The 72,089-nt window shown below is 37.7% G+C and overlaps 1 protein-coding gene across 2 annotated transcripts; it reads left to right on the top strand.

The window, feature by feature from the left end:
- The first annotated feature begins 23,906 nt into the window (after positions 1 to 23,906).
- LOC131044251 (putative ABC transporter C family member 15) lies at positions 23,907 to 69,354 on the top strand. Of its 2 annotated transcripts, XM_057977541.2 has the most exons (11): positions 23,928 to 24,613; positions 25,276 to 27,695; positions 27,833 to 27,919; positions 28,170 to 28,862; positions 29,135 to 29,299; positions 29,872 to 30,166; positions 30,270 to 30,484; positions 67,834 to 68,139; positions 68,301 to 68,364; positions 68,646 to 68,885; positions 68,969 to 69,354. In XM_057977541.2, exons 1-11 carry the CDS (start codon positions 24,589 to 24,591, stop codon positions 69,094 to 69,096), a joined length of 4,638 nt encoding a protein of 1,545 aa, XP_057833524.2. In that variant the 5' UTR covers positions 23,928 to 24,588; the 3' UTR covers positions 69,097 to 69,354. The 2 variants fall into 2 exon arrangements, with proteins under 2 accessions (XP_057833525.2, XP_057833524.2); XM_057977542.2 differs by lacking the exons at positions 67,834 to 68,139; positions 68,301 to 68,364; positions 68,646 to 68,885; positions 68,969 to 69,354 and adding exons at positions 55,915 to 56,250; positions 56,372 to 56,444; positions 56,547 to 57,163 and having other exon boundaries at positions 23,907 to 24,613.
- The last annotated feature ends 2,735 nt before the right edge of the window (positions 69,355 to 72,089 follow it).

Below are 72,089 nucleotides of genomic sequence, written 5' to 3'. Positions count from 1 at the left end.
ACATCAATGCAACACAATCAATTCCACCAAATGACCAATAGTTATGGTGGCAAAAATTAAGTGAAATTTGATCCCCTACATAAATTATTGAATTTAAGGTTGTTTATGACTTATACACTATATACATTATCCGTAGTAAACTCCTAGATTAACTCTATTCAATTTTCATAGGCACATAAGGTACTAAGAATTGAAACTAATTGCTAATAGCTCCTACAATTTGTCACATAGGCATTTTATGCATAATTGAAAACTAAATGGTTTTTATATTCTTGTATAAAATTTGATACTATTGGCTTGCAAGCTAGCAATATTGAGTTTAGTAGCTAGGTAATATGGATCTTAAGTTACTTTTTAATCCTTAGTGCTTACATGTAATTAAGTTTTATTTTACTTTCAAAGGAATTCCTAGTATTTTAGCATTGATTCATGAATGTATAATAAGCATCCTTTTCCATGAAAAATACTTGAAATTTGATTAGAGTTGTGTCATTCCTTGGAGGGATTAACAACTTTTTAAAATATTTTATTAGGATTTTATAATGCTAGTTATACATTGAAGGGAATCTTTATCATTAGTGTCCTAAGATTCTAATGTAATGCCACTGAGTTTGTGTGTAGTATGTAATATCACATAGTCAAAGAATTCACTTAGATCCTTCATATCATTTCCTAATTTAGGACTAAGATGAGATATTAATCATTAATGTGTAAATTAAAAAAAAATAGCTTATTGTTTGAGATTTTTTATTCTAGGTGCTTAATTTTTTTCTCATCTATTGACAATAATTCCTCTATTTTTTATTTTCTCCTTCCTCAACACTCTTCCTAAAAAAAATGCACTACCTTCTACCCATCCTCAAATTTTATGGAGGGTATAAATCTAGCTTAGTTTCAAATTTTAGTCAATGCCATGTGATGCTTTCACCTCTCCACAAGCCAAACCTTAGACTATGAGATAAAATTTACCTTAAGCTATGCAAGGTTTCAAGTGACAATATGCCCAATTATATAGCAAAGAGATTCACAATAGAAAACACACTAACAAACATGAAGACCATTTTGCTAATATCTTGTAGTCAGGACATTCTATGAGTACATGTTTCTTTGAGGCATTATGTCAAACAGTTCACGTTCTTTCTCTATGAGTCCATATTTTGTATATCCTACAATAATGACATTATGTCCAACATGGCCCGGCTTAACCGACACACTGTAACCTGGTAGGTTAGGTGTCCGGACCCACATCTCCCAATACAACTCTGTTTCTGTTTTTAAATTTAAGGTTGGCATTCCCACTTTCGTTGACTCACCGTTTCAAATGATTTTGGCACAGTGGCACTTCATTTTTTTATACCACGTGTTGGGTGATAATTAGCAGAAGATATAATTCTATAAAGAGGGATTATAGTGTTGTGAATTATAATCCTATAAAGAGGGATTATGAGTTTTTTTTGCAATTTTTTTTGCAATTTTTTTTTTTACGCCGAAGTCATTTCTTATACAAACAAGATAACTTTTAAAATCGATGGTTGAAAGCTCACCAAAATCTATGCAAGACGATTAAAACTCTCATCCATTGATTTTTGCTTTCCTCATTATCACTGTTATCGTATCTTCCATGTCATGCATTTTCAGGGTGATTGGACTGGTTTCCCACTTGCCATTTCGCATTTGCCCTTATGTCCAAAGCACGAATGAAATTTCGTAGTGAGCAACTTGCATATCATTTTTGTTGTGAAAGCACACATAATGTTTGTTCTTTATTATGCCATTTGTACTTGGTCCTTTTTGTGGTCACGTCAGATACCCTTTGCAATTAATTAGCCGATTTAAAGGGAGGAACTCCCACCTGAAAAGTCTCACGCTAGATTGTTTAAAATTCACAGTGAATTACATTTTGAAAAGTTAATTTTTTACCGGGTCTCTCTTCTTGTCTTGCCACTCATCCACCTGTGGGTCTCTACTGTGCATTGAAGTCTCTCTTTCTTTTTGTCCACTTCATCCTACGGGTTCATCAACTGCATTTATTATAAGTATAATTAGAAGGCTTCTAAATACACTAGAAGAATTGGTTGTTTTCCATGGACGTCACTTCCACACAAATAGGCAGACTCGTCATCATTTCACCTCGAAACAAGTTCACCTCTACATTGATTCCTAGCGCCCAAATATGTAGGTATGGAAATGGGTCCACCTCTCCATTTCTGACGTGGTGAAATCATATGCCCCTCCAATTGTAACAAAAATAAATAAATTTGTCGAACCTTTGGACAATGGGATTTTTAAATGTGATTTTTTTTTTTTTAATGATTTGACTCTCTAGCACAATATTTGGCTTATGATTTTGTAAGTATAGAAATTCTAGAAAATATTAATGGAGAATTTGGGTACATATGGTGATTAGCCCCACCACCCTTTCATTATTTAAATTTTTTTTTTTTAAATCCATTGATTATATGCTGTGAATGTAAGTTTAATAATTTCCACGTTTTCAAGTTTGGGCTTTTCCCGTTATTTTTATATTTAAATCTTTTTATTTTATTTTTTCGTTTTAAAGATTTTAATAATTAATATATTATAATATATAAATAATAACCTATATGTTTAAAAGAACATATAGCTTGGAAAACAAAGGAGAATTGATTAACAATAGGCCATCATCATCGAGTGCCTTTTTGAAGATGGCGGCGCTGCGTGCGAATGGAGCCGAGCAGGGGCTAGGGCATCGCAACCCTAGCTCATAGGCGGGCCTGTTGGCTGGTGCAACAGCATGTGGGTGGAGGTTGCAGTTGGGGGTGCTTCTATGGGAAGGGTGGCATCAGGGTTGCGGGGGAAGGAGGGGTGGTGGCTGCGGGGGAGGGAGGTACGTGTTGCGGGGGGCAGGAGCTCAGGGTCCCTGCGGATCTGCAGTCTGTGCGTGGGGAAGGGTCGGGGGAGGCCCAAGCTTCGCGGGGGGGTAAGGATGTGTGCTACATGTAGGGTTCAGAGCCTTTGGCCAGCTCCCTTTGGAGCCTTTGGCCATCTCCCTTCAAAGGGTGGGATCTTTGAGCGGTGAGATGCTTAGATCCAGTGGTGAGGCTTCGAAGGCGCCTCATGATATGGAGCTTCGGGCAGCGGGGGGTTTGAAACTCCCATCCCATAATTTAAAAACCTATGATAATAACCCTTTTGCCTCAAAGTCTGGGCCTGGAAACGTTGGGGGTTCACGGATTTTGAAGATCAATGGCTGCCTGGAGAAGTGCAGCAAGAGACCTAGGGTGAGTATTCCTCCGGAGATGATAGCGGAAGATGTTGATTACTTTTCCAAACATTCGCTATATTGTAAGTTTTGGGGGATGAGGGTCTCTTTGCAGTTTTTGGAAAACTGGGCTCAAAGAACTTGGGCTCTAGAAGGGGAGATGGAAATCATGTTACTGGCAAACAACTATTTCATGGTTACCTTCAATTGCATGGAAGATCGGAGTAGGGTTTTTGAAGGAGGGTCGTATTTTTACAACCAGGTGGGATTGTTTATCAAACCCTGGCATGCAGGGTTCAACCCTTCGGAGGAACTCTCGGATAGGGTCCCAATGTGGGTCCACTTACCGTGACTTCCGATGGAATGTTGTTGGGAGGATGTGCTTCGGATGCTCGCTTCAGTGCTTGGGAGGCCAGTTGGAGCATCCTTGCAAACCCTAGGGAGAAAGGTTATGACCTTTGCTTGCATCTGTGGGGAGATTGATCTTAGTAAGCCTTTGCTAGATGCTATTGATATGTGTGTTGGTTCTTATTCCTAGGTTCAGCAACTGGATTATGAGACTTTACCTTTTCGATGTCGCCTATGTCATGAGTATGGCCACTTGCAGTGCAAGTGCTCTATGTATAAACCAATGGTACAACAATCTCAATAGCTGACCCATAACACAGATGGGGTTGATAAAGGAAAACCCGCCATGACTGGGGAAGCTATGGGTACTGATGCTTTTGTCCCAGTTAAGACAAAGAATAGGAATCAGAGACAAAAAAGGACCTTACAGGTAAGACAGGAGGAGGATACTTTCAATAGGCTTGAAGCCTTGGATGACCTCACCCAGTAGGAGGTAAACCCTGGGTTGACTCCCTTGGATCAAGGTGCTCTAGGGTTGGTAGATGATGGTGTATTTAGGGATTCGACCCAGGCTTTGTAAATTGTGGGGAGTTAGCAAATGGAGATGGATCAGCTAGGTGTAGCCCAATTGGGGTCCATACCTAGTGTTGTAGTGGATTTCGTTGGGGGGGAGGTCTCTCCTTCTACTCAAAAAATGGAACCTGTTAGGGCCAAAAGTAACAAGATGTGTGCACACTTGGGTCTCCACCAGAAGGACATTAAGAAAGGATCATCAGAGAAGAGTTCTAAGGTTGGAAGAAAAAAGGACTTAGAGAAGATCAAATTGATGGGGGAGAATTTGGTTGAGTCAGGGTTAGTAAAGACTCTAAATACGCACTTTTCCAATCCCCCTAAATGATTGTCTTATCATGGAACGTGAGGGGCTTGACCAGTGGCCCTAGACAAAAAGTTGTTCCGGAGTTGATAAGGAGCCATGCTCCCGATATTCTTTTTTTGCAAGAGACAAAACTTTTTGTGGAAAGTATGATGGATCTAGTGCCAAAGATGTGGGGGAGAAGCCAGTGTCAGTGTATTGGTGTTGTGGGCTCCTCGGGAGGGTGGCCTGTCTTTGGAACCCTCTAAGGATTCATCCTGACTAGTGGGTGACCTCCAGATCTTCATTATCCGGGGTTGTCTCTAGTCTTGAGACTGGGGAATATATTTTGGTTACTAACATCTATGCCCCCATTGATCTTTAGGGTAAGCAGAATTTATGGGCCCATATTTCAGGTATGCGGGGACTGGCCCCTTTCCATCCTTGGATTATGGCAGGCGATTTCAATGCCATCCTTGAGTTGAGTGAGAAGAAGGGGGGTGTTATGCGGTTAGAACCTTCGTCTCTCCTTTTTCGAGATAATATAGCTTCATTGCATCTTGTTGACATTAAGCCTGGTAATGGTCTATTCACCTAGAACAATAGGAGGATAGGGGAGTATTGGATTGCGGAAAGGCTAGATCATTTTCTGGTTTCTAGCTTTTTGATTGGTGGGGAGTGGTCTACTAGTTCAAAGATTCTTGATTGGAGAGGCTTCGATCACTAGCCCATCAAGTTGGTTTCTTCTTCTGCTTGGGTCGCTCGCTCTCCTTCTTTCAAATTCCAACTTATGTGGCTTCGGGATCCTGATCTGCAGACTCTTGTTGCAGATTGGTGGAGACAAGGGAGGCCGGCCTTCGGCACTGCTATGTACACTTTTGCCAAGCAATTGCAATTTGTTAAGCTTCAGCTTAAAAAGTTGAATCGTTAGGGTTTCAAAAATATTTTCCATGCTAAGAAAGCTGCTCAGATTGAGTTAAATGCAATCACCAGTGACATCAGAGGGCATGGTTTATCGGAAGAACTACTTAGGGAGGAAGACAGGGATGTCAAAGCTCTAGAGGAATGGGAGCTTAGGGAGGAATTATTCTGGAAACAGAGAGCTCACATTGATTGGTTGCAAGAGGGTGATAAGAACATGACTTTCTTCTTCAACTTGGTGAAAGCTAGAAGACATGGAAATGCCATTCTGGTTCTAGTTAATGATAGAGGTGAGCAACTTTTATCACTTTAGGAGATTTATAAGGAGTCGTTACTTTATTTCCAGGCCCTCTTCAGGGAGAAGGCTCAGGGGGAATCGGTGGAGGAGAATCAATTTCTTGACTGCATCCACTCTCTAGTTACTAGGGAGATGAACGAGCATCTTATGGGTCCCATTTCGTTGGAGGAACTGGAGAGGATTGTTTTTCACATGAGAAAGGGGAAGGCCCCTGGTCCGGATGGGTTCTCGGTTGAATTCTTTCAAGAGTTCTGGGATATTATCAAATTGGACTTATGGGAAGTAGTTCAAGAGTCCTAGAGGAATAAGCAGATGCTTCAGGTGTTGAATGCAACCTTCATCGTTCTCATCCCCAAGTGTGATGGGGCTGACCGGTTAGGCCAATTCCAACCCATCTCTCTCTGGAATGTGATTTACAAGATTATCTCTAAGCTGATAGCGGATAGGTTGAAAAAGTCTCTTGAGGATGTGATCTCTAAGGAGTATAGTGGGTTTGTGGAAGGGCGCCAAATCTTGGATGGGTGGTTATAGCTACGGAGACTATTCACTCTATGGAAAACTCCAAGGAAAAAGCTATGTTCATTAAGTTGGATATGGCTAAGGCCTACGATAGAGTTCGTTGGTCCTTCCTTCAGAAGATTCTCAGGGTGTTTGGTTTTGCAGATGAATGGATCCAATGGGTAATGAGTTGTGTGATGTCTACATCTTTCTTGGTGCTAATCAATGGCGACCATACGGAGCTGTTTGGTGCATCCAGGGGTCTTCGCTAAGGGGACCCCCTATCACCATACCTATTCATTCTTTTGGCTGAGGGCCTGGGGAGGTTGATTAAACATAATGTGGGTCAGGGATTTATTCAGGGATGGAGCTGGGGTAATGACTTACAACCACAGTCTCACTTGCAGTTTGTGGACGACATGACCCTGATGGGTCTTGCTCGAATCAGAGAGGCCACTAATCTGAGAAAGGTTTTGGATGTTTATCTTGTAGCTTTAGGCTAGATGATTAATGAGGGTAAATCTTCCATCCTCTTTTTCAACACTCCAGGTCCTATTCAAAGAAGGATTGTTCTTATCCTGAGATTCCAAGTTGGCTCTTTGCCCTTGACTTATTTGGGTATTCCTATTTCTCCTGGTAACCCTCCTAAGGAATCTTGGCAGGGCATCTTGAATAAATTTTGCACGAAGGTTGATCACTAGACTAATAGATGGTTATCCTTTGCTGGGAGTATTCAGCTGATTCAGTCGGTAGTTCAGGCCCTTCCAACTTTTCGATGTATGCTTCAAGTGGCTCCTAAGTGGTTCTTGAAGGGATTGGACTCTCTGGCTAAGCAATTCTTATGGGCAAGTAGTCTCTCCTCCTCCAAATGGAGTCTTGTCAATTGGGAGTTGGTGTGTAGCCCGAAGCAGTCGAAGGGGCTTGGTTTAAGGTAGCCTATCTTATTTGGGGAGGCTCTGGCGGCTAAATTGTACTGGAGGTGGTGTGTGGAGCAGGATCGTGGCTGTGCTAGGATTTTGGCCTACAAATATATGCACAGGATCCCGATGGAGGAAATTCCAAGATATCCGCTGGAGGGTAAAGGTTCAAGGATTTGGAGTACTCTTAAGAAAGGGGCCTCCCTTATTAAGGAAGGTCTCTTTTGTATTTGCAGGAGGGGGGAAGATGTCCTATTTTGGAATGACTCTTGGGATGGTTACCCCCCCATCCTAGAATAGTTTCCCAACCTTGGGACTCTTTGCCAGAGGTTTTTGGAGGCGGGGTGGTCTAGGGTGAGTGCCTTCAAGGCTGTGTATAGGTGTGGGCAACTCGAGATGGAGAGGTGGAAGACCCCTAATGAGTGGTCGGTTGTTGGGATGGAGGAAGAGTGTGTGGAGTTGTATGGCATTCTGGCAAATAGACACTAAAGTTCTCTCAAGGATAGGGATGGACTTGCTTGGCTCCTGAATCCTAAGGGCGTCTATATTGTTGCCAGTGGATACTAGGTACTGTTGAATCAGAGACTTGAGGGAAGAGAGGTACCTTGGTGGAAATAGGTGTGGAATAGTCTTTCTTGGCCAAAGTATAATTGCTTTGCCTGGACTTTGGCCTTGAACAAAAGCCTAACTTGGGACAATATCTGCAAGCGAGGATTTTTGGGGCCTTCCATTTGTGCCTTGTGTGGTAATGGGGAGGAAGAATCTTCACACCTGTTTTTCAGATGCCCCTTCTCTACGCTTATATAGCACTATTGGTGGGGGGTGTGGAAGCATCCATGTGTTCACGTGGATTCATTGGTGGAGTTTTGGAGTAGCTTGGACAGACCTCCTATCTCCTCCTCCTCCCTCCAGACTGTCTGGTTCATTGGGCCCATATTCATTTTATGGCAGATCTGGCTCGAGAGGAACAAGAGGATCTTTCATGAGGTCAGACTGAAGGTTTAGCAAGTGTGGAATAGAATCATAGTTATGATCAGGAAGATGGTAGAAGCCAAATGTGAGGTGCATTTTCCTCTGAATAAAGACGAGGCAGATATTGCAAGAAGGTTGGGGCTGCAAGAATTATCCCATGCCTCAGCCTGTGTTAGGAGAGGTAGATGTTCTTTGAAGAAGGTTTAAAGGATCGGAAGATGGATTCCTCCTCAGGATGAGATTATCAAAATTAATACCGATGGCTCCTCTAGGGGTAACCTAGGCCCTACTGGGATTGGTGGTGTGGGTAGGAACTGTATGGGGGAGGTGGTCTTCTTATTTTCAGTTCATAAAAGGTGGCATTCTAATAATTTAATGGAGGGCTTTGCTATTCTCTATGCCTGGGAGTGTGCCTGGGAGTTGGGTTGTAGAAAGGTTATCTGTGAATCAGACTCACAAGTTGTGGTGAACTTGTTGTTAGAGCAGAAGGTGAGTGAGGTGCATTGGCAGTTGGTAGAGATTGTTCGCCAGATTACTCATATTAGCTTGGCTATGGAGCAGGTGTCTTTCATTCATATTCCTTGTGAGTGGAATAGAGTTGTAGATTGTTTGGCCAAGTGGGCCTTAGAACATGGTAGTGACTAGAAAGTTGAAGGGTGGGATCATATTTCCCCGGATTATTGTCAAGACCTGTAGAAGATTTTGGCTGAGGATTGGGATGGGTATGAGATTGGTTGATCTTGGGATTGGGCTTGTGGTTCTTCTCTAGGGCCTTGGGGCCTTGGGTCTCTTTGTAATTCTTGTGTCTGATATTCAATAAAGTTTTTACCCCTTGTTTCAAAAAAAAAACCTATATGTTTAAAGAAAATTATATTTATTTAATATATTATATAATATATATAATAATTGATTATTATTTATAATTTTAAATATAATTATTATTTAACTTTCTAGAAAAAGAACTTTTTTTAAATAAATATATTTTCAAAAAAATAATAAGTTTAATAATTATTATTATGCATATATAGAAATTTCTTTAAAATAAAATTTATTATTATTTTAAAATAGTAGTTTTAAAAAAACTATATTATATTTTATATTTTAAATAATTTAATTTTTCTAATAAATGATATTACACTTATATTTATAATTATATATTATATTCTACAATAAAGAAATATTAAATATAAATATAATACACTATACTATTAATGTATACTATTTTAAAGAAAATACACATTAAATTATATATATTATAATTATATTTAGTATTATATATAATAACATTATAATATAAATTGTTTAATTACACTTTATTTAAATAATGTAAATCATTCAAATCATTTTTTAAATAATATGATACTTATATTTATTATTATATATTAAATTGAACAATAGATATTGTTATATATAAATATAACATAATTTATTATGTAGTATAGATTAAAATAATATATACAAATCTAATAGCTTTACCCCCCCCCTCTCTCTCTCTCTCTCTCTCTCTCTCTCTCTCTCTCTCTCTCTCTCTCTCTCTCTCTCTCTCTATTTATCTTCCTTACTCTATCTCATTAGCTCTCTCTACATATCTCTCTCTCCCCCCCTCTATCTTTTCCACTATATTTATCTCTCCCTTCCCTTCTTTCCATCCCTATATATCCCTTTATCTCTCTCTCTCTCTCTCTCTCTCTCTCTCTCTCTCTCTCTCTCTCTCTCTCTCTCTCTCTCTCTCTCTCTCTCTCTCTCACACACACACACACACACACACACACACACACAAACACAAACACAAACACACTATCTCTATTTTTTTTTCTATCTCTCCCTCCTCCCCCCTCTCTCTCTCTCTCTCTCTCTCTCTCTCTCTCACATACACACTCCCTATCTCTATCTCTATCCTTCTATATCTTCCCTCTCTCTCTCTCTCTCTCTCTCTCTCTCTCTCTCTCTCTCTCTCTCTCTATATATATATATATATATATATATATATATATCATTTTTCACACCATCTCTACTAATCTATATCTCCATCTCTATATTGCTCTCTCCTCCTCTTGCTCCTCTCTCTATCCATATATTTCTACCTCTATCTCATTATCTCTTTATCTCTCTCCCTAAACCATTCTATTTGTTGAACTATATTCCCCTCTCTCTCTCTCTCTCTCTCTCTCTCTCTCTCTCTCTCTCTCTCTCTCTCTCTCTCTCTCTCTCTCTCTCTCTCTCTCTCTCTCTCTCTCTCTCTCTCTCTCTCTCTCTCTCTCTCTCTCTCTCTCTCTCTCTCTCTCTCATATTTACTCCATCTCTCCCTCTCCCTTTCCCACTCTATATATTGAGCCATTTATTCCTCTCTACCTATCGCCTATTTCTCTCTTCATCTCTTTATCTCTCCCTCTCTTCATCTCTATTTGTCTATCTCTACTTCTCTTTATTTATTCACTTCTCTATCTTTATCTCTCTCTCTATCTCTCCCCCTCTATTTATATCTCCTTATATCTCTATCTCTTTATTGGTATATCTTGCCATCTATATTTCTCTCTATCTCTCCCTCTCCCTCTCCCTCTTTATCTCTCTATCTCTTCCTCTCTATATTTATCTCTCCCTTTACCTTTCTCCATCGCTATATCTATCTCCCTCTTCGTCTCTCCATTTATCTTCATCTTTGTCTTTATCTTCATCTCTTACCCTCTCTCTAGACATATATCCCTCTCTATTCATCTGGATCTCTTTCCCTCTCTCCCACTATATATTTATCTCTTTCATCTCTATCTTCCCTCATCTCCTCTCTTTTTTATCTCTCCCTCTCCTTCTCTTCATATCCATCTCCTCCACCTTTGTCTCCATCTCATTGCCCCACTCTTTCACACTCTTCCTTCATGTCACTCCCTCTTTAGATATATTGTTTCAATCATGTTTCAATCCTTGTAACTGGACAAATAGTTTATTTAAAGCTATCACTTTTCCATTGAGGCCATTGTTGTGAAAATAACATTGTTAGCTAATTGATCTATCAATTGACCTCATGTGAGACACAAAGGTATGTAAACAATAAAACATTTTTATCTTAATTGACCTTCATTTTAAATTTTTTATTGACTTAATTTATTTTAAAATAAAATATTAAATTTTAACATAAAAAAATATTTTTTTCTCTATTTTTTAAATTATCACTTTTATTAATATTTTGATTTTGATACCATTTGGACTTTACATTCAGTTTATTCTATTTTAATATTTAATTTAAATTAAAGTTTTAAAATTAAACAAATTCTATTAATTATAATTCAAAACTTATTATTTTTATTTTGTTTAATATTTTGAAGTTAGCAATGTCATATTTACTTTGTTAAAATAAATAGTTGGAAAAACATTAAGAGTAATAATTAACAAGTATTTTGAAATATGTTCTCTCTCTCTCTCTCTCACACACACACACACACACACACACACACACCATGTTTCTATCTCCCTATCATGATATATATCTCTCTCTCTCTCACTCTCATTCCCTCTCTCTCACTCTCATTCCCTCTCTCTCACACACACACTTTCTCTCTCTATTGCTTTTCGCTACCACCTCCTTTATCTTTGTGCCCCTCTATCTCTATCTTCCCATCTCTCCATATCTCATTATCTTTATGTGTCTCTTATTCAATCCATTTCCTACTATCTCTATATATCCATGTCTCTACCTCTCTATGTGTCACCTCCTATATCTTTATCCTTTTATCTCCACCTCCCCCTCTTTCTATCCCCATTTCTACCTCTCCCTCTCTCTCACTCCTTTCATCTCTCCCTTTGTATTTCTATATATCTCTCACCCCCCTCTCTCTCTCATACACACACTCCCAATTTCACCCTCCTCATCTCTATCTCTCTAGCATCCCCCCTCTCTGTATCTTTATCCCTCTCTATCACTTATATCTTTCACTTGCTTCCTCCTCTATCTTTATCTCCCTATCACTCCCTCTTCATATCTATCTATAATTCTCATTATCTCTAACTCTCTCTTATTCACTTCATATCTCTTTCTCCATATCTCTATATCTATATTTCTCTCCTTCTATATCCCTCTTGCCCCTCTATTTTTTCTATCCATGTCTCTCTACCTCCAGATCCCCCTCTCTCTCTATCTCTTTATATCCATAAATTTCTTTACCTATATCTCCCTAGCTCTCTAACTCTCTTTCTATACCTATCTTTTTTCCTATCCATCTCTATCTCTCTATATCGCCGCTATCTATATCTATCCCTCTTTCTATATTGAGCTATTTTTCCTTCTCCCCCCCTCTTCTAATCTATCTATTTCTACCTATCTCTCTCCCTCTCTCCCTCCCTTTCTATCTACATCCCCATCTCTCCCTCCCTCTCTCCCCCCATCTCTCCCTCACCCGCTCCCTTCCTATCCACCCTATCTATCTCTATCCCATTCTCTTCCAACATATTTCTATATCTCTCTCTCCCTCTCTCCCTCCCTCTCTACTTGTCTCTCTACTTGTCTCTATTTGTTAATCTATCTCCCCCCCTCTCTATATCTTCTTATATCTCTATCTCTCTATCATTCTATTTCACCATCTAAATCTCTCTCTAGCTCTCCTCTCTCTTCCTCGTTACCTCACACACACACACAACATGAGCCTATTAGTAATGGACATTGGTTATCTTCTCGATTAAGAGGTTTTGTTACAGTCATGCTAGGATCCTTGTAAGTGGATTCATAGTTGAATTCAAGCTATCATTTTTCTATTGAGAACTTTTTTGCACAAATAACAACATTTTCTAAATGATTTACCAATTGAAATCATGCACTACACAAATATATGCAAAAAATAGAACAAATTTTTTCCTCATTTAACTTCCACACCTCTTTGACGTACCTATTACACACCAAGGTGCAATTGCTAGTTTAACTTTTCTTACAATTAAAAAAGGGTTCTATTTTTAAGATTTTAAATATCATAAACAATGAAGTGTTAATAGTTAATATTGACAAATTTAATTTTTTAAAATAAAATTTTAATTTTAATTTTAAATTTTAATAACTATAAAATAATAAATTATTAATACTTAATATTATTAAAAATAATGATATTGAAGAAGAATTTAGACCCTTTGTCACTGAATTGCATCCACTGGCTTTGGGCCCTGATCTTCAATATGCTTAAACAAAAATAGATCAAAGAAAAGATTGATAGGATCTAGGTTGATAACAAAGAGGTAGTGGAGGTAGAAGATATTAAAGAGACATTTTTCTTTTTCTACAAAGGAATCTTCTCCTTGGAAGACTCCCCCACATCTCAAGAAGCTAGAGAGAAATCTAGAGCAATTATTCCTAGTAGAATTACATAGGAAGACTCACAATCCTTGATAAAAGCTATTTATGTGGGTGAAGTGAAGAATGCCATTAGAACCCTTAGCAATGACAAGGCACCAGGCTGAGATGGATTGCTTGTTGAGTTTTATAAAGCTAATGAGGAATGGATTTGCCAAGACCTCCATGAGCTATATACTGAGGCATTTGAGAATGGATCTCGAGGAGAACTCATCAATAAAGGGATTATTAAGTTATTACCCAAAGAGGGGGATAAGTCACTCATAAAAAACTGGAGACCTATTACACTCCTCAATGTGTCATATAAGATTCTGTCCAAAGTTCTTGCTCTTAGGATTGAGAATGTGTTGCCCAAATTCATTCGTCCCACTCAAACATGGTTCATTAAGGGTAGATTCATCCTGGAGAATATAATTACTAGCTAAGAGGCGATGGACTGAGCTAATGCTTCCGGGCAGAATGTGGCCATGTTTCTCGTAGACTTTGAGAAAGCTTATGACAGGGTTGAATGAGACTTTATTTTGATGATGCTAGAAGCCTTTGGATTTCCCGTTGAATTCTATCACTGGGTGAAGATTCTCCTTAAAGATGCTTCAGCGCAAGTGGAGATTAATGGATCTCTCACTTAGGTTATTAAACTCGGTAGGTCTGTTAGACAAGGATGCCCTTTTGTCCCTATCCTGTTCATTATTGCTTCTGATGCACTATTTTACATATTAAGAAACTACATCATATCCCCTAAGATAGGAGGTGTTGTGCTTCTTGATGGGTCATATTTGATCAATACTCAATTTGCAAATGACACTACACTTTTTGTTGAACTTACCAAGAAAAACATGGAAGCCCTAGAATGCAAAATCAAGTTCTTAAGTGAGATCTCAGGGGCAAAAATCTCTCATGCTAAATCTACCTTGCTTGGGTGGAGAGAGAAACCTCCAGAATGCTTACATCAATTTGGAATCCAGTGGGGGGGCTAATAAGATTGTCAGATACTTGGGGATACCCTTCTCCATCTTCCCTTCTCTTAAGGAAATGTGGATATGGGTTAGAGGTAAAATTGATAAGTGGAATAATAGATATCTATCGCTTGTTGGTAGAGTGCAAGTATGTCAAAAGATTCTATCTTCATACAACATTTACTACTCCTCTGTTTGGATGTTTTGCAACTATCAAATCCTGAAAATATAGAAAGTTATAAGGAAGTTCTTATGGTTTGATGGGAAAGGAAACAAGAAGATACACTCTATTAAGTGGGGGTGGTGCCACATTGAGAAGAGACTAGGAGGGCTCAGATTAAAAGACTTGAGAATCCAAGGGGTTGCTCTTGCTGCAAAATGGATTTTCTAGGCATTTGAAGGCAGTGAACCATGGAAAGTCTTGGTCAAATACAACATTATGAGAGTTGTTCCTAAGAAGGCTAAATCCTGGAAATCTTTACCCTTTTGTGACCTAGTGGCTAGAGGATTTCCAGTCTCAGTGCAGGGTTCGTGTGTCTTTAAGTCTATCTAGAGAGTCTAGGAAAGTATTAGGCCTTACATCACCAATAGTAGGGCCAGCAAAAATGACCACATTCATGGGGAGAGCTCTATCTGGTGGAACCTTTTCCACTCTTCTAAACCTCTCGCGCTTACTCAAGGTTGCTCTGCTAGAGCCTGGGCTAATAAAGGCATTTGCTTCTTTACGGACATTATTGAGAATGATAAGACTTATGAACTAGGATACCCTTAGGGTTAGATATGATCTTAAGGTTTCCCAAAAGAGAACTTATAATACAGTGAAGTATGTGCGTGCTGATCTGCAATTTCCTAAAAGTTGTAAGGTGGATATTGAAAGGTACACTGATTCTATTTGGAATAATAATATTTCTATTTCCAATGTCAAATCTATTATTGTCTATAACACCCTTTCGTATGATGAATCTGTTATCAATTCTGCTAACACTTTGTGGTATGCAGATTTCTCTGTAAAACAGTGGCAGAAGGTATTCACAGGGCTCTAGAGCAGTCCTATCACTCCTAAGAAAAAATGTTTTAGATGGCTGATGATTATGAACAGGCTGCCTTTCAGAAAAGATAAAAATAATAGTGATATGTGTAATGTTTGTAGAGTGCCTGAGTCGATTAGGCACATCTTTTTTGAGTGCAATATTGCTAGAGAAATCTAGTTGTTGTTTGGTATTTATATCCCTAACTAGGTTCTTATTTTATATGTTTTCACTGGCTACATTCAGGGTTTGAAAAAGGATACTAATCTATTTTGGCATATACTATCTACTGACATTTTATGGCATATTTGGAAAATTAGAAATGAAGATAAGTTCCAAGGTAAAGCCAGGGACCTTACTGAGTCATTGCGTGGACTCACTCTCCATCACATCTTTTTGCAGGTATCCGTTACAATGAAGATAGAGAATAACAAATTCCTTAGGTTCCTTAAAGATGGACAAGCCAAGATGTACATACACAAGTTAGAGAATGGTTATAAATGGAGGCGGGCCGCAGGGGAGCACAATTCCTTTGCCACAACAATGGAGAGTCTTGGGGTTGAGAATTGGAATGTCAAAGACCCAACGTTGAAGCAGATTCAGATGCTAAGATAGCCGCATGAGGGAAGAAAGACAGTATGGATGGAAGGCCCTTTGGGTTGGACGACTTGGATGGAGGCCTATCAGGACCGTTAATAGATGTGATGAAATGATGTTTGAACATGTCCAATTTATTAGCATACCCATGTGATCTGGTCACTTCATAATATAGACTAGTTTTGTAGATGTATGCATAGACGTTATTAGTGTTTGGATCTGCGATCTATATGTACTCATAGTTGTAAGCAATCAGATACTGTTGAAGACAAGATTATTGTATCAGTTTATTCTCTATATGCAATATAAAAAAAAAATATTTTTAATTTTAATTTTTTTTTTTTTAATTATTAATAAATTATAACTTATATTTAATAAGAATTAGTTTTAGAAAACCAGTAAGAATAAAGTTTTAAAAAAATATATAATTTCGTTACATAAACAATTTGTCCTCGCTAAAGTTTTCATATTTTACGCTTTGATTCATCTATTTGGAAATGTTTGTAAATGTGAGTGAGAGGGAAATAAAAAAATATCATTGTAAAATACACATAACATGAAATAGATAAAAAAATGTAGGGAGGGATATAATTTTAATATTATTTCTTTTTAAGGTTTTTGGTTTTATGTTTTATCTTAGTGTTTAGATTTTATTTTCTTTTATTTATTTTTATTATGTTTAAAATTTTAATTTTACTTAAAATCAAAAGTAATTGGGATTAAAATTAAGATTAAGGATAATTAATTAGAATTAAGATTAAAAAAAAAAATCAAAATTATTTATAATATTTTTACATAATTATAATAAGAATTATATTTAAGATTGAGTTTATTATTACAGTTATAGAGATTAAGTTACAATTATATTTTTTATATATAATTAATATTATATTTATTATGTCCAAGGCCTATTACACTCACATAATGGACAACCAAATATGTGTTAATAAAAACTAAAAGCATTTAATTTTATGTGTTTGTGACACTTAAATGCATGAAAAGTTTAATTATTAATCGATTCTATCTATCTTCATCACATAATGGATGCACAAATATGTGTTAATAAAACTATAAGCATTAAATTTGATGTGTTTGTCACACAAAAATGTATGAAAAGTAGGAAAAAAAATTTATTTATTTTCTTTATTAGTCTCAATAGATTTTTCTCTTTGGTAAAGTGTTTAATAGAAATATAAAAGCATAAAAAACAATAATAATATCTTAATAATAATTTAATATTGATTACAATATCATAATATAATAATAATTCAATATTAATTACAATATAATAATATAATTATTTTTTAAGTAGAATAATGAACAAATATGATATCTTTCAACTTACTTTACTATATTTCAAAGATAGATATACTAACTATATTTATTATTTCATATTATATAGTATATATTATTCAAATAAATAAATAAATATATATATATATAAATAAATAAATATATATATATATATATATATATATATATATATATATATATAATTTTAAAAGAGATCATGAAAATAGGAAATGAAAGATAAATAGATAGAAATAAAGCAAAAGAAAGAGATAGATATAAAGAGGGATAGAGGTACTAGATAGTCAAGGAGAGAGAGACAAACAAGTAAGAGAGGTCGGCAGAGAGAAAAATCTCTTTGTTTCAAGACTGGCTTTAATTTGAAAGCAATGATTTTCTAGAAAGCCTAACTTTTTGGACGTGCTTCCCTCTAAATCTACATTTACTACTAATCTAAATTTTCAAATATTTATTTGATCTTTTTCACCTCAATTCTCTTTATAGCATATTTGATGTTTATCTCATGTGTATGAATTTACTAACTTGTGTAAAAGGTTTCTATCTCAATTCCCCCCTTTTCTTCTCTCCTTTCATCTCTCCTTTCATCTCTCCCTCTCTATAAATGTATCTCTCTTTCACACCTTGAATTTTGTTTTGATTGTATTTAGAAGGATGAATAATTGATTCAAAGACATCACTTCTCCATTTGACACCTTTGTTGCACACACAACATCATTTGTTAAATAACCACAATTGTCCTCTTGCACTTAACAAATCTATGCAACTAATAGACTGATTTTTTTATTTTTTTTCTAATTAACCTTCAACATCTCTTAGTCCTATCCCATTTCACACTTATGCATGATTGCTAATTTTAATTGTTTTTAAGACTTTATGCAATCAATGATTATTAAAAAAAAATTAATTGCAAATGATATTAAATTATTAATTAAAATAAATAAATTTAAAAACCATTCTAATTATTTATTATTGATTAATTTTTTTAAAAAAAATTAGAATGTTGGACAACATGATTTATGATTTTATTATTAGATAAATATTTCGGCAAATACTATAAAGTTGTTAAATAGCCCCAAAATCAGGGACTTAGGGCAGGTCCCCATGCGTTTGCTTAGCTTATTTTGGCTAGCAACTGCTGCTCCACTTTTTGTGCAACAATTTGTGGAGCTGGTGACCCTATGCATAAAAAAATTGTCCTTATTTTTAAGCAACCCTCTTAAATAACACTTTTAAATTAAATTTTTAATAATATTTTTTACATATAAAAATTAGAAGCAAAATTTAAGGCAAATAAAAAGGATTTCAATTTTTCCTTTCTTGCTTAAAAATAAGCAGAAAATAGTTAAAAAATTGCATGGGAACAATTTTTAACATTATAAATTACGAAAATTATTTTTCTGTACACTTATTGGCTAAATACAATTTAGCCATTATAAGCCAGTTTTTAGGAAATCCAAAATAATTAGTTTTAGTGGCAACTATATAGCCAAAATATATGTAACTCCAGTTAATAAATTAAATCAACTTTGTCAATGTTAACAAATAATTATTTATTCATTGAAAGTTCATTTAATTATAGAATAGATATATTATACTTTACTTCGATTTAATTTTTTTACTTACAATTTTTGAAAAATAATTTTAATTTATTTACATTGTTTACTCAAAAATTACTATTATTTATAGTTATTTTACTCGCTTAAAAATTATTTTATTTTATTTTCTTAAAAAAATTTATTTATTTAAACTAACTCTCTAGCAAATGAAACATCTATAATAAAAGTCTTAAATAATTTTAAAAATTCAAAACTAAAATAAGATAAATATTTAATAAATAAAAAGGTTGTTTATATAGGAATAAAATATTTTTTAATTTTATCACATGAATCTAAAACATTTTATCATATATAATCTATTATTTTAATATATATTATGCTTTCCTCTTTGTCCCAAAAATTAAAGTTGAAGCATTCCTTAAAAAAATATTAAATAGAATTATAATATTTTTTAAAATTTAAATTATAAATTATTTCAAAATAATAACAAAAATACATTATGTAAGATAATATAATAATAAAAAAATATTATAATAATTAAAATCACAATATTATTATACCATCTTATATTATTTTTCTATTAATATTAAATTATTTTTAATATATCACATATTTTAATTATTATTATAATATTTTAAAATTAGTATTAAATTATTATTATTATTATTATATTACTATTTTAGAAAAAAATAAATATAAAAATATATCACAAACTCTAAAAAAAATTTAAAAATATAATCAAATTCTAAAAAATTTAAAATAATATTATAGATTCTAAAACTTTTATGTTCTTTACAATACTGAATATACAAATATCAATACTAATAAAAAAATATAAAAATGTTAAACTGTATTTATAATTTTATTTTTTAATTTAAATTAAATCATAATTATTATTAAAACTATACTAAAAACAAGGCAAGTACTAGCCATTATGTGACACTTGTTTATATTTCTTACTATCTTCTTTTTTAGTAACGAAAAATGTAGCTCACGAAAAATGTAGCTCACAATCCACAACAATATATTATTTACAATTAATATTTTTATTAAATAATTAAAATTATTTTTTATTAAATATAAATTATTCTTACTAAATATAAATTATAATATATTAATCTTTTTTTTTAAATTGACAATTAATTATTTTTACTAATATTAATTATTAATAATTTATTGTGAATGATTGTCAAAATCCTAAAAATAAAACTCTGTGTAAAAAAAAAGAAAAAAAGAAAAAGAAATAAAACTTTTTATGCTTCAAGGGAGAAAGAAAGTCCTTGCGCGGTACCCAACACAACATTATGATGCCTTTTTATGGACAATCATTATAAACCCGTGTTTATTATTACCCGCACATATGGGATAAAAGAGAAACAAAATAGTTTGAAATGGCAATGGGAACAACAACGTTAAATTCCAAAACGGAAACAGAGGTTTATTGAAAGATGTGGGCTCGGGCACATAAGTTGTTAGGTTAGAGTGTGCCGGTTAAGCCCGGTCGTCAAGAAGTTCACTGTCCCTTGTCTATGTTTACACTTTCTGCAGCTACAACATTTGACAAAATTCCTATGTCGTTTACTTTGTGGCAGAAATGGCTAAGCGAATGTATAGTATGTACAAGGATAGCGTCTGCGCGTGGAGGAGATTGTGGAGTGTTTCGCCTTTCCTGGTCTCACTTTGGTTGATTCGTTCACCCTGAATAGTTATGTCTTTTCGGAAGAGCTTTCTTTCAACGAGGAAATGATATGCGCTCATGGCAAGTCTGTCTTTTCGGAAGGGCTTTTTTTTAAGGAGCATGTTTCAGTTGGAGTAGTATTGGAATGGGTGACCTCTCAAGAAGGTCCAATGTTTCATTTATGTGAGCATCACCTACATGCAATGAATGTTAAGTGTTACATTCATATTGGTTCTTGACCACCACTCATGAAACATGGGTCAATAAGTTTGACTGGAAAACTAATAGCAATATCACAATTTGACTTGATGTGGAAAATAACTCCTTATCAATTGATGAGCTAAAGGGTTTCTATGATGAATGATTCATAAGGCACGACACTTGCCGAAGGTTTTGCAAATGGGGTAGCACGCTAAGTGGACTTAACCTTGAAGGAAACTACATGATTAAGTGTGCTTGAGTTGGAGTAGTACTCAGATGGGAGACCTTCTAGGAAGACTCAATGCTTCACCTCTATAGCATCACCTAGATGCAATGAGTGTTAAGTGCTCCATTCATTATCATGAGAGGCGAATTCTTGTGAACCACTACTCATGAAACATGGGTCAATGAGTTTGACTCAAAAACTTCAGAGTTGAATCTTTATAGCAATATCACAATTTGACTTGATGTGGGAAGTATCTCCTACTTATCAGTCTAATAATCATTATATTATAATTATTTCAAATGGGATATGCTTATAAAACATATAATATATAAGATTTTATAACCTTGTATTAGAACATCATATATACGTTATAAGGGTAATATTTTGTTCTAACATATGTATGTTGGTTGAATGGGGAATGCATGTTTTAAGGTTTTTTTAAGTAGAAGATGGAAAGTTGGGAAACGATTACAAAGTTGATTCTCCTAAAATAAAAGGCATTGTTGCACATTTTGGATAATTTTTATTGTGGTTTTTCACATATATATATTTTTTGCATACATCTGGAAGATATACATTTCTATATCATGAGATTTTGCTATTATATATATCTTTTTTTGTTTGAACCGCACTCGTCTTCTTGTCTTTTGGTGATATATAATAGGTTGCATATTAGAGATAAATGAGTGACTATATCAACATCATTGCCACCTTAACCTTCCAACCACTAGGAGTGGATGGTCTTTGCATCTACAAATATTCCATGTACTCACATGACATGGATGGAGTCCTCTTGATTAGGGGAATTCCCTCACTTAAGTCTTGTGATATCTTCACCAAGGAATGTGTACGCCTAGACATATGAAGATGTAGTGAAAGGTGATAATTATGTTGTTCTTAGTGGTTGGGAGTTTGTCGAGGATGGTAGGGATTTGTCAAGAGGCAGGTGGGATGACCTTGAGGATAAGATCTACTTAACCCTTCCCCTAAATATTAGAGTTGGTCTTGTGCCATTATTGTCATTTTATGAGTCTTTCCCTTTTGGGGTCATGCTTTGTCATGTTGTGGTTGTTTTTCTTTTGGGCCAAGATTTTGTTGTGTTATGATTGTTTCTATTATTGGGGCCACATATTTATTTTGTTTTTGACTTTGCCTATGTGATTTTGGGGTGCTTCTCCCATTTTCTCTATTTTGAAGATCTAGTTATATTCTTTAACTTAGTTTTAATATATGGTCATTTTATAAAAATTAATAAATTTACAAATATCAATACCTACTAATCATAAAACTGCATTTATAAGAATCTTTATTAATAAACATTGGATCATAGAATTGTACTTATGAATACATTTACTTACTAAACATTTGTAATATTATTGTAAGATTAGTTTAATTGAAAGGATAATGATATGTTCATTGTACCATCCTTCAAAATTCAAATCTCTATGAATACCTTTACTCATCACAACTTACTTTTTATATAAATGTATGCTCCTCAAACAACTAATCATAATAATTTGATTGGAAAATACTCCTCCATAATATTATAATCCAAAATAAATGAAATACCTTTTTTTCATTCATATATGCTGGTTTAGAATTTTGGGTTTTTTTTCAATAAAAGAAAGATCATCACCTTACGCGGATATGTTTGTGATTTGAGAGATATGGAACTATGAAATATGGGGGATGCATTTTCAAAGCGCGTTTCACTATCTGCTATTGACGTGATAAACACACATGAAAACTGACGAGCACCGTGGGTGGTGTGAGCAGAGTTTTGTTCGATTTGAGACTCTATTATTATCATATCCATGTCTTTCAAATTTATGATGTGTCGATATCGATACGATTATTATTTCTGCGACGGAAATCTAGCGGCCTGAAAACGCCCTCGTATGTCTTTCATGATAAAGTTTTTTTGTGTGTCAAAAATGCCGCTAGAAAAAGTAAATCTACCTCTACGGACAATGCTTGACAGCAAATTGCAATTCATTTAAAGGAAAAAATGCAACGGGAAATAAGAATGGAATCTTACATATGGCATCTTGTCTGTTGACATCTCTAAGCTTTTTGAACTAAACAAGCTTACCATCGAGCTATAGTTTAAAGTATTTTCTCTTTCCCAGGTATGCATTTGTATTTAAATGTAAGTTTTAATGGCATTCAACAAGCAAAGTGTGAGAATAACATTCCCTTAATGGCAAGAATCTATGGAATGGTGGACAGTGGAGCATGTGAGGCGTGCGAATGTTTTCCATCAATCACGTTTTTGGGTGTCTACATTAGCACTAATATTACATTTGTGGACAAACTGTTAAAAGTATTTTCCCTTTCCGAAGTATGCATTTTGTATTTCTATATAAGTTTTAGTGGCATTCAACAAGCCAAGTGTGAGAATAACATTCCCAATGGCGAGAATCTATGTAACGGCGTACGGTGGAGCATGTGAAGCGTGCGAATGTTTTCCATCAATCACTTTTTTGGGGGTCTGCATTTGCAATAATTTTACATTTGTGTGGACAAACTGCAGTTAAAGAGTTGAACCTAGACCTCCTATTTATTGCTGGGTTATTCTACTATTGAGTTGCTTGCCACGTGGTTCATTTTTCAACACTCTTCTTTTTCAACATTTCTCTATACTGTAGTTGCTTGGGGTTCCTTGTTTGTCCTTTATCTGCTGACCTAAGCTTTGATACTATGTTAAACTTTTCAAGGATCAGCTGGAAGTAGAACCTACGACCACCTATTTGCTGTTAGGTTGCTCTAAAATTGAATTATCCTCTTGATGACTCATCCATCTTTGATTCGGGTGTGAACAATTTTCTAACAAATACAAGAATAACGAGCATTATTTGTTAATTTAATTAACAAACAGTTAACTCTTAGTAAGTAGTTAGAAATGAGTTAGTCTCTATTTAGCTATAATTCATTCCTTTGTTGTTGAAAGATGAAGTACAGATCATCACAATTAATTATTGTTCTTATAAAATCCTTTATTTGGTATTAGAGTATAGGTGAGTAGAGCTAGGCCAAACTAGGAGCCATCAGCACCTATTGTGTGGCTCAAGGGAGGTTTTGAAAATGAGTCATATTTGAACCAAAGATGGACTGGCCACCAAGAGGGCCGATAGCTCTGTCAAAGCACCCCAGTAGCAAATGGGAGGTCTTAGATTCAATTTTTAGCTGGTCCATAAAAAATTTAACACAAACCCACACATTTTTAAGTTTCTCTCGAATCAATTTTAAACTATTGTATTGTGTCTTTTCCCTTTTATCCAACTATAGATTTAACTATGCTTTCCATAGTAGTGATTACAATTGCATAAGATACAAAGATAGCATTCATAGTGAATACATGCAATATGATTATAAGTTACAAGCAAATTGCATAGATTGCTTGAACTTAAAAATTATTACTCCCACCGCATACCCAGTCTGTTAATTCGTACCATGTAAATTTGATGTATTTCTTTCTTGTGCTCTCTTTCATCCGTTATAACTAAGTTATTTAGTGTCTTTTTATTGCTATGATGAGAGAAGTTGATCAGCTTGAAGTTTGAAGGTGTTTTGGTATTTTCTCTTCTATTCGCTTGGCGTATTGGGGAGGAGGTCCAAGGAAAATACATTTGTTTGCCAGAAACTCTGGTACCAAACAATGCCAAACCACAGTATTTCAGCAGGTTATTCGTCACTTGCTTGGCATCTGAAATTTTCTTATCATGTCAGTTTTTTATTGGAGTAGCTGTCTTAATTATAAGCTGCACTTGGTTTTATTGTTAGAAAACTTGCATACCAAGGATGATTAAGGGCTATAGATTACAGATGTAGGATCCAACTAATACAGTTTCAAAGAAACGATCACACACAGAGTTTTCATTCCATGTTATTAGACTAAATGCTTACTAGGTCTTCGGGAAAACGAAAAGATTTTACAAAAGGAAAAAATAGCATCCTTCTTAGATTTCAGTGAATCTGTCTCATATAAAACATGTTAATCCTTTGGCATAATATTTCTTCCTGGATATGTGGTGTTGTAACTTTGAAGGGCAAAATTATTACCAAATAAATATCATCATGTAAGTACACAGACTGCCTTGTATTGGCTTTTTCTAAGTGCATTATTCCTAATGTCCATCTGTATCCAGCAAGTACTTAGCATCTCCATTTTGTGCATTCACTGTAAATTACCAGCATGGACAACTTCACAACTAGAACTATTCTAGTGGGATAGTCTACAACAGAAGTTGTACGAAACTTTTATCTAGAAGAGAAGAGATTTATTTTTGATTGACGTTAGTGCACTGCATCTTGATTTTCTAATGCTTGCTTCGATTGTCAGCAGATATCAGTGACACACTTCAATTGCATGGAATATCCAAGTTAACAATCCTTGAGGATTTTCTGCAACGGCAGAAGACTAGTCCCTTCTTTGGATTTTGTACAGAAGAGACAATTGCTATTGTCCTCCATCTTAGCTTCCTTTGTATCTTCCTCATCAAGTTTGTCTGGGGAAGAGTCGTCCAATGTTTTGTCAATGGCTCTACAGGTTCAGAGCAGAGAGGGTCTTCCAATGGACCAAAGAAGGATATGCCTACCAACGCTTCATGTTCAACTATAAATTTTGGTTTTACCTACAAGGTTACTCTCGGCTGTTGCACTTGTCTATTGGCATGCTATTCTCTAAGCACGTTATGGGTTCTTTATGGCAATCAAACAAAATGTGCCTGGCATGCTACTGTTCTTGTGTCAGATGTTGTACAAACATTGGCATGGTCCATCATGTTTGTAAGCATATTCACTTTCAGAAGGACAATTTGTAGAAGAATCCCAATTTTTTTGCGGATATGGCTAATATGCTCTTGCATTGAATCAATCTTCACACTTGTACTTGATATTTATTCAGCCTTTAGGAGTTGGATGGTATATAATGATCTGTACATGGATTTTTTTACTTCACTCTTAAGCATATTTCTTTTATGCATTGCCATCGGAGGAAACACAGGAATGTATACCTCCACAAGGGCGATTGAAGAACCGCTTTTGGATTCCAATCTGGTTGAACATGCAGCTGCAAAAAAGGAATCAGCATATGCCAAAGCCAGTTTATTTGAGCTTGTCACATTTTCTTGGCTCAATCCCCTGCTTGCTATTGGTATTAAGAAACCTCTAGAATTTGATGACATACCCAATATTGCAAAAGAGGATTCTACTCATGACGTTTACTGTTTTTTTAGTGAAAAAATAAATATGTTAAAGCAAAAAGACCCTTCAAAAACACCATCCATGACAAAAGTTGTTTTCTTGTTTATGTGGAAAAAAGTAGCTCTAAATGCAATATTTGCAGTGGTATATGCATGTGTGTCTTTTGTTGGCCCATACTTGATTGATGATTTTGTAAGTTATTTGACTAAGAAGCCACGTGCTACACATGAAGGCTACATCTTAGCCTGTACATTCTTTTTTGCCAAGGTCATAGAGACTGCATCACAAAGACGATGGATATTTGGATCAAGGCAACTTGGGATGCGCTTGCGAGCAGCCCTCACAGCACACATTTATAGGAAAGGTATGCATCTATCAATTCAAGCCCGACAAAGTCACACAAGTGGGGAATTAATCAACTATATGAGTGTAGATGTGCAGCGTATTGGAGACTTCACATGGTACCTAAATACAATATGGATGCTGCCAATACAGATTCTACTTGCAATATGTATTCTTTATAAAAATGTAGGCTTGGCATCACTTGTCGGATTTGCAGCCACTCTTGCTGTGATGGTGGGAAACATTCCAATTACAAGAATACAGAGGTATTTTCAGTCAAGGATCATGGAATCCAAAGATGAAAGAATGAAATCTACATCAGAAATATTAAGAAACATAAAAATACTGAAATTGCAAGCTTGGGATATGAAATATGCACAAAAATTAGAAGCCTTGAGAAAACTTGAGTATAATTGGCTTAAAAAGTCAGTTGAAATAGGAGCTGCTTCAACATTCCTTTTCTCGTCTGCCCCTGCATTTATATCAGCAACCACTTTTATTGCGGCATACTTCATGGGAATCCCTTTGACAAGTGGCAGAGTTCTGTCAGCATTGGCAACATTTAGAATACTTCAAGAGCCTATTTATACTCTTCCAGACCTCTTTTCAGTACTTGCACAAGCTAAAGTGTCACTAGACCGCGTGACTTCCTATCTTCAAGAACAAGAATTACAAGCAGATGCAGTTGAAATTATTCCTATGGATTTAACTGAGTTAGCAATTGAGATTGAAGGCGGAGATTTCAGCTGGGATCCTTTTTCAGGTGAGCAGACACTTAAAGAGATACATTTGCAGGTGAAGAGAGGAATGAGAGTGGCAGTCTGTGGAACTGTTGGGTCAGGTAAATCTAGCCTTTTATCATGCATACTAGGGGAAATCCCTAAAACATCTGGTATTGTCAAGGTCAGTGGTAGCAAAGCTTATGTTCCTCAATCCCCATGGATTCAGTCGGGAAATATTAGAGAAAACATCTTATTTGGAAGCAGCTTTGAAAATGATAAATATGACAGGATTGTTAAAGCATGTGCTTTAAATAAAGATTTAGAGCTCTTCCCCCATGGAGACCAAACGGAGATTGGAGAAAGAGGAATCAATATGAGCGGTGGGCAAAAGCAAAGGATACAAATTGCACGTGCATTCTACCAGAACGCTGATATTTATCTTATGGATGACCCTTTTAGTGCTGTTGATGCACATACAGGAACTCATCTGTTTGAGGTATGTTTCATTTAGCTTCAGTTTAAAGAATTTTTTAAAAACGGTTCTGACAACCTAATCTTTTTCAGCTAAAATAGATGTATAATGAAGAGTGGCATACAAATCAGAAGAACAGCTAACTTTAAGGACTTAAACAGGAGTGCCTTACAGGATTTTTGTGTGGAAAGACTTTAATCTATGTCACCCATCAAGTTGATTTTCTGGCCTCTGCAGACCTCATCCTTGTGAGTAAACCATTTAACAATCTTACTCTTAATATTATTGAATTTCTTGACAGTTAACCGTGATACAAAAGTATTGTGCATTATATTTTTGGCTAATGGCATTTTTCTGAATTATGCTTGTTTCCTAAGTTTATTCCATGATTCCCCTGCTTTTCTTATTTCTTTTCCATTTCTTTGTTACTTTTTCTTGGGTTTCAAAAGGTGAAACATTAAGTAAAAAGAGTGAGAAATCTCATTGCTTCTTTGACAGGTGATGCAAAATGGTAAGATTACACAAGCAGGAAAGTATGACGAGCTTCTGCAAGAAGGTAAAGGTTTTGAAGCCTTGGTTGGTGCCCATAATCAAGCTTTGGAGGCTATAGTTGCAGTTGATAATTTATCATCCAAAGGGATACTTCAGAAAGGCAATGTGAATTACACAGAACTCTCCAATGAGGATTCCGTTCAATCAAATATTCAAATGAGAGACCTCAAAATTCTCAACAGTGAAAAACAAATGTGTAAAGAAGTACAACAGGAAACTAATGCGTATCAGAAATGTAACTACTCACAGATTACACAAGATGAGGAGAGAGAAACAGGTCGTGTCAGCAAAAAGGTTTACTGGTCTTATTTAACAGCAGTATATGGTGGTGGCTTGGTTCCAATCATATTGATATCACAGATTATATATCAGGGGTTTTATGTTGGAAGTGGTTACTGGATGGCATGGGCTTCTCCTCTTACACTAGACATGGCACCAATAATCAGTACAGGATTCCTCATTCTAGTATATGTTGCAATATCAATAGGAGGTTCTATATTTTTGTTGATACGGACATTTCTGCTTGTAATAGTGGGCCTTTTGACATCTCAAAAACTCTTTTTGGGTATGCTTTATAGTATTTTTCGTGCTCCCATGTTCTTCTTTGATAGGACACCAGCTGGTCGGATCTTGAATAGGGTTTGTGAGGCTTTCCCTATCTAAAGTTGCAAATAGTCATTCTATTACTTTCTAAGTTGCTTAGGAGATACAATTATAGGTTGCTTTCCGCTGTTACATAAATTAGATAAATTGATTGCAGATTGGTATATTATTCATATTTTTCTTTGGATGTCATTTAAAGAAATAGAAGGGTTTTACTCTGATTGACTGATATATATCTCTTTCTATATATTTGTACAGATTGTAGTAAGTGGCTAATGACTAAATACGTATTCAAATCATGTCTGCAGGCATCAACTGATCAATCTGTAGTAGATTTAGAAATTGCTGCTAGATTGGGTTGGTTTTCCTTTGCAGTAATTCATTTATTAGGGACTGTGACAGTTATGTCAGGGGTAGCATGGCAGATATTTATTATATTTATACCTGTGACTGCAATCTTCATATGGTTTCAGGTAGTTGTTCCCCTTCTTTGTGTCTCTCATTACTGTTTTATAGTTAATTATAGAAGGCTGTCCCTCCCTCTGTTCTTTCGTATCATTTTGTCATTTCTTCTATAGTATTACAATTTGCTTAAATAGTATATGCCAGTTGTAGACAACTCTTGTCAAGTTGTTTTAGCTCTATTTTTTCTTGTTACTATTTTGATTGTGTGTCAAATCAACATCATTTTCAAGTGCAATCTCTTTCAATCAAGAAAAAATAATATATTTATTTACAATGAGCATATTGAAGATGATGCTGATGAAAGCATATTGAAGTTGATGCTGAGGAAAGAATTAATTGACTTCAGGATTTTTCGCTGTTTCTTTTGGAATGAAGCTAAGCAACTATAGATGGATTTCATAGAGATTGAAGGGTTACTAGTATTTCTAGCATAAGGAATCGATGCTTGGTACATATCACAAACATGCAATAACAAAGAATGACATACTATTTAATATTTATAATAGTCTCTCTTTTTTTGTATGAAGTTTAGATTATTAGTCCATTTCTAATAATAAATTTGATGACACATGACCTGTAGCAATACTACATCCCAACTGCTCGAGAATTATCGAGATTGGTGGGCATAAGGAGAGCCCCTGTCATCCATCATTTTGCTGAATCACTTTCAGGAGCTGCCACAGTGAGAGCTTTTAATCATGAATTGCGATTCATAGAAAGAAATTTATCTCTTGTTGATGATCATTCAAGGATGTGGTTTCATACCATATCTTCTACAGAGTGGCTTGCCTTCAGATTGAATTTTCTATCAAATTTGGTATTTGTCTTCTCATTAGCCGTGGTCGTGAGCTTACCTGAAGACCTGATTGATCCAAGTAAGGAATTCCTGAAATTAATTTTATGAGTCTAGAAAAACCATTTTGTATTCAACTACATACACACATGGTAGAAGAGAAATTAAAAATCCATATTATGCAGGCATTGCTGGGCTAGCTGTAACATATGCTCTAGGTCTCAATTCGCAACAAGCAGCAATAATCTGGAATCTATCAAGTGCCGAGAATAAAATGATTTCAGTAGAAAGGATATTACAATATTCACAGATTCCATGTGAAGCACCGTTGGTGATTGAAGAATCCAGACCTGCTCTCGAGTGGCCATCCAATGGAATTATCTTCCTTGAAAACTTGCAGGTATGAAAAACCATCTTGGGAGGTAATTTAAAGATATTCATTTTGTTGCTATTTATCTCTCAGTAATTCTAGTTCTAAAATCCAAGGGCATGCTTGAGTGCATGCCGGGGGGAAAAACAGTACTTGTAATTGTGGATAAAAATGTAATCAGGTTTTTTTTTTATCCATAAGATGCAACCAAATTGCATCGATTATATTGATACAAATGGAATCAGGTTTTATTTTTTTCATCCATGCAGCTTTTATCCCTTGTGTTAACTACTAATGATATGAAAAAAATAATGTAGACAAAAGCATTTATTAAAACTGCTCCACCATGATAAAGAAAAATCTTAGCATATTTAACTGGTTTGCACCAGAACAGCTCTGCTATGAAACAAAATGAGGCATGGATTTGCAGATAAATAGGCTAATAAGCCTTTGCATGCTCTGAAATTATTTCTGTTTTTCTCTTTACTAGAACTAGACTATAGCACATTTATGAGCTGTCAGACATCCAGTGACCTTTCTAATCAACATCTACCCTAAATGAGTCCTTGAAATCACTTCTACATAAATTACAATTAATTGAACTTCAAATTACCTCCTTTTTTCTATGCCCATCACAAGTACAGATTGTTTCTTTGCCTTTGTTAATGTTTGTACACAGCCTATCCCTATGAAGTGATAGTGGTCCAATTCACACTTTGGAAAAGCCCATATTGGTGACGGGCTGGTTATTCACAATTATACCACCCAACATGCTCATAGAATTTGGTCCATACCTTATAACATGATAGAGATCCCACATATTATGACTGTAATATCCTATTCCAGATCATTTCGTATTTATTGCCTTTAAACAATAATTCTAACTCAAAAATGATAGTTGTCTTTATATTTATAAATTTTAAAAAATTATGAATTTTATTATAATATTCAGTTTTATCACGTTGACATAATTCTGAAAATAGACTTATCTTTGATTTTCTGCTAAAATTCTCCTTCCTATTTACAACTATTTTTTCTTGAATGTTTGTCCTTGATATCTAGGCAAGTTATGGGTTTCTGTCCTTAAGTCTCTTAATTTCCTCGGAGGGTTTTTGTCCTCTTTGCCTGTAATATTTACTTGCAAAGTCACATAATATTTATTCCCTGTTGATATCCCCAATGAAATGATTTCCCTTTATATCCACTATGTTGAAGCAGTCACCACCCTTCATACCATCGCTGCTCTTTGAAAATCATAGTTTTATTTTAATTAAACTATTTTTGCTAGCACTACTTTATTAATATTGCTAGTACCACTTTATTATATTATTAATTGCATCAGTCTATATGATATGGGTGCTAGTTTATACAAAAAACTTTTAATCGCCTAGTCATGGATTTTTTTAAATGGCAGCTATGTATGCTGCAATCTGTAGCATTTTGGCAGGGGCATGACATTCCGTCCTTCCTACAATTGCTTGTCCTCGAGCAATTTTAAATTGGGATGATTAAAAAAGGCTGCTTCTTCCCGAGTGGTGTCTTCCATGGGCAGATTCTTCCATTTAACCAAATATTCTGGGATAACCTTATTTATTAACTTCTTTTCTCTCATGTCAATGATGGCTTCGAGTTCCAAAATTAATTTTCCCTTGTCATCAAGTGGGGGTAACTCTTGGCATGGTGTAGTATGTTGACCTAGCACTTTCTTGAGGCAAGATACGTGAAAGAAATAATGAATTCTACTGGTTGCTAGTAACTCCAATTTATAAGTTGCTTCGCCAATCCTCCTTATAACCTTATAAGGTCCATATAATTGTGGCTTAAGTTTCTCTACACTACTTACTTTGAGGGAGGATTGTTTATAATTTTGTAACCTTAGGAAACCCAAGCATCCAACTTCAAATGTTCTCTCCGATCTATGGCAATCAACATACATCTTTTGTTGATTCTAGGCGTGTTGTAAGTTTTCTTTGAGTGTGTTTAAAATATCCACACTTCGTTGTACCAAGTCTTGTGCTCTAAGGGCTCTACTATTTGCAAGAATCAAATCCCCAAATGATATTGCCTCATAACCATATAGTGATTGAAGGGACTCATCTTATTGACATATAATGGGTAGAATTGTTGCAGAATTCTCCATGATGTAACCATTTGACCCATGTTTTTTGTTGCCCTATGACATAATTTTGCAAATATCCTTCAAGCAAAATTGTTACGATCTCTGTTTGCCCATCTGTTTGGGGGTGGTAGTGTTTGTGTACATTTTGTCATATACCGAACATTAGAATAAAATATCCAAGGATACTCTATCCTCTCCTGAACAAAATCACTACTTGTGCCAAGATTGCGAGAAAGACCACAAGGCGACTCCAAGGTTTATATGTGCGAACAGGCGGCTTTATGTTGGATAGCTTCCTTGATTATGTATGCTGAAATACAAGGGAGACTTATGCTTGATTAATATTATTCACAAGCTAGGACTTAGACAAATATGGCAATGAATGCTCTCTCTTTTTTGGCGGGGGGATTTTCAGATTTTGGACTTTCTCAAAAAGAGGACAAAAAGGACAAGGGTTCAGAAGTTCTATGCTACTTCTAAGCTATTCCTATGAACTCAAGAGACGGTAAAGACTGGGTGAAACCAATTACGACACTTTGTTTCGTCACACTTGGACAACTACGCAAATATATGTTCGGTTTTTCTTCTCTGAAGGATTTCCTTAACTTAGCGTCTCTCCCAGCTAGGTCTCATCTTTGGAATAATGTGCTCAAGGCTAAAGAGGTGGCTGCGCTTGGGGGAATTTGGAAGATCAGGAATGGCAAGATAGTTAGATTCTGGGAGGATTCTTGGCTCTCTTTCGGCCCGTTATGTGATAACCCTGATTTCTCTCGTTTTATGCAAGCTTGTAAAGATAGATTTGGTGTTTTTGTTGCTGATTATTGGAAGGATTCTGGTTGGGTTAAGCTATTTGATGTTAGCCCTTCTCTTCTTCTGATTTAGATATCTCTTTTCTCTTGCCTTCCTCTTTTGGATGATAAGGATTCCTTGATTTGGAAAGGGACTTCCTCTGGTCGCTTTTCGGTGGCCTCTATTGTCTCTTTGTTGTCTCCTGCTACTTTTCCTCCCCCCTATTGGGCGAGAGCTTGGGTGAAAGATCTTATCCCTAAAGTTAATTTTTTTTGGCTCCTTCTCCAAAATAAAATTCTTACTACTGATAATCTTTACCGGAGAGGATTTGTGCTCCCCAATAGATGTTTTCTTTGTTTGCAAGATGAGGAATCGGTATCCCACATTATCCTCCATTGCCCTTTTGCTTTTGATGTATGGAGTAGAATTCTTCATAAGTGGAATCTATGTTGGGTGTTCCCTCAACATGTTCTGGACTTTTTCATTCAATGGCGATGCCCTTCTTCTAATTTTGTTATTAAAGTGTTGTGGTCTTTTATCTTCCCTCATGTCTCTTGGGGTATCTGGAAGGAGAGGAGTAATCATATTTTCAGGGATGCCTCTCTTCCCTCCAAGGTGGTTGCTGAAAAGATCTATAGGGCTATTGTGGAGAACATTATTCTAGTGGCTAGTGATGCTTCCAAATTACCTTATGTTCCGGGCAAAGATTATGACGATGTCTCTAATGAGTGGAAGATGGCTATTGATATTTCTAAACCAGGTGAACAGATTAAATAGTCTAGAGTTGGATTGGAGTGGAGCTTTCCTCCATCAGGTTGGGTCAAGATTAACTTTGATGGGGCGGCTAGGAGCAATCTGGGGCCGGCTGGGTGTGGGGGAGTGATAAGAGATGAGTATGGTAGGTGTATTGCGGCAGTGGCACTCCCCATGGGTAGTCAGACTAACCACCTAGCCGAAGCCATGGGAGACTTTCAAATGTTGTAAATTGCTAGACAATTAAATTGTAGGAAGGTTTGGATTGAGGGTGATTCGAATAATATAATTTAGTGCCTAAAAGGGAGAAGCAAAGCCTCATGGACTATTGAGAATTTAATTAAAGCTTCTATTAGTATTATTAGATCCTTTGATAAATGCTTTATTTCCCATGCTTATAAGGAAGTTAATATTGTGGCAGATTATTTTGCTAATGTGGGGGTTAAGGTTGAGGTGAGAAAGATATGGCATAACGAGGACACGTTGGATGCTAAGGTCAAATCCCTTTTGATGTATGATCGGACACATGGCAGATTTGATGGGATTTCTACTAATTTCAATGATGAGGGTAATTAAATTGTTATTATTACTTGGATGGCTCTATGTCAGAGCGCCTTCCTTTCTTATTATTGTCGGATGCCCTCACAGGTTTTATGGGTGGTTCTTTTTTTTTTTTAAACAAAAGTGGCAAGCCACTGATATATATATTAATAATAAAACTGATTCAAGAGCTCAATAGGGAAAGAACCTGAAAGAAAACCCTATATCCTTGCTCAGATATAGTGAAGAAGAAGGAAGGAGGCTATGAAAAGCAGGCACCCGATCCGAAGAGATAAATAGGGACTGCCCATAGAATGAGTCTCTTAGGGTCCAAAAAGAGAGTAACCGGTCGGGACGAGACTAGAGGAAACCAAAAATAACCAACCCCCTTAACCGGTTACCGTGGCGACTGAGAAGCGTGAATCTGCTTGTTGGAGCACTGATGAGCTGCGACAACCAATTTCCGATTATGTTGTACCGGTGCTTTGATACCAGTATGATGTCCTTATGACCGGTTCATAAAAAGAAAAGCCTCCAATACCGGTGCAAGTCAACAAGCAAAGAAGATGACTCCTCTACCGGTTCGGTTGCCGTTAGATTTTCCACCCGTTTTTTATGGGTGGTTCTTGCTTGGGAAGCTAGTGCTGGGTTTTCTGTTAGCTGCACTATTTCTATCGAGCTCTCTGTGAATTTGATTAAGCCTAATACTATGGGGGGTCAGAGATGCAGAGTGGAGCCACCCCAGCTGTGATAATTGGTGGAAGAATGCTAGTATCTGGCATCATCTGCAACAAGGGGGAGTTACGCCCTACCTGGAGAAATTGCATGGGCATGATCAGAATATCACCGAGCAGTTTGTTAAGGGATGGAAGAATGGCAAAGTGAACTTGTTTGGTAGGGTTACAGTCATTGACGAGGGGCTTATTGCGGAAGTGTCGAGTCTGTCCCTGGAGGGGATTAAATTCTACAGAGACAGGAAGGTTTCGGATGCTATTGTCAAGAAATTCTCGAAGAAGGACAAGGAGAAAGCCAAGCTAATCAAGGTAAATAAAACCCACTTCGAGCCTCATTAGATTAAGTTGATATAGAGGGAGCTTTTGAGGGTGATTATAGAGTTCTTTACCCTGGACGGGAGGTTCACCAAAAGTTACGGGTATCATTTTGTGTTGTTGAACCATTTTCGCCACAATGATAAAATTTCTTTCCCGCTCTACTTGTTGTCTTCTTTGAGTTCCAACATTTCTAATTATAAGGAGAACCCTCATATTAACCCGGTGTTGCACCAAGGGTTAATTGTGCTCATCTATGAGCACCTCAAAGCTAGGGCTTTTGAGAATCCTAGTAAACTCCCTTCCATTTCTGCGGAAGATGTGATTGGTAGTGAGGAGTCGGATTCTGAGGGCTGGGAGAATGATAATGATGATGGGGATTTCCCCCCCCTCCTAACAAAAAGGCTAAAAAAGAGCTTAAGCTAGTTGTCTCTGGTACTAGTAAAGATGTTAAATCCCCTAATATTGGTGGTGATGGATCTAGTAAACGTGTGAAGGAGAGGGGTAAAAAGGCTACTTTTGTTGCTTCAGATAGCTCCCATGAGCAGGACTCCCCTGTTCAGCCTCTGCATACGAAGGCTTCTTCTTCCCTTGGAACAGGGTGCAATTCCCAGGAATCTGTGGATTTTGTTTCTCAAGATTTTCACCCTAAACAGGGAATCTTGTTTGATGTTCTAAGTATTGCCAAGAATAGTTCGTTGGAGGTCTTTCGACTTTTCAGGTGGGTCTTTTTTGAAATCAATAATATCAATCTTAAACAACGGTCTTTCTCCTCCAAGTTGAATGTTGTTCAGGTCAATGTGGAAGCGAGGGATAAGATGCAGAAGGTTGGTGAGGTTCAAACTATGGATGCTGGGAAGGAGGTTCTTGAAGGGTTTGCGGCTGGTGCTCTTTGGACTGAGAGTGAAAAAAAGGTTATGGCTCACTGATTGGCCAAAAATATGGAAGCTACCCAAAAAATCAAGGAAATCTATGACAACAAATTCTCTGACACTAAGGAGAGGCTTAGCAGGTGTGAGTACACTCTCCGTAACATCATGAAGAGTAGCCATAGCATTGTAAAATTTACTGCGGAGAATATGTCCACTATGGTAGCTAAATTGGAAAAGATTCATATGGAGAAGAATGTTGTAGATTTGGATAAGGACAACGTTGTTGGGCTTGATGATTCGGGTCCCCCTGGCAAACGCACAAAAGCAAGTATGAAGAAGAAAGTTTTAGGTGTGCCTCAAGACATCATGGACTTGAAGGATGCCACTAAAAAGATGCATCGGCTCAAGATCAAAATCGCTGAAACTCTGAAGAATCTGGGTTAAGTTTTTTGTTTGTGTCTTTGTTTCTTTGTTGGCGGTCTACTGGCTTTTTGTTGTCTGGTCGAGTTGGGGTGTCTTTTTGTTGTATCTGCTGTCTCTCAGCCCTGTGGTATTTTTTGGCTTGTCAGTCTTATGTTGGGCGTTCTATGATACGTCTTTTGTAATCTTTTTGTAAAGGGTTCCGAGTCCCTTCAAAACCTACTTTTACTGTAATCAAAAACCAATTAACCCCATTAGGTTCATTTTAAAGCACCAACAACAAATGTTCCTAATCCCAATCACTTTCTCATTTCTAACATCATAATCTATTACCAATACTAGTTACCACATTATTAATCCATTCCTTAAACCGGAATAGACATACATACAACACTAATAGTAGCAACAAATTTTATTTAAAATAATCACATATTACAATATTACTAATAGGTTATGATTATACACTGTAACATAATGAATTCTGATTTAAGCAATACTCAATTAACAACCCTGTCACTTCATACCAGAGATTTTTCTTCCCAGTTAAGAGCCTGGCTCGACCTGTCGCACATTCTTGCACTCAAATCTACACCGCTAGATGCACACATTAGATCCATCAAATGTTAGATATATGATCAATAGGATAAATCATACAATAACTTTAACTAGTTCAAACATCTACCAATGAACTCACAAGGGTAAACATATAACATAGGAAGAGTGACAAGACCGGACAACTAGAAGAGCTAGTCCTAAGGGCTAGACCTACAGTCTCAGGGGCTCATCGCAGATGGCCTTGCCTACGTGAATGCGCAGAGACTTAGTAGTTCGACTTAAAAAAAAAAACATAACAAAAGCAAGTACGCAACCCTTTCTAGGGCCTCCTACCCTAGACAGTTCACTCGTCGGCTGCCACCCACTAAGGTGAAACAGAGACTAAGTCCTAGTTGGACAATAAACATAGGTCTTCCTACAAAGATAACCAAATCAATATGTTTCTATTGACTATGAATGATATACAAAGTACTAATCATAAGTTGTAATCTACATTAACAATGGATTGACACATGGGAGATGTATCCAACACTATTATACTCTTTTCCTAACAAGGTAGAAGTAATACCAAAGAATATTGGTCCAGGCTTGATATAACATCTAACAACAAGGCTTGCAGAAGCAATCTATCCATGGCCGATACACAAACACTATCATACATTGTATTAATTTATTCTTATGCCCTTATTGGATATAAGGTAGTAGGCTTTCCTAACACCTTCATAAACATCTATAGTTGACTTGGGGTCAAGACTTTTATATTCTTACTCATTCAAACCTTATAATATATAACAAGTACATCATATCACTATCATCACTAAGATTGAACATACATAGAATTAACTATGTTATGGGGTTGATAATTAATATAAGACACACATCTATGAACTCTGTTGAAATGATTTCTTCCACTATAATTTGAGGTTAATTAATCATATTACTAATAGAGGCACTCCTAGACACTATAATGATAATAAAGATATTGGCCATAAATTAATAAGCTATTGGCTATAATACTAACAAGATACTACTATAACATCTAAACGCAGTAAAATAATCATACTGTGTTCATATATTCCATAAAAGAACTAAGTAGTTCAAATATGATTATTATATGTTGATTTTGCTGACTATCAAGTAACTTTATGAACATGTCCTACTTTAACATGGACCAATGACATATCATGAATTATCCAACATCTAACTACCACAAGGACTTTAAAGTCTAAGAGTTTGTAAAATTACCATTGATGGTTAGCGAAACACTTAGGAATAAAGGATTACACCCACTAACCACATAATATAAGGCACATTAAAATTTCATTTCTCCATAGTCAACATGTGTGCATTAGATCTGATGTAATTCTAAAGAGAATTTTAAACACTATCCGACTGATAGCTTTCAAGAAAACTTGATTGACTAAGAAGCGATATAAGACTAAATCATACTTTATTTAATTAACCATCGCAAAGAAGAAGCTCAAGTTCTTAGATTTAAGATTAAGCGAAATAATTCTGAATTCTCCTATCAGTCTTGTCAAAACATAGTATAAGAATCTTATTTTTTATTTTTTTTTAAATCTCAAGTTATTTTAGGATCAATGGTTGCTAACCAATATTGAAGAATTTAATGGATTTAAGACTAGTAAAATATGGGAGTTCCTACAATTAGAACTTCACAGAGTGTCCTTGCCTATATTACAGTCTAATAGCATGAATTCACACTAAAGGGTACAGGATCAACAAGAAGAAGATATGCATTTGCCTCTTAGAGAATCTACCCTAACAACTACTGCAACCATTCAAACAAAAGAAATTTAATAGATTAATTTATTGGCTAGAATGCCACTGGCTGGCTGGCTAGGCATGAAGAAGAGCGGCCTAGCATCTGAGGTAGGATGTAGGACATAAGGCTACCATGGTAGAAGATATTTGTTGCGATGTAATACACAGAGTAAATCTTTGATTACATCTTTCCATTAAATTACTTGACTATGGTGATAAAAATAAATAACAATATGTGCAGATTTTTTTTGGCAGTAACCAGAAGCAACAGTCTGTGATGCGTTGAAAGTGCTATTCACACAAAATGAAATGTTTAAAATGGTATGAAGAAATACACACCTTTTTAAGATCTGGTTTGAGGTTGCTAACCCATCAAAGGTGGCAGGATTTACCAGTGCAAGCAATAAACCCTTGATACGATTCAAATTCCAATCGTGCGGCCTGTTAACTTTAGTACTTTCAGATTGAATAAAACTCAGAAAAATCAGAATTAGTTTTAGCTAGGTTAATTAATTTATTGTTTTCCAGATTTAAGCATAATAAAAGAATTGAAATGCAAAAGGAACAAAACACAGTTACCCTGGGAAAACCTCCTAGGAGGAAAAACCCAGCCAAAAGATCCTCAGATCTGATTATGATTTGAATCCAACTGAATATTACACACTTATCTGGAGTCTAGATGTTGCAGTTACAAGGGAGATGACATAGGGGCCTTTGGATGTCATGAATTGCAGTCCTTATGACTTGCTGATTGTAACAATGGTGGCAGCAACCCTTTGATGAAGTTCTTTATTTCTTTGGAGATGATCTGCTGCCTTACTTAGGTTCGCTGCCTTCTTTTATTGATCTGCACATCTCTTAGTATAGTACGCTGTGACTTAACTGCCTTAGAATGTGATTCGCTTCCTTAGAATATTTCGCACCTTATTCAAAAGACTGGAAAAATATGAATGTACATTGTGTGTAGCTTGTGCTTTATTTATAGGAGAGCAATTTAAACATATTATTCATGTCGGCCTTCTTGCATTTAACATATTATTCATTTAATCCCTTTTAACCGAAATGCATAGGGTCGGCCCTATCAAGGAGTGGCGTGGAGACCTTAAGTGTAGCGTGGGGTCCTTTTGGAGTGGCCGAAGTGTATAGGACCTGGCCCCATATTGGAGAAGGGGTTGGTCCCCTTAGGCAGATTCCAATGTTGCCCAAGGCAATTGGAATCCGCTAGGCCCTAATTATAACCAACACGGCCCATACTCCCTCCCGTATTTCACCAAAATCTCATCTTCTTCTGCCATCCATGGTTCTATCCTCGCTGCACTCCCTCTGAACTACTCACTTTTGTCACCCACCAACACGTATAACAATTGTTGAACACATGCCTTTAAATGCCTTCATACGACTTTCACTTCACTCGGCCAACATTTCCATCCTATCTAGATTGAATATGGGATGGCCTTTCTAAAAAATTAGTCTCTTTTGAGCGTCCCATTCCAATGTAGACTCTTGCACTCGCTTATCAAAAGAACTCCCTACTCAATACCAACATTCTCATTTCAATTCTTGTTGCATGAATCATAAATTGTTATACTAGAATCATATCCTCCATAAAAGTGGAGCAGGGCCATCGATAGCAGGAATCGACACCCAATGTATCTAACCAGAATTCTATTTACACCCTATACATTGCCCTTGTTTCCCCTCTTTTTCACTTTTCACAGGTCAAGAGGAATATAACGGCAAAAGTCGTGGATGTTCGTTTTGTAACTGTCGATAGCACTTGTTTTGGGAAGCTTCTAAAATCTATCTGCTCCCCCCAAATACAAATTAGCCAACAACTCATAATATCCCCTACCGTAGCCATTGATCTTCCGGATCATCTTCTTTCTAAATGAACGAAGATGAGCATCTTAAAGAAACTTGCCACTAACGTGAAAATACCAATCTCACCATAAGCTCAGAGAGATTGGGTTAGTTGGAAAATCTTTAGAAATTTCCAAGATTAGGTATTCCTCACTCGGCTCCTCTACCAACCCACAAATAAATGCAAGAAAAACTAACTAGATCATAACTAAAACTACAACTAATCACAACGGTTCCAATTATATCTAATCTACTACAAACTTCAATCTACTACAAACTTCATTAATTATGTATAAAATTTAAAATGAATTTAAAAACTTTATTTTAAATCATTAAACACTTTATACTTCTAAAGTTATTTTCTAGCTTGATATAATTCATAAGGTAAAATCAATACTACACATACCTGTTGCAAAAGTGAATAAATGCCACATATAGAACATGTAAATGCTTCCTTGTCTATAGCGGAGTTAGAGGGCCTTACATTATCTCAAAAAGTTAACTTTTTCCAAACCCCACGTGAGCAGCCTTTGTTGACTTTTATTTCCAACACCGGGTTGTATTTGAATAAAGTCTGCCCTCATTAATATTCACGTTTGAATGCATGGCACATTGGTTGAGGCATTGGTATTTGGTGGGGCAGGTCTTGGGATCAAATCCTACCTAATACACTTTTTCATTAAATGTGGCATCATCCTTTATATTGATTTAATAATTTAATCCTTATTTTTTCATGTGTAAAGCACATGGCATGGTGGCAAATTGTGGACAGGTTTTGGGGTCAAATCCCGCTTACTGTGCTTGTAAATTGACTTGCTATGTGTTAATTTTTTAATGGTCCATGTGGCATTTTATGATTGGTCCATGTTATCATATTTGATTGGTCCACTTGCTGCCACTTGTCAAATTTACATTGTGCCTTGTTTCAGCCCTTAACCATGCCATGTGTCACCTTTTTACCATGCCACATGTCATCCTCATAATGCCACGTGTCATCTTGTGGTTGAACCACGTGTCAATGCATCCATGTCTTTCTCTCAACTTTTGAAAGCCGTAACTTTTGCATATGATGTATGTTTAAGCCTGTTAAAACGCATTGTAAAGCTTTTGACAAGCTCTACAACATGAAGGAACTTCATCAATTTTTTTGAAATCATCAATTTGGATTGAATTTGGAAGATCCTCCTGGATCAGTAAAAAGGAATAATAATGGTGGCTGATACACTTTCTAGAAAGCCTCATTTACATTCTATAACCAATGTTTTTGCTGATTGAAGTTCTGGATCATAGTGAGTATGTTAAGGATTCATTTGCTAATGATGGTTTGGAAGATAAAGTACAAGATGACATGTTCAAGGTAGTGAATGAACTTATTCTCTAGAAGGATTGTGTGTATATTATACTTGAATCCAAGATGAAGGAAAAGATATTGAGAGCTTGTCATGACACTGCTTGTTGGTCATCCGGGCTTCTACAAGACTTAGAAGCAAGGGAACACTTTTCGAGGAAAGGACTAAAAAGGAACTTTATGTAACATGTAAGAGAATGTAATGACTGCCAACAAAATAAGGTGGAGCATGTGTTCCCAATTGTATTGTTGCAGCCTTTACCCATTCCAAATCAGAAATGGGAGAGCATATCAATGGATTTCATTACAGGTCTGCCAAAGGTTCAAGGTAATAATTTTTTTTTATGTGATGGTTGATAGGCTTACCAAGTATGCTCATTTGCATGCTATAACTTCTGAATTCAAGGCTCCATAAGTGGCATATCTGCTTTTTAGGGAAATTTTTAGACTTCATGGGTGGCCAAAAACAATAGTAAGTGACAGGGACAGCAAGTTTCTTATTGGCAAGAACTCTTCCATTTGGTAGGTACCCAGTTGACCCCCAATACTAGTTATCACCCACAAACTGACGAGCAAATTGAAATAGTGAATAAATGTATAGAATGTTATGTGAGAAATTATGTTATAGGACAACAAACAGCATGGATCAGATGGTTGCATTTGGGGGAATATTGTTACAATACAACTCATCACATGTCAAATGGTATAACACCCTTTAAGGCACTCTATGGTTATAATGCTCCTTTCATGGACTTCTTGTTGTTAGATAGTAGAGTGCCCAGTGCAAAGGATATGAGACAACAATGTAGAGATATATTGAATGCCCTCAAGGATAACCTACAACAGGCTCAAAATCAGCAAAAGTTATACACTGATAGACACCAAACTGAAAGAAGTTTTGAGGTAGGGGACATGGTGTACTTGAGGTTATAGCCTTATAAAGAGTCATCCATCAAAGGGTCGGGAGATGAGAAGCTAAAACCTCAGATCTATGGACCTTATAAGATGATTTGAAAAATCGGTGAGGTTGCTTATGAGCTGGAGCTTCCATCTAACAACAAAATCCATAATACATTCCATGTTTCATGTGGTAAAAGGGCCCTCGGACAGCAGGTCACACCTCAAGAATTGCCACCTCTAGACTATGAGGGCAGGTTGATATTAGAACCTGAAACAGTGCTGAATGTCAAGGAAAAAAGACTAAGAAACAAGGTGATCTTAGAATATTTGATTAAATGGAAAAATCTACCCATGGAGGATGCAACCTGGGAAGTAGAAGAGATTTCCGAGCACCCAAATTCAAGGTTGCTTGAGGTCAAGCAACAATTTGGAAGGGGGAACTGTCATGACCCCAAAAGAGCCGACTCTTTGGAATCATTCACATTAATAAATGTTTTTTTTTTCACATTAGTTAATAAATTTTAATTATCTTATTTTTGTCTTTTTTGTAAGCCGACTTATTGTTAAACTTGCAAACTCTCTATATAAGGAAAGTCATGCTGGCTTTTAGGTATGCTTGTTGATGGATTGAGTTGCCTTAGAGAACAACAAAAACCTAGGATGCTACCTTCAGGAATCTAGCAAGGTGGGATGCCCATCTTACTGTTGCCTTTCTAATAACAAGAGCACACATTCGCAAGTCTGATTCTCAATCTTATAAATTGTAGGAGATTTGCATCACAAGGAGAAGGCTGATTTGCATTGCAAGGAAGAATCCAATTACAGAAGGAGAGTCAAAAGGGGTGAGGCAAATCATTTGGTGCCACTCCAAGGCGCTAAGTCGTCCTCCCTCACAACCAGACAGCCCATGGGGAATTAACAATAATCATTGCGCCTGTAGACAACCACGAAGGAAAATGCACTAAGACTGGAAGGATAAATCGACTAAAGGATAAGTCAAGCATAACTGATTTGGGTGCTTTGTTGTTTGCCTTTGACATCAACAAAACTCATTCACAGTAATAACAGCATTGAGACATTTGAGTTCGCAATGACTAATCCACTAGGAGACTGCAATTGGTGGAATCATTTCCCCAGTAAAGCTGAATGGTTGTAAACTTGTAAGTGCCTTTTGTTATGTATTGACATATTGAATGTAATCTATTGTCATTGGAGTTGCAAGCAGATTTGTCTCCAAGTCTTTTGTTATTATAATACTATTCCTTGGACTTGGGCTGTAAATGCTTCAAAATCTGTTTTCTGGAAAATAATATAAATAATTACGTTTATCTCAAGAAGTTCTTTCAAATGTTGGATGCTATGTTATTTAATTTTCCCATAGTTTAGTTTTGTTCTTGGTAAGCATATTTCAATTTTCGTAATGCTTATTGAATGACCCTAGCCATTGTTAGCGGCATTATTGTACACAAACATAAGACTAGTTAATTATGTGTAATTGTTTTGGTTAGTTGGCAACCGAGGGGTGGTCGTTGCGGTGCGACGGTTGGCGCTCGCACCCCCTCGGTATCTTTATATACTTCGGAATGTAACTTGTAACACACAATTATGAATGGAATAACATCTCTTATACTTGTCTGATATCTATGGCGTTATTATTCTGCATTACGTGTTTTATGTTTTAAGGTTATTCACCCGAGAGGGCAAACATTTGGCCCCGTTGCCTAGACGTACTCGGGAACGGAAGACGCGGATGGCGCACGAACACGATGGGCCTACTCGTTGGTGAGATAAACCCAGAGGCCGACGACACGTGAACAGAATTTTACACAGGAGAAGACACCGCAACAAGAGAATTTTCAATTTTGCTCCAGGTAGCCATCCAGACCTACGTCCGACGAGAGGCGACTGAGGCGGAAATCCTACCAAGTGCCGTGTGGATAGCATTGGAGGTGAGCCCAGCAGTAAACCGGTTGATGAACCATCTTCCCCGGTTGCTTGCACAGGCATCGCTGACACAACAAGCTCGCCTGGAGGAGATTGCCCAGGAAGAGCGATGCCAACAGATCCTTCAACAGTACGAAGATAACAGTCGACGGGAAGTAGAACGGGATGGCGCAAGGCCAGGAAGGAATTGAACCTTGAACCTTCTATATTCAAATAAAAGTGTCATTGACACAAGTTGTATCTGAGGAAATGAATTAATAAAGACGTGTTTTGATTTATGTATTGTGAATTATGGAAATGTATGGCAATTAATGCCCAACCTATTGAATAAAGATAGAAATAAAAAAGCAGAAACGGACGAGTGGGAGGCCGCGCAGAGGGCCTTGATTTTGGAGCAACAAGTAGAACGTAGATGGAGGTTGAGGCAACTTGCCGAAGGACGACCTGTCGAAGGGTGGCCCCAGGGGAACCAAGGAGGTGTCACAGAGGGTGCAGAAGCCGACCGAAATTTCTACGCATCGCCAGAACACCATAGAGTGCGAAGCCACGAAGAGTTTCTAGAGGAAACAAGGTTATGGTGGAATCTAGTCGAGGAGACTCAGGATCAGTTTAGAAACTTATCCCTTACACCACGAAGTGAGGATCACCAAAGGGAGCCAGGAGTGGGCGCGGGTGAAAACGAAGGGGAGGACAACCGTATGGCTGTAAGTGCGACACACAGCAAGCAGAACACCGTACCCCCAGTCACCCACGCAGGACACACCACGAGCGTCGGAGGGAGCAATGCAGGGGCTCAAACACAGCTACAGCCACCATAGGGGAGACGACCCCCATCAATGGCAAGTAAACAGAAACTATCAAAGTTCAATGGCGACAGGAAGGAAGATCCCGTTCACCATTGTCGAACGTGTGAAACCATATGGTCAACAAACGATGTTACCGATCAAGATGAATGGGTAACACAATTCCCAGCAACCTTGAGAGGAGTGGCCATAGACTAGTACTCAGATATGGACAAGGCCAAAGTCGGCACATGGCCCGACCTGAAGGAGTTTGGGATAGAGTTCCGTATCTTGAGAGATGACAACGAAATAGTCGCCGAGATCTATGGAATGAAGCAGAACAAGAACAAGACTGTCCGAGCCTATAGTCGGCGACTGAAGAAACTATTGGGAAAAATGGAGAGTCAACCAACAGATTGGTTGAAAAAGCGATGGTTCGTGGAGGGACTGAAACACTCCCTCCGAAAGAAGATGAAAATCGTTCCACCTACATCGTACGAAGACGCATACAATAGAGTGATGGATCTTGAGAGCGAGACCAAGACATCGAAGAAAAAAAGGAGGAGGATAGCTCGTCCGAGGAGGATGACTCTTCATAGGAAAGCAGCAGTGACGACGAGGCTGGCAAGCGGGTGCAAGCGCTCCAGAAAGACATGGAGTGAATGAGGAGGGAGTTCAAAACAATGAGAAGCACTAGTCGGACTGAAGGGGACATATGGTGCACTAAGTGCAAAGAGGAGGGGCATACAAAGGGTACTTGCTCGAAGAAAGCATTCTGCGAGATTTGCCAAGTGATGGGACACTCCACCAAGGAGTGCCCATACAACATGAAAACCTGAAGTACGCAAATGAACCAGGTGCTGTTCACGGAGCAGGCCACGACATCCACACCAGCGGGTACGGCCCAACAAACTAACACAATGACATCATCTGGAGGATATCGGGATAACAGACGCGGTGGCGGAAAAAATAACAATAACAAAAACCGGATCCAGTATGATGCCAAGGGCCGGCCAATGATCCAGTGTAGGGCCTGCAATCAGTGGGGACACTTCGCCCGCGATTGCACAAAGGAAGCCAACCCTCAGCACCCCTGCAGATGGTGCGGGCCAGGCGACCATGAGGACGCAAATTGCCCAAAACCTGGTGTAAACCTCCTAAACATAGAACCCACGAAAGCAGAAGTGTTGGCAATCACAAGGGCACAGGCCAAACAGGGTGCATACCCAAATCCCCACACAGAGACAGCGAGAGTGTGGGAAGCAAGAGACAAGATCACAAAGGAAATGGCTGCACAAGGACAGAACAACCACCAGACCTCAAATCCGCCACGAACGAGGGGAGAAGAGGAAATCTTACGACAAATATTGCAGATGGAGGTACCCGTGAGAATACAAGACCTCCTGGAGACTGTGTCGCAGTTAAAAACGGCTATCTGAAACTCTGTACCCTCATAGGTGAAAAATGAGGGAGGTCGTGAGCCCCATAGCCGACCCTGTGTTAAGAGAGGTCCTAAGCCCCACGGTCGACCCCATGTTGTTGGTAGTCAACAGCGGACGCCAACCGGCGGTGGTAGAAATGGGCATATTGGGGACTACCTTGACAGACACTATTGTGGACGGAGGGTCAGGAGTGAATGTGCTCCCAGAAGCCACATGGAAAAAACTGGGAAAGCCTACGTTGTGGCCCCCCACGTTCAACCTACTAGGGGCAAATCGGCATGGGATTAAACCCCTTGGTACCCTCATGCGCCAGCAAGTGATGATTGGCACGCAGCCATTCGTGCTGGATTTTATAGTAATTCCCCTGAAGCAGAAAGGGTATGACGCCATCCTCGGGTGTGGGTGGCTCATTGCAACAAAAGAAAACCATAACTGGAAGCGGAATACTTTCCTTGGAAAAGGTGGGGAGGAAGTACGTGATCGATCTCCGTACGCAGATGGTGAGTGAGGAGTTGGCATCCTCCTCCGACTTGGAATCTGAGGGAGACCAGTTGGCGAAGGGCGGAGACAGACGCCGCATGGAGCCTAGTGACGAAGGGGTGTTAGAACTGGAGGAATGCTCAGGGGACGACGAGGACTCCTTGAATGGCCTCTTCCATTGGCAAATGGGAGATTATGAATTATTTACACCCTCGTGCAATGTATTGAGCATTGAGGAAGAACCAGATATATTTCCCCCAGAATATGGCGAGTACAAGGAAGGGGAGGCCTCGGTGAATGAGACACCGGCACACCAATTTCCGAAGGGGGAGCCCATTAAATACTAGGAAGCCAATTTAAAGGAGACAAACCTCGGAGGGATGAGTGACCCCAAGATCATCCTTGTCGGAGATGACTGGAACCCAGTGCTGAAGGTTGCAGACTTCAAAATTTTCCTTGAATACAAGGATGTCTTTGCATGGACTTACAAGGACCTGAAGGGCGTGCCCCCAAAGTTATGTGTACACCGAATAACATTGGTACCGGAAGCCCAACTGGTAAGGAAGCGGCCTTACCATATGAACAAGAATTATGTTGCACGGGTGAACGACGAAATTGAGCGGATGTTGGAAGCAAGCATAATCTTCAAAGTGCAGACAAGCGAATGGGTGTCTCCCATTGTGATTTCCCTCAAGAAAGAGGCCAATCAAATCCGGATCTGTGTAGACATTCGGTGCCTGAACGCTGTCACTATTAAAGACCCGTTTCCCATACCCTTCATCGACAGCATCTTGGAGGAAGTAGCTGGACATGAAATCTATTCCTTCATGGATGGGTTCTCTGGGTACAACCAGATATCCATCGCGGAGGAAGATAAGTTGAAAACAACCTTCGTGGTGGAGGACAGTGTGTATGCATACAACCGAATGCCCTTCGGTCTATGCAATGCACCTGCCACCTTTCAGCGCATCATCTTGCACATCTTCGACAAGATGTCAGTGGGGAACTTCAAAGCCTTCCTGGACGATTGGTCTATTTACAGCGGACAGGACATCCACCTAAAAACCCTCTGGGAGTGCCTAGAGAGATGTCGGAGGGCACGATTGGCCCTCAACCTGAAGAAATGTAGATTCACGGTACCACAGGGAGATTGTTGGGACACATTGTGTGTAAAGAAGGATTGAAAACGGACCCGGACAAGATTCAGGTAATAGTAGAAATGGATCCTCCTACGGACGTCACGGGGATAAAGTCCTTCCTTGGTCATGTGGGGTACTACAGGAGGTTCATCAAGAACTTCGCTAAGGTGTCCCACCCATTGGATAAGTTGACACGGAAAGGGGAACCATACATCTAGACAGAGCCACAGAGCAAGGCCTTTGAAGAGCTGAAGACAAGGTTGATGGGAGCACCCATACTGGCATACCCGAATTGGGATAAGGAATTCCACGTTCACGTGGATGCCTCAAACTATGCCATCGGGGCTACATTAACCCAGGTAGGAGGACACGGGTTGGACCACCCCGTTTATTTTGCCAGCAGGTTGCTCTCAAAGGCTAAAAAGAACTACAGTACCACATAACGCGAAGCCCTCATCATGGTCTATGCCGTACAGCAATTCCGTCATTACCTACTAGCTACACCGTTCACATTTTACGTAGACCATCAGGTACTCATGTACTTGGTAAACAAGCCTATTATCTAGGGGAGGATAAGCCGTTGGCTATTGCTACTACAGGTGTTCACATTTTTAATTGTGGTAAGACCAGGGCGAAGTCATGTCATAGCCAATCAACTGTCCTGGATTAAGTCAGGGGAACCTCCAGAGGAAGTAAATGATGATTTTCCGGATGCGCACTTGTTCCAAATAGCCGTACTTCCTTCGTGGTACAAGAAGATTGGAGAGTACCTGTCGACGTCCCGATTTTCGAAGGGTATGCCTCCAGGGGAACGGAGAAAGCTCGTATTAAGGAGCAAGACTTTTTCACTCATCAACGGGTTACTCTACAAAATGGGGCCGGACCAGGTATTAAGGCGTTGTGTCATGGAGGAAGAAGTCTCGAGCATATTAAGGGAGGCACACGAAGGACCCGCAGGTGGACATATGGGCCCAAACACTACAGCCCACAAAGTGCTTCTGGCAGGACTCTGGTGGCCAACCGTACATCACGACGCCAGGGAGTGGGTCGTAGGGTGCGACACTTGCCAACGGGTGGGCAAACCTTTGAAGCGGGACTTCATGCCCCTCAACCCGTCACACGCACAGGAACTCTTCGAACGATGGGGACTCGACTTTGTAGGGCCTCTCAAGGCTAGCCGCACACGATGGTGCCGGTACATTGTGGTTGCGACAGAATACTTGACTAAGTGGGTGGAGGCGAGGGCTCTCCCGGATAACTCTGCAGTAAGAACGGCTAAATTTATCTATGAACAAATCATTACGCGATACGGTATACCTATTCAGTTGACTAGTGACCAAGGGGGCCACTTTGTGAACCATGTCATATGGCTGTTGACCTCAGAGTTCAAGATTTTTCACTCATTATCGAGCCCGTACTACCCACGTGTCAATAGCCAGGCCGAGGCCACAAACAAAATATTGGTATCGGTAATTTACAAGTCCTGTGGAGTAGAAAAGGAAGATTGGGAGGAGAAGTTACCCTCTGTACTATGGGCCTACAAAACGACCTACAAGGTGACCACGGGTCAGACTCCGTTCCAACTCATGTACGGGCAGGAAGTGGTGGTGCCAGCGGAATTCATGGTGCCAAGCCTTTGCATTGCAATAGAAAACAGACTCGGGGATATGGAGAGCCTGAGGGGGAGACTGTATGCCTTAAGTAAGTTGGACGAAAAAAAATGTTGGCACAATGGGCCACAGAGGTAGCCCAGCAGAGACTGAAGGTCTAGCACGACAAGCATCTTCGACAAATGAAGTTTACTCCTGGGCAATTAGTGTTGAAATTCAACGGGAAGAACGAAATCAAACCAGGAAAATTTAAAATGCGATGGCTAGAGCCCTTCAAGGTACGCCAGGTCAACGCCAATGGAGCGATCAAGTTGTGGACGCTGGACGGGAAGGAGATACCAGACGCCGTTAATGGGTCAAAATTAAAGGTTTATCACGAACGGAGGGAACCTGGACCCTCCAGTCAGGATGTTTGACAGTCTATTAGAGAAAAAAAAAAAAAAAGAAGTCACGACGGAACACCGTACGGTGGCAACACCGACGGTGCGACCATCGTGCGGTGGCAACACCGACGGTGGACCATCGACGGTGGACAACCGGCGGTGGGCACCACCATGCAGTGGACACCGCCGCGGGTTAAAGCCACACAAGGCCACGCAAAGTAACAAAAAGAAATAAAAACAAGGCCGCATAGCCCCGCAAACACAAAACGCGCAACGCACACAAGAAGTGAACCCCACAAGGAAAAAAAAGGGAGAAGGAACGCAAGGAAAAAAGAAGAAAGAAACCCACAGCCGCCACGCATGAAGAAAGACACGCAACCCAGCCTGCACAGCAACGCAGCCATACACAACAGAAGAAGGTCGTTACGAAGGTGTCCAACGACCGTACAATTTTTAACCAGAAATCAGTTATACCAGAGATTAATGGATTCAGCGGGGAAACAAAGTTGGAAAAAACAGCTGCAGGCTTCCTCCAATAGCAGCGAGAGGGATAGCAATACCAGGGTTTTATCGTCAGGCGTACGTGTTGCAGGCAACACCATGGATGCCAGCGCCCGACAGAAGCAAAAGCAGAAAGCACCACAGGCTGCCATAAGTGGGAAAAATACATTAACACCCCAGAATATCACCTTTGAAGGCCTGAATGGGTCGGAATGCCGGGAATGGTGGCAGGACACTCTCGACAATGATCTGGTGAAGCAAAACCTCCGTAAGGCAGAAGTGGAGTGGGCTATTCAGATGCCCGTGTTTCCTATCCGCAAGTACGAGGGTGCCCTACGGTTCATGGTGGACACCTTCGACAGACACACACGCACCAGTACTTTTGAATACCTCGGGAGGGATGTTACCATATCCTTGAAAGTGGTGGACTTCACAAGAGTATTCGGCATTCCAGGCAAACAGGGCAGGAAAATAGAGTTGAAGGCTAAAAAGATGAAGCGGGAAGAGAAGGAACGGTGGATTAAATTAATCTCCAGGAACTTGACGGCAGTAGAGTTGGACAGCGTGTCTAACACCACAAAGGGTCGAGGAATCCGTAAGACCTTTGTTGTAGAGGGCCACTGGCGGTGCATTATGGATGTCATCAAGAGTAGATTGACAGGGTCGGGTAGGGCGTCGGACATCGCCCTCCCTCAGATTATGCTTATGAACGGGTTGATGAATGGCATTGTGTATGATTGGGCTGCGTTACTAGTGGAGCGCATGTATGAGTTCTTGACGATGCAGCATCGCACATTCTATATGCCCCACTATGCTATAGGGTTGTTCCTAGAGGCCACATGGGAAGCAGTGCCGGAGGCAGAGTTGGAGGTACGGCCATAGGGACCGTTGGCAGTAGGTGAGCCTCCTATCATGTATTGGAGGCACTTGGACATTGGGCACTTTTCCGCGAAGCGAAAACGAGCGGTAGATACGGCATCGGCCTTAGGGGAGCCTCACAACGGGAGGGATTCCAGTAGTATAGAGGATTCAGAAGCAGAAGATGAGGAGAAGGATAGCAGCAGGGCGACGAAGGAGCGGGTCCTATTTGCCCCACCCCTGCTATTGATGGGCACGCCTATGCCATCATCTGGAGTGGGCGACACCTTTATTCCGACCTTTGGGCAGAGTCGCACGCCAGTTACACTTGGCCCCATCCAGCAACAGGTAGCATCACCGAGCCCGGGCCCAACCACGACGACACTTACTGAGGACATGGCAAAGTTAGGGACGGAGGAGTCACCGCATCAGGTAGTGGTCACTGAGGAGCAGGGGCTGAGGGAGGTGGTGGATACAGAGCCTCAAGTGCGGTTGGACGTTGTTAGTGGCATTATTGTACACAAACATAAGACTCGTTAATTATGTGTAATTGTTTTGGTTAGTTGGCAACTGAGGGGTGGTCGTTGCGGTGCGACAGTTGGCACTCACACCCCCTCGGTATCTTTATATACTTCAGAATGTAACTTGTAACACACAATTATGAATGGAATAACATCTCTTATACTTGTCCGATATCTATGGCGTTATTATTCTGCATTACGTGCTTTTTATGTTTTAAGTTATTCACCCAAGAGGGCAAACAACCATTGATAGTTTCTGGTCTACTTGCTTGCTCATTAGCATGGCTTTGAACTTTTCCTCCTAGAAAATTTTGTTTCCATTGTTAAAATCAGACAAGAGACACTGTTGCACCAAAGATGTGATGTGTTGATGCATCATTTTCACATTTTGATCCAAGGTGATGGATTGGGCATTGCGTTTAGGAGCAACCTTGTTTATGTTTAATAGTTTCTTGACCCTTATTGCTGCTAGCTTCTTGTCATTGATTTCAGTGACAAGGAGCGCTTCATCAGATAATCTATAGATTTTCTCAACTAGGGATTGAGCCTAGGAGACCTTAAGTGATAGCGAGAGGAGCATACTATCAACCACTACTCTAACCTACTCACTTAGCACTTGAGTGGAAGTTATGACTTCAATGAGAGCTTGAGATCTATAATGCTCGTGCTAATCCTTCCCCAATAAGAAGCATATAGTTCCTTCACTACTGTGACCACACTAGGTGTTCACTTTATTGCTTGAATTTTTACATGCAAATGTTGGACTTGTTGATCTTGTAACTAAATCTTTGATTTTAATTGGTTACCAAAATAGACACACAATCATATTGAAATGTACCAAGGGAATTTAATTAGTTAGTTAATCTTGCGAGCTCCTCAATCGTAGTGTGCAACTAAGTGGTTTCTTCCATAGTTTTAAAACTCACGGACTCGCCACGGACTCGCGAGTCTTTTGCTCGGATTCGCGACTCTTTCGCAGGGACTCGCGGGCCCAGAAAATACGCTTGTAAAGGGTTAAAACAATTTTTTTTTTAATTTTTCACTTCATTTTTTTTTTCTTTGGTTATAGCAGGTTTGTAGGGTTTGAAGGAGTAGAGGGAAGAAGAAAAAATCAGCAAGAGAGATCTAGGTAAGGATTTTTTCTCTTTCTTTTTTTTTCATTTGAATCATTTCAATGTTTTGAAACTCAAAAAAATCTTGAAAAACAAGGGGATATGTTGCCAAATTTTTTTCTATTTTCTTTCCTAAGTTATTTCCTCATTTTTTTTTCTTGTTTTTGAATGCTATTTTTCCCAAATGATTCATTGTCATTTTTTTTGTTGATTTTCCATAAAACCCTGCTGATTTTTTTTTTTCATGTTAAGTCAACAGTGGCAAGTTCAACTCCAAGGGCAACCCCAAGGTCAGGAAGATAGAGATAAAGCATGGAAATATGGGATTGCAGGAAGCAAAAAGGGGGAGGTCACTTGCACCGAATGTACAAAATGGATGACTGGTGGAATCAATAGATTAAAATACCACCTTGCACAAATACTTGGATATGGTGTGGAGGTATGCCCCAAATCAACTCCTAAAATTATTAGAGAGATGAAGGCCATTCTTGCTAAGAATGATATGCATAAGGAAGAAAGGCAAAAAACAAGAGAAGCCATGGCAGCTGCAATGAATCCCACATTGTCCACTTCAGGTCCCATTGGTCACACTCGGGGTCGTCAGTCACTTTCATCTTTTGGTGACAATGAGGGTGAGGCTAGTGGCACTCCTGTTAGATCAAACCCTAATTTTTTTGTACCATGCAATGTTCTAGGTGCACAACCTTCACTTGAAGGTATAGGATGGAATAAAGAGAAGCATGAACAAGCACGGACAGCAACTTCAAACTTTTGGTTTTACAATAATCTATCTTTCAATGCAGCAAACAATGTGTATTGGGAAGGTTTTGTTAATGCAGTGACAGTTGCGGGTAAGGGGTTTAAGGCCCCAATAGGTCATGACTTCAGTGGGCCATTGTTAGAGAAAGTTGTGCAAAATACACAAGGTGTGGTTGATGATCAGAAAAGGTATTGGAAGAGAAAAGGATGCAGCATTTTATCTGATGGATGGACAGATGGACAGAATAGGACTCTTCTCAACTTCTTGGTGGCTTCAAATGGTGCAATGGTATTCATAAAGTTTGTTGATGCCTCAAATGAAATAAAAAATGCAGAGACTTTGTGTAATCTGTTGGATGGTGTGGTTCAGGAAGTTGGAGTTGAGAATGTTGTCCAAATTATCACGGACAACGCAGCTGTATATGTATCTGCAGGTAGAATGCTTATGGAGAGGAATCCTTCGATTACATGGAGTCCTTGTGTTACACATTGCTTGGACTTGATGCTAGAGGACATTGGGAAGATTGGATGGGTGAAGAAGGTGGTTGAAGATGCAAGAAGTGTCACCAAATTCATCTACAACCATACTTGGGTGCTTACTTTGATGAGAAAACACACAAATGGCAAGGACCTTGTGCGACCTGGAGTGACACGATTTGCTAGCCACTTCATCACTTTGTAGAGCATTCTTAGTGTCATTCCTCATCTTAAGCAGATGTTTGTGTCAACTGCTTGGTTGGGGTCTGCATACTCCAAAAGACCTGAAGCAGAGAAGATTATGAGCATTGTTTTTTATGAAGGGTTCAATAAAAGTGGAGAGGAGTTGACTGCAGTAAGTAACAAACACTAAAGTAAAGTTTATATAATCTTGTCTATTTGCTGATTTTATTTTTAGGGGTTGATTTTGTACTAATTTAAAATTTGTTTTCATTTTTTTAGGTGACAAAACCTTTGGTAAGGGTTCTTCATATGGTGGATGGAGAGGGCATGCCAATGGGTTTCATTTATGAGGCCATGGATAGGGCCAAAGAGGCTATTTCACATTACTATCGTGGAAATACAAGAAAATGTGAAATCCTTTGGCGCATCATTGATCGTAGGTGGACAAACCAACTCCACCAACCGATACATGCCTCCGCCTACTTTTTGAACCCGAAATTCTACTTCTCTGATTCATTTAGGGCTGATGAGGAGGTCATGGCAGGTGTTATTACATGCATTGATAACATGACACCTGATCCTGAGTTGAAAGACAAGGTTCTTGATGAGTTAGAGGTGAGATTTGACATTTGCAATTGCTCTATCTTTATTTATGAATTCGGAAATGTTCATTATTGAGTTTGAGTTTGACACTTTGACTATCTATTTTTGAATTTGGAAATGTTCATTGTTCAAGATCTACAAAAATGCAGAGGGGAGACTCTTCTCATCACAACTAGCAATTGATAGGAGAGGAAAACAACAACCAGGTAAAAAATTTAGTAACTTAGTTCAATAGTGCAAGAAAAAACCTACAAACTTGATTGTTACATTTTTTTCTCAATTCTAATATTTCTAAATGTTTTTTGTAGATTTATGGTGGGAGAATTATGGTGCTGGCACGCCTAATCTTCAAAAGATAGCTATCTGTGTTTTGTCTCAGCCATGCAATGCTTTTGGGTGTGAACGAAATTGGAGTGTATTTTAGAGCATTCACACAAAGAAGAGAAATAGATTGTCACAAAAGCAGCTCAATGATCTAGTATTTCGCCTTCGAGTTAGACAGGTGGAGGGTGTTTCACATGAGGCCATTGACTTGGATGAAATTGATCCATATGGTGATTGGACCATGAATGAACAAAATGATGGTGACGACATCCTCCTTACCAAAGAAGAAATTGCAGAAATAGAGAGAGGAGCAGCACAAGATGCAGAAGGAGCAAGATTGGATGAAATGGAGGATGAAGATGAGGACTTTGACTTTGAAGAAGAATCATCTCACCATTTAGATACCACAACACCCACTACTACTACTTCTAGCTCAAGGCCTGAAAAATTGAGCTATAGTAGGAAAAATACAAAGAGGAAGATGTAGTCTTCTCTTTGGTTTGTTCATTCACATTGTTGTTTTTCACATTTGGAGTTGGACTTGGACATATCATTATATGTAATTTTGTGAACATTTATATACTTATGCTGCCATTATACATTTTAAAGTTGAAACTTGAAACTTGAATATGCTGCCATGAATGATGAAATTTCAAATATTGTGTTTGTAGATCATATGACATGTGTAATGTTTCAATTATGGCACTTATGTTCTCTAAATGCATTAATTTCTTCATGTTTTTTTTGTAAAACTACGGTTTTTTTTTTTGGCCGAGTCTTTTGCGAGTCTTTCACGAGTTCAAGTCCGAGTCCAAATTTTTGGTTTGCCGAGTCCGAGGCGAGTCTGAGATTTTCAACTGTGGAACTTTCTTCAATGTTAACTTGTTCTTGCCCTTTTGAACTTGTCAATTCTTGTCTACATCCTTCCAAGGTGAGCCTCGACTTGTCTATCTCTGAATGCGAAACAGTGTTCTTTGATTGCTCTTTCTCATTCCTTCAAATGGGAGTTAGGTTGCAAGCTCTTTGTTGAGCTTGGGGAGAGTGTAGAGCAATGGAACATGATTCCATGGGCAAAAAGTTGAGAAAGGGAATAAGTTATGCATGCATAAGAGAGTGGTGTTGTGGAGGGTGCTTGGACTAGAACTATCATCAATTTTTGCTTTTCCAAATTAGATTCTTGTGAAAACACTAGCTTCTACTTGTTTTGGAGGGTGCATGTATGGTATATGTAACTGGCAGTGAGTAGTATTTATCATCTTAATCCAAATTTCTATTTCTTGTTGAATACTTTTAGAGGCTCACCCCCTTGTAGTAGCTTATTGTTATCAAGTATTTGTGAATATTCTAATTATGTTTCCATGTATTTGTTGTTGTGTTCCTCTATTTTGTAACTTATTTCATTACATATTCTAAAAAGATAAATTATAATGCTAATAGGTTATAAATTACATGGTCTAATTATTATTATTAGACGATAGACATCACAATTTGAGATCCTAAAGCTCCTATTTTGTAGCCTACCCTAAATTGAATTAAATAGGCTTAGTCAAACATTCTAATAGTCTAAGGCACTTTCTTTTGATCAAAAGAAGTTTCCTACATACAAGAGAGTAGTTGCCACCACATTAGATGAAAGATGAAAGAAAGGCATATCTTGTAGCAAAGAGATCACTTCTACCTCTTCCTACTTGGAATTAAATAAATTTGGCTTGCAAAGTTTACACAATGTCTTCATAGCAAGAAGATCTTTTAAGTCTACATTACCAGCATTTGATCAAGCATCCTTAAGTGAAAGTTCTCTCATCTCTCATATCCATTCTTGAACTCATCAAAGTCTCTTTTGCATTGGACAAAGAAACACTTAATCATATGATAGGTGATCATGGCAACAATAGCAACAACGAATTTCCGCTTCTTCCCTTGCCTTGGGGAAATAATATCGTCCCCTTGCAATTCAATCTTGATATGATTTCCTGTAGGACTCTAGAAAACAATTTCCAAAGTTCCATAGTGATGGCACATAATACCCAAATGAACACATTGTGGCTGTCACCACAGCTTGTAGTACCATATTAGGGATTTCTCATGAAGATGTAGTTGTTGGGCTTTTTGTTGAAACTTTGGTTGAAGGGGCAGCATAGTGGTTTCACCATCTTACTCGTGTAGGCATCACTAGTTGGGCTCTCGTGATTGAATCTTTTTAACCCGCTTTGAGCCAACTGAAGATGCAAGCCTATTTGCATGCCTGTCGAATTCATTGAAACTTGAAAGATTACAATGAGCCTATGAGTCTTGTCCACTACACTCCAGCATTATGATGTCAAGTATGTTAGTATTGAAAATCTTTTTAAACACTGTTATAATAATAATAACTATATAAAAATAATATTAATTATTTTAAGAATAATAATTTCTTTTTGAGGCCGACTCAATTTTGAATTTATTGGGTGCCAATTCGTTTTTCAAATGTTGGTGGTCGACCTGGCTTTTGGATGGGGCGATCATGTACAAAGAAAAGTTTTTGACATTCAAAGCAGGATATCTGGAAATTATTGAGCAGAATTTGGGCTTGAAACTTCATGACAAATTGCCAAAGAGGACGAAACCCATTGAAATCAAATTGCAGAGGTGGGAGGAAAACCCCATTCTCACATCAATTTCCATTTTTGGTTAAGTATTACGAATTTAATGAGTTCTCAGATTGTCTCAGGCAATGTGTAGTTTGAATAGCATTCTTGAATGCAGGGACATCATTAATTTGTAGTGCCAAACCAGGAGAGATCATCTAATAGCAGACCTGGGATCCAGACCACTTACTATAGAGTCATAGACTGGAAGCAGTAGCAGATTTTCTTATTGCCAACACCACAGCTAGGGAATCACCTGTTCCATTACCAGCCCCTGGGAGAACCAGATTACTGTCACAGTTTGAAAAACATCAACAAAATTTTCAGTAGGTCTGATTGAGATTATGACTGATAAATTCGCCCAGATCTGAGCCCCAGTGCAGCAGTATACCCACCTTGAGGGTTTCACACATCAAGGTCAAAGTGAGCATCAAGTGGGACATAGCGACTGCATTCTAAAGGCAACTTTCACTCACAATTTCCTATCATCTATTTCCTGCAAACCACATCTTTAGGTGAAAGGGTGTTCAGAGGTCTGACCCACTCGCTAAGAGTTTCTATCATAGAAACGAGACTCGGACTCGGTGAGGGTGACTCGACTTGGGACTCGGGACTTGGCAAAAAACCTCAGCATAGACTTGGCAAGTGAAAAACCCAAGAAATTTAGAAATTTTTAAGGATTTAAAACTTGTTTCATGCACCCTTTATTAAATAAACCTTAAAGACACAATAACATCATCAAGTAGAAGCTAATTTGATCACATCCACAAGTATACATTGATCACATAATTATAAACGCAAATTATAGTTGAAGGAAATAGCACACTTAGATATATAAATAATAAATATTGTCAAATGTATACAATACTCGTGGAATATGAAATCAATGACATCAAATGTTCCAAACAAATATCAAAATAATAACTAGAAGTTTATGTCTCAAAGGAGTTTGCATCCCTCCCCTCCTATGAAGGCATCTAAGGCAGGTCCCACTAACTAGTGGGGGTTTGGGAGTGGTCAATGGAGGCGCTAATGGGTTTGATGGGTGGCAATGATAAGCTGCACAAGGTGTTAAATGTGAGAAAAACCCAACGATAGAAGGGGTCCGGAGAAACGCACTTGCATTTCCTCGCAGGCTGGAAGTGAGGGTTTGGGGGTTATGCCCCTAAAACAAAAAATTTAGAGAAAAACGTAAAAAAATATCCGTTTTTATCATTTTTCAAGATTTAAAAAAAAAAAAATTGAGTCTAGCCAAGTCTAGGCATTAGGACTCGCTGAGTCTGGGCCGAGTCCGTGAATCCCAGGACTCACCCGAAATCGTCCAAGACTCTAACAATCCCGAGTCCAAGTCCCTGGGACTCACCTAAGGTCACCTAGCTCGGGACTCACCGAGTCCTAGCGAGTTCTAGCAAGTCCTGGAACTCTAATTTGGATGGCTAGGGGAAGAGGGGACGAGAGATAAGTTAATTTTAAATTGTAAAAAGGCCTTTTGAGGGAAATGAATAATTTTGAATTTAAAATTTCTTGTTTTCTCTCCAACTCTATATAAAGGGGATTTTGGCACTCATTTGGATTATTGAAGAGTGCACAGATAACAAGATGTTGTTGGAGTGAACAAAGAGTTCTTCAAGGGATTGATTGAGGACAAGAACCCTCATCAAATCACTAGTTTTGATGGTGAAAGATCCGTCCTAGCTGGTTGGTGTGATTTCATACAAGAATCACCCTTGCTTTTCACAGGTTTTATCAATTCTAGGGTTTCAAGATAATGGAAAAAATATTCTAGGTATTTTGATTTCAGGTATGTAGGTTGGTCTTGGCATTTTAGTAGAGATTTTGTGGTGTTTTGGGTGATGTTTAGGGGTTTTCTTCATGCTGGCTGTACAACTAAGGGTTCCACGCGATGCCCTAGTTGCTGAACCTTATTTTGTCGTTGGAAGAAGAGCTGGAACAGGTTAAAAATTATGGATGATTGATCTCATGGTTTTTCCAAGGAAGGCGACTCATTTGATGAATGATTTTTTGGAGTTTAATGTACTATAACTTTTTTTAGGTAGACCATACACTTGTACCTAGCATGCCATTGTACCCAAGTTGGGTGTGAGCTTATTTCATCATATTTCAGTGGATTGCAACATTGTTGGAGGAGAGTAGTCGGTAGTTAAGGAGCTGGGTTGGCTTTTTGGCATTGAGTTGGGTGAGTTGAATGCTAACATGAGGCTGTACAGGCTCATTTCTAGTTAGGCGTGAGACCTCCCAGTCAAAGCGCTGCCCTCTGGGTTGATCATTGGTGGTATAAAGGGACGCCTAACTCCCTTATAGTCTATTCCTTGCATTTTGGAGGTGTTTGGTGATATTTAAATGCATTAAGGGAGTGCCATTCAGATTATAGAGGGGCTGCTATTGAGGATTCTGACCTGCTATATGCTCAGATAAGGATTTCAGACCCTGATTCAATCATTGCAGCGAGTTGGCAGAGCATTTGAGGTGATTGCTGGAGATGTCCCAAGATTTTAACCACATGGTGAGTGTTGGTTGGGAGTTGGGAGGAGTGCTGGGTGAGTCTTTTGTGCTCGATCACCTAGAGTAGTGTATTTGGGTGTAGTATCAGACATGCAGCAGTGGATCATCATCGTTGTTTTAAGGCATTTGTGTGGTTTTCCCATCTATATCATTTCAATGTAATGAAATGTCATTTTGGCATGTTATCCTCTCAAAAAGTCTTGTAATAGTAATTAATATACATTGAAAATATTAACCAAACCCTGTGACACAAGTTAACCAGAAAATGTGTGTTTATGTTGTTGATTACATTGGCTAAATTTTCAAAAGGAAATGAGGGGTGGTTGTTACATTTTCTTTGTTTGCTTTTGGCAGTTTGCATTTCTTTTTGACATGCCCTTATTTATCACAGTTCCAACATTTAACTCTTTTCTGCCCCTTGGATTTGGACATGGTTTGTTCATGCTCAGTATTCCCTTTTTCCCTAGTTCTGCCCTTTGCAATTAGGGCTTCATTGGAAGAAGGCCCTTGAAATGTCTTCACCTTAAATTTTCATAGATTACTACAGCCACCACATCTTAAAGGACAAGTTTCCCACTCAGTGCTGAGTTACTAAGTGTCATAGCCAATTGATCCCAAGTTTCAGGCAAGGAGCACAATAGTATAGTCGGCTCATCCTCTTCTTCGATTTTGACCTCTATTGAAGCCAACTTGCTTATCAATGAATTGAAATAGTTCAGATAGACCAATGAACTATCATGCATCTTCAAATTACACAACTGCTGGCAAAATGAAATTTTGTATGCCAATGACTTGGCACATATAGCTTTTTGAGCTTATTCTACAAGTCATATGACATTTTCTCCTCCACAACATTGAATAGAACTACATCTGTCAGAGATAACTGGATTGTTGCCTCTCACCATGTTAACCTTTTCATCCCATTATGCTTGACTCATGGCTAAAGGTTTTGACGCTATTCCTTTGAGTGCCAAGGCACATCCATCCTTCACTAATAAGGCTTGAAACTTATGTTTTTATAGAGAAAAAATGGAACCATAGAATTTTTGAACCTCAGTTTTGGTAACCCATGCTTCCCATCATTCTTTACTTTTCATTAAAAAAAATCAAAAATGATTTCTGCAGAAAACCGTAAGCTTTGATACCAACTGTTGAGAAAAATTAATAGTACAGAAATAAACAATGAGAGGTAATAAACAAAAGCACATGAATTTATGTGGAAAACTTGGTAGTGTTCAAGAGAACCACGGGCAAAGGTCTCATGATATTTTTATTATCTCAGGAATGTTTTTGTAGTTGCAACAATCTGCACTTCATAACAAATAAAACATGAGAGATTGAACCATAAGGCATCCAAGTTGACGAATCTTCATTGAATAAGACTTTTGGGCCTTCGGCCATACCTTGTGCATACGATTCACTGCTGTGGAATTCATCATCATCTGTTTAATCAATGCTGGATAAAGAAAACTGACTTAACATACAACGATTTCAACCTAGGATGGACTGGTATAAAATTTGGTAGTGCTAAAAGTCTTTAGTACAATCAAAATCAACCCAGACTTGATCAATCTGATCAGGGGAAACAATGAGCTTTTAACTATGAAGAAAGCTACACAAGTATGGGTACTCTTTTGACGATTTTGGTTACTTTTGTTTGACTTCAGTTGGAAAATAGCCTAAGATTGTTGAGAAAACCTTCGACATCTGGGGAATGCAGTTAGACCAGGAAATGAAAGCTTTTAAAAAGAGTAATGCTTGGAGTTTATGATAGCCGCTTGCAAGAAGAAAACTAGTAGGTTGTAAATACATATAATAGAAGAAATTTAGGACTAAATGGAGTGTTAAAAAATTAAAAATACAGATGATAACTAAATGATATGCTCAAGTAGAGGGAGTACAATACCACAAAACTCTCTTATGGTTAACATTGTCTCTATTAGGATGTAACTGTATTTGCAGCAGCAAAAAATCTCTTATAATTACGATTATCTCTATTAGACTGCAACTGCATTTGCAGCAGCAAAAACTCTCTTATGGCTAGGATTATCTCTATTAGAATGCAACTGCATTTGCAGCAGCATGGGATTCTGGGGTACAAAAAATGGATATAAATTTTTATATCAAGTAAAAATTTATATGGATCAATCGATGAGTTTCTCTGTGGAATGGAAAGAAAGCATGGTGTGTAAGTTTAAGAAGTCATTATGTGGACTTAAGCAGTTTTCAAAGAAATGATATATAAAATTTGACAATGGACTTAAGCTGTCTTCAAGGAAATGATATAAATAATTTGACAATGTGATTTGCTGAGGCTTTAGAGGCATTGATCCAGGCTAGTGTATCCTACATCAAACATGAAGGAAACTATTTTACTTTCTTGTGCTACAAGTAGATGATATTCTTCTTCTACACAATAGCGAACAGCTTGGTAAGGTCACTAAATGCCGATTGTATAAGGAGTTTGATATGAAAGACTTAGGATCTATCTTCATTATATGCTTTGGATTGAAATGAAAAGGGATTGTCTAGGTATGAAAGTTTGATTGAGCCAAAAAAAGTACACTCATGGTATACTTAAAGAGTTTGGAAGGATGGACTACAGGCTCGTGGGCAGTTCTTCGGTGAGAGTCAAGTTGCCTACTAACATGTGCACCAAGATAGTGAAACGAGAGTAAGAGCTGGAAAGAAAACCATATGCTAAGGCCGTAGGATCACTTATGCATGCTATGATATACAAAAGAAGTGAGAATGGTTAAGTGGAATTATGACAAATATTGGGAGGCAGCATTGGATTATTGTGAAGAAAATCATGAAATATGGATGTGGCTCCATGGACTTTTAAAAATGGTATCAAGGAAACAGGAGTGTTGAATTTTATTTCATAATTGCATGGATATTAATATACAAATTGTAGAAGAAATCAGCTGAATGAGAAGGCGACAACCATTGTTAAGTAGATTACTGTTATATATCTGCTAATGAGACTTCCAAGGAAGTGATTTGGTTATGTATTCTATGTGATGACTTTGAATTCAAGCAAGGAGGACTGAATGTTCACTGTTACAACCAAAGTGCCCTGCATTTTATGCAAGTAGAAGAACATTGACTTCAAGTATCATTTTGTGAGATAAATTGTCGATAGCAGTACACTTAGGGTGCGGTCCCATGAGGGGGCTTGAGCTTCTATTTTTTAGGAAAAGGAGGTCCCAAGAAGAATTTTTTTTTGCTATGGGATTATTTGGAATCTTTTCCTAAAAAATAGAAGCTCCCACTTTTTAGGCTTGCATATTTAAGCAGGTGAAAATGGGGTGCGGCTAGAAATTGCCCCACCAACTTAGGGATGTTATGTGCCACTTGTCAAACATTTAAGTTTAGATTTCCATTTTTCCATTAAAAATATGTTTTGGAGGGAAAATGATATTTTTTACTTGTATTATCATTGCACATAGTAAGGCATTATATTCATGAGACCACCAGCTTCCATAAATTTTGGAGCTTAAACTTTTAAGCTGAACTCCACTACAAAACTCATGGGACCAGCAGCTTTAAAATTTTCCTAAAAAATCTCAGCAGCTCCAGCTCTATTTTTTAGGAAACCCCCCTCCATGGGACCCCAGCCTTATCCTGATTCAAGGCAAGGCAATAAATTCTGACATTTCTTTGACAAAGTCAGTCAATGGAGATAAAGTCACTTGTTGCAGGAAGTCCATTGGAGTTATACCCTACAAAATATGACTGGGAAGTAGGATAATGTTGGAATTTGTCCTCAGCAGGAACCACTCGTCCTGCTAAATCATGATGGTGTAACATGTGATAGCTGTACCTTTAATAGTGTGTTGGTGGAACTTGTTGGCATGTCTATCGATCACATTGGAAATACACAAAGTTAAGTAACTATCCTATGGTATAGAAAACATATTTTATGAAGTGCTATATTATGCCTTGTAAACTGTTGAGCAAATATAGAATTAAATAGGGATGGAAAATGTCCACGTGATCTGACATATTCTGAGAGTTTATCTTAGAGTTCACTGAAGGATTGACACTGGCAAGATATACTTGTATCATTGACCTACTATACATAGCAGTACAAAGTAACTGTGCTCATCATATGATCTTGGAAATTTTCGGTGTACAAATGGTGACTGCTCTCCTTATCTCATCTCTTATTTTGTGCTTTTTGTCCTCTTTATATATGCAATCGCATTGATTGTAAACTGTGACAATATTATTTCTGCTAGAAAGTTTATCTTTTATATACTAATTTTGTCATAGCTCTCAAAGCTCATATTCCTTATATTTCAAGCATGAATGCAAAATATCCATGCCAAGAGACGTTTCCTCCAGTATCACTTTTAAATGTTCTAGTAGCAACTAGTCACTTTCTTATGTTTACAGAATTTGGCCACTTTATGTCTAATCAATTTCTAGTCTAATCTTCTATGCCATGTCATCATTTAGCCTTTACATATGTGGCATGCCACATAATCTCTACAACTCTTATCTATGTTTCTCTAAATGCTTTGCACTCTTGCATTTCTATAAATTCTTTTATCCTTAACATATTTTGACAGCTTTGAATCTAACGAGTGACACAGTTTCTTCTTCTTTCAGAGACATCAAATGTTCTGATGGTGCATCATCTTGGTAAAATTCAATCCAGAAAATCCAATTTATACAGTATAAATCTCGAGCAAGAAATAGTTTTCTTAACTTTTCTCACTTCCATTAACTCCATTTCTGGACTTTTTTATCTTAGGTTTGGAAATCTGAATTAGAGTGAGCTTAGTAGCTTTCCAATCATCTTGCTCAGAATGACACAAGAATACCAAATTTCAATAGGTTTCACTTTGCCTTTCTATCAATTCAGTATATTGATTCCTTATTACCTCAGTGGGAAAGTGAATCTACGTTGTTATTCTAAACAACTATTAAAGTTCAAAGATAACATATATTTATTTCCAAGAGGACAACTTCCATTAAGAAATTCAAATAAGAATATGGCTAAAAGCTTTGTACATGACAAACCTCTATGAAGAAATGTGAAATTACTTGCATTACTGTTTTTCCCTAGGGATAATTTATATATTAGTTAACGAAATTGTAGAGAAATAATGGGGCAATATGAAGTACATTACATTTCAGCAGTTACTAAAAAAACGTCTTGATATACGGACTTTAATTGTAGTGTTGAGATCTCTATCTTTGTTGTCTGCAATGTGAAGTAATGGAAATCCAGCTACTGGAAGGAATGGAGGAGTCCAGTCCGAGCATTAACCTGCATAACCAATGCACTAGCTTTAGAAATATCCAATTCATCTTATAGTTAATCAGGATTAATGAGAGCCATGATATTGTGTCATAGGCAAGTGGAATGAAAGACACAGTGGAAACATGTGCTGAGTTTTGCTATCATTATATTTGAGACCCCATAGAATAATTGTTAAGAACGCTATGGATGATTTGCCAATAATTGTGAAGCATTAATGATTACAAAAGGATATGCGTGGAAGGATAACACACATGTCCATAAAGGTAGATAACCCGAGGAAACAAGATCTGGTCTAATATATCATGTCTCTTAGTGAGGAGGCTTGGATCCATGCTTACATTGTCATTTTTTGTCACAGATGCCTAAATGTGGTTGATGTGTATGAAAGCAATCTCTAACAATGTAAGGCTGCAAAAAAGAGAGATTGTTAAAAAGCTTATTCTCGCCATCTACGCCTTTTGTTATCAAGGAAGTCTTTTCTTGACATTGTGCATGTGCTGACTTGGCTGAGACCTGAAACCACCTTTTATATATTTGTTTTCCTTTTATATTGATTTTCAAGGCCCAGTTACTCATGGCTAACAAACCGGCCACATCCTAATCTGAAGACTGTCAAGTAATGGTGAAAGAAAGATACCACATATATTAAAAACTCTACATATCGCTGATGCTGTTGAAGAATTTCTCAAGAAGAATTAAGGAAGGTAGCTTCTCCATTCTTTGGAAAGATCGTTTAACCACTCCAACTAGCCACTCCATTTGTAATGTTTGGTATTAAAATTATAGATGCTCTTTATTGCAAATCTTATGAACTTCAAAACTTTAACATTGCTTTGAAATTCTCAGGTCCGGTATGGCAGACACTTACCTTTTGTCCTGAAAAGTCTTACATGCACTTTCCCTGGAAGACAAAAGATTGGTGTTGTGGGGCGTACAGGAAGTGGCAAATCCACCCTTATTCAAGCTCTGTTTAGGGTTGTTGAACCTACAGAAGGTAAAATTATTATTGATGGTGTTGATATCTGTTCAATAGGTCTTCATGACCTCAGATCCAAACTCAGCATAATCCCTCAAGAACCAGCAATGTTTGAAGGAACAATCCGAAACAATCTTGATCCACTCGAAGAATACTCGGATCTAGAGATATGGCAGGTAGAGTCCATAAATACCCAAATACTTTTTTAACCTGAAAGTAACATTTTTCTACTCTAGATTCAGAGAAGCATCCATAGTTAGATGTTTTGCTGCAAGGAAAACTTTATTTCAGTTCTATTAAAAAAATGAAGTTTGCTTGTTTGTTAATGCTGTTTCAGACCCTTGATAAATGTCAGCTGGGAAATCTAATGCGATCAAGGGAAGAAAAACTAGGCTCAAGAGGTATATATAGCACATTTAGATAACCCATATCATCTCAGGTCAAAATTATCATATATTCGACATTCCTTTTCATTATTCATACTAAAACACTGAGAGCGGCTGCTACTGGTAAACGCCATGGCTATTGTTTTTAATCAGCCATCTGCCCTGCAAAATTTGCATATAATACAGTCAAACAGAATCTCGAGAAAACTTATATCTCCTCTGAAAATGTTCAAATAAAAGGCCTATAATTACATCGACAATTTTATCTACTAACTTATAGTATTTAATTGTTACAGTGATTGAAAACGGAGAAAACTGGAGTGTGGGACAACAGCAGCTGGTGTGTCTGGGAAGAGCGTTGCTTAAACGGAGTCGAATTCTAGTGCTTGATGAAGCTACTGCTTCAGTGGACACTGCAACTGACACTGCTATACAAGCCATTATCCGCTCCGAGTTTGCAGATTGTACAGTTATTACCATTGCTCACAGAATCCATACTGTCATTGACAGCGATCTAATTTTAGTTCTCAGTGAAGGTATCTTAAACACTCTTTAAAATTTGATTTTGACGTTTTTACACATGAAGAATTTGATGGACATGTAATTATTGGATGAGCAGGAAGACTTTTGGAATACGACAGCCCATTGAAGTTGCTGGAGAACAATAATTCAGCTTTCTCCAAACTAATTCAGGAGTACTCTACCAGATCAGCCAATGCTGCTAAGTTTAGACACAGTTTGCAGTGATACAGAATGAAGCTTTTCCTTTTTAAAATTCAGTATCCATAAGACACCCATTTAAAATTTCACACTTTTTAATTTTGATCATACCACCGCGAACAACATATTTGTTTTAGGGCATGTTGCAGCTGCTTAGCTTATTTTGGCTAGCAGCCCTTTTTCAATATTTTTAGGAATTATTTATGAAGCAGGTGGCCCCATGAATATTTATCATGAATATTTATCTTCGCTGCTTATTTTTAAACAAAACATTTTAATTTCTTATTAATAGTATTAATACTAATTTGTGCACTTAAAATTTGAAAAATAAATTAGAAATAAAATCTTAAAAAAAGAGAGGGAGAGCAAATTGTGGAGTCACGTGGCACTTTTGTTAATAAGCAATCACTGCTTATTTCCAACCCCCTTTTCTTCCATGGCTTATTTTTAATTCCTAAACAATAGCTGCTCCACCAAAGTAGAAAAAGATTCTAAATTATCCTTTTTTTCACAATTTTAAAGTTGCATGGGAACACTTAACTGCTTAAATTTAAGCGAAGACTTATGTTCAAAGAACCAATAGACAATGAATATAATGTAAGAGACATAATTACCTATATAAATATGAGAGCGCTTTTAATCCATAGTCGTGTAGAAGTGCATGCAATAAGATGGAAGAGTAGTAAATCAAAGCAGCAATATGCAAATTAAATTTGGGGATGACTACATTGATGTGTTCGAGGTAGGGGAAAGGGATCAATAGGTGATAGGGTACCAATACATGTTATAGTACATGGACACTTTTTTTTTGGTTTTTTTGGTTTTTTTTTTTTATGGAGGTCCAGACCTGCGAGCACAACAATCTAGCAAGGGCATGAAGCTCACGAGCTGCCAAAGTATTTTTTGTCACCCGATACAGGGGCACGAGCCAATAGGTTGAACCTCTTCGGCTAAGAGCTAAGGACTGAGGGGTATCCATTCCGTCAAATTCGTCCGAGGCATGATCCCGACCTCATCCCTTATGATTTCGGAGCCTTGCACTCAGCAAGACTTGATCCTTGGTGGGCTCATTTAGAGCCGTTCAACTTCACCAATAGACCAAGAGCCCATTGACTGGACAATAGTAGTGTCCTAAAAATATCATGTCAATGCTTGTCCCCAAAAAAGTACCTCTAAAATTCAAAAACAAACCAATGATGTGATGCCACATTAGCGCACAAGAAAACATGATTTAGTGCACACCTATGGGTCTTATGACAATTTAGGTCTATTTTGATCACCTTCACAAAAATGCATGTTGATGTGGTATCATATATGACCATATGGACTTGAAATTTTGTTTTTTAAGTAGAGGACTTGACAAGTAAGTTGTTGTGTAAAATTGAATTTTTTTTGAAATATCCACATATAATTTTGAGAAGCATGAAGTTAGGGTAAACATGTACTGGCTCCTCTCCCTTATTAGCTACAAGGCAGCCTTAACAATGTAAAGGGTGGGATTAGAATGTAGGTCCTTGTGCTAGGTGGGGAAATCAAAGAAAATCAACTTGTGCGGAAAGCGGCAGAGGACTTAGCAGCACCACCTGCGAGGTTGTGTACGCATAACTTATGCATATATGCCCATGCAACAAAATTGACTAAACATATGCATTTAAACAAAAGTGATTGAGAGCATAATGATAATAATAATAATAATAATAACAAGAGACGCAAAGCATCACGTTCTTGCCATTAGTTTAGAGTAGATAAAAGTAGAGATGAAGATAGAGGGGGAGAGGAAGAGGAAGAGGGAGAGAAATAGATAGAGAGATAGAGAGAGGTAGAGAGAGTTGGAGATAAAAATAGAGAGATACAGATAAAAAGATTGCTAGGTAGAGAGAGAGAGGGAGGGAGAGATAAAGATATATAAATATAGAGGGAGACATAGAAAGATAAATATAGATATATGTGGCACTAACATAGATGGATAGAGAGGTAGATATAAGTATATCTATTATTTGCTTTTATTTTAACAATAGTGGATGTTAAGGCTATTGTTTTATTCATGCATATTAGTAGTTGTTTGGTTGCCTCCCATAATCTTCTTAGATGTTAAGGCTATTGTTTTATTCAAGCATATTAGTAGTTGTTTGGTTGCCTCCCTTAATGTATTTTTTCTTTTGCTTGATTCAATAAAAAATGCATAGCATTGGAGCATGATTATAGTAGATATATTCTTAAATCTAAATATTTAGTTTATTTATAAATTTAAAATATTTAATTTTTCAAAGTGAAAATTGAGGCATAGCTAATATTAGGTGAAGACATTATTGTATACATTTTTAATTATAATCCCCATAAAAACAATTTGATATTAACAATTCAAAGTTTGAAATTTGTTAATTCTACAAATATATTATATATTTTTATTTCAAAGATAAAAGTAATGAAAGAAAAACATGCTTTCACTTTAAAGTGATTTTAAATTTATAATCCAACTTTAGTAATGAGTTTAGAAAAAAGTTTCCTTGATTTTTGGAATAAGAGTTATACGTGTTTTATTAAAAGAATTATAAAAAATTAAATTCACAAATTTTGAAATATTTTTTTTTCAAAATATTAATATATAAATACAAATTTTAAAGTAAAATTTCATCATTTATAAATAAAATATAAAACATAATTTTTTATAATAGAATATCGCTTTTAAAAATTTAATTTGTGTTGCCCCACATTTGGAATACCTAAAATTTGAACTTCAAATTGATTTCAATGTTGAATGAAGACCCAGATATGTATCTTTGCGAAATGAGTGAGCATGTGATCCAAGGTTGTTGTCAGTTAAAATGTGAAAAATGGATGAATTTTAAAAATTATAAAGAATTGAGGAAAATTGCTTTGTGAACACGTCCTAAGCATCATTTTGTGTCATATGACCAATTTTTGCTTGAACCCAGCTCACAGTTTGCCATATTTTAAACTATCAAATTTTGATGTTCCTCGTTTTAAATCAATTAAAATCCCACACCCGAGAGGAATAA

The sequence above is a fragment of the Cryptomeria japonica genome, chromosome 3, assembly GCF_030272615.1.
Source record: "Cryptomeria japonica chromosome 3, Sugi_1.0, whole genome shotgun sequence".
Classification (NCBI taxonomy): Eukaryota; Viridiplantae; Streptophyta; class Pinopsida; order Cupressales; family Cupressaceae; genus Cryptomeria; species Cryptomeria japonica.
Note: the sequence above shows the minus strand (reverse complement) of the source record. Positions and strands in the feature narration are given on the sequence as shown.

Coding starts and splice junctions, on each gene's coding strand:
- LOC131044251 (XM_057977541.2), top strand. CDS start 24,589: ATGCCAAACCACAGTATTTCAGCAG. Junction 27,696..27,832: donor CAGGAACTCATCTGTTTGAG/GTATGTTTCATT, acceptor GGACTTAAACAG/GAGTGCCTTACAGGATTTTT. Junction 29,300..29,871: donor CAATCTTCATATGGTTTCAG/GTAGTTGTTCCC, acceptor CATGACCTGTAG/CAATACTACATCCCAACTGC.